Here is a 72,089-nt window from a genome sequence, read left to right as displayed (position 1 = left end):
TGCAGATCCCTGAAACAGAAACATTATACATTTGCCAATTTCTCAATCTGAAACATTGTACCACAAATATTCATTCATTAAACCAAATACAAACCCAAAATGTCACACACTTTATAATTTTACATCAAAACTAAAGCAAAGGATTATGAAACAAAAGCAATAATCAAAATGGAAAACTTTGTAGGATGTCCAATAGGATTTGTCACTGATCCTTAAGCACTTATAGTTTGAACAACATTTGAAACTAATTAGGTTAATCAACAATAACTTTAACTATATAGTACAATGATTAAAAAAGAGTAAAATGATTAATTATAAATTTCAAAGGGATATAAAACATTTACTTACTAGTTTTCTCATATCTCCTCTTTATATATCATGCACATCATCTGTTTTATGTAAACATATTTTGTAGATTTCTGAAACAGAAACATTGTACATTTTGTCAATTTTTCAATATGAAACATTGTACCACAAATATTCATTGATTAAACAAAATGCAAACCGGAAATGGCACACACTTTATAATTTTACATCAAAATTAAAACAAATGATTATGAAACAAAAGCAATAATCAAAATGGAAGGTTTTGTAGGATGTCCAATAGAATTTGTCACTGGTCCTTAAGCACTTATAGTTTGAACAACATTTGAAACTAATTAGGTCAATCAACAACAACTTTAAATATTTAGTACAATGATTATAGGAGTAAAATGATTAATTATAAATTTCAAAATGATATAAAACATTTACTTACTAGTTTTCTCATATCCCTTCTTCATGATCATGACGAATAACATGCACATCATATGTTTTATGTAAACATATTTTGCAGATTCCTGAAACAGAAACATTGTACATTTTCTCAATTTCTCAATCTGAAATATTGTACCACAAATATTCATTTATTAAACAAAATGCAAACCCAAAATGACACACACTTTATAATTTTACATCAAAACTAAAACAAAGGATTATGAAACAAAAGCAACATCAAAATGGAAGGTTTTGTAGGATGTCCAATAGGATTTGTCACTGGTCCTTAAGCACTTATAGTTTGAACAACATTTGAAACTAATTAGGTCAATCAACAACAACTTTAAATATATAGTACAATGATTTAAAATGAGTAAAATGATTAATTATAAATTTCAAACTGATATAAAACATTTACTTACTAGTTTTTCCATATCCTCTCTTCATGATCACGACGAATATCATGCACATTATATGTTTTATGTAAACTTATTTTACAGATTCCTGAAACAGAAACATGGTACATTTTGTCAATTTCTCAATCTGAAACATTGTACCACAAATATTCATTGGTTAAACCATATTCAAACCCAAAATGGCACACACTTTATAATATTAAATCAAAACTAAAACAAAGGATTATGAAACAAAAGCAATAACCAAAATGGAAAATTTTGTAGGATGTCCAATAGGATTTGTCATTGGTCCTTAAGCACTTATAGTTTAAACAACATTTAAAACTAATTAGGTCAATCAACAAACACTTTAAATATAGAGTACAATGATTTAAAATGAGTAAAAAGATTAATTATAAATTTGAAAGGGATATAAAACATTTACTTACTAGTTTTCTCATATCCCTCTTCATGATCACGATGAATATCATGCACATCATCTGTTTTATGTAAACATATTTTGCAGATTCTTGAAACAGAAACATTGTATATTTTGTCAATTTCTCATCTGAAACATTATACTACAAGTATTCATTGATTAAACAAAATGCAAACCCAAAATGGCACACATTTTATAATTTTACATCAAAACTAAAACAAAGGATTATGAAACAAAAGCAATAACCATGGAAAGTTTTGTAGGTTGTCCAATAGGATTTGTCACTAGTCATTAAGCACCTATAATTTAAACAACATTTGAAACTAATTAGGTCAACTAACAACAACTTTAAATATATAGTACAATGATTAAACATGAGTAAAATGATTAATTATAAATTTCAAAGGGATATAAAACATTTACTTACTAGTTTTCTCATATCCCCTATTCATGATCACGACGAATAACATGCACACCATCTGAATCATTTCTTCAGATGCTTGACGTATATGTGTTTCTAAACTAGGTGTATCATAGTTAAAATCTTGATTTTCATTAGTACTATCGGGAAGAAGTTTACTTTGAAGAACAATTGACCATCTAGTATTTCACTCCATTTTCATACTATTTACTTCATCTATTTCCCTTCATCCAACTACGATCCATAATCACATAAAGCTTCTAGAAAAAATATGAATAGTACAAAGCCAAAAATATAAAGCTTCTAAACAACAACAACAATAATAATGGAGAATAACAAGAATAACAATAATGGACCAAAGCAACAACAAGAACCACAACAACCATAATAACATACCGGAGAATAATGGTGAGAGAGTTTTCTGGTTCACTAGGGCTCCTTGGAGAATAAGTCTTCTTTCGTTGGCTGGAGAAGAAGTGTTATTTTTCTATGGCTCGATAAGTGAATGAGGTAAACACTAAGGTAATGAAAAATATAAAGAGAATAACAAGAACAACAGTAATGGAGAATAACAAGAACAACAGTAATGGATCAAAGCAACAACAAGAACAACAGTAATGGAGAATAACAAGAACAATAGTAATGGACCAAAGCAACAACAGTAATGGGCCAAAGAAATAACAACAACAACAACAACAACAACAACAACAACAACAATAATAATAACATACCATAGAATAATGGTGAGAGAATTTTTTGATTTGTTAGGGCTCCTTAGTGTTCTTTCGTTGGATGGAGAAGAAGTGTTCTTTTACTAAGACTCGAGAAGTGAATGAAGTAGACACTGAGTGAATAAAAAAGATAAAGAATATTTATCGCTATTATATTGAAATTCAAGGTAACATATCTGACGTAAAATCTATAAAAAATAAAGGTGCATTTTTGGTTCCAAAAAGAATAAAAGATTAGATGGTATTTATCTCGGTTTTAATGAAAACCGAGGTAACATATCCGACGTAAAATCTATAAAATTTAAAGGCGCCTTTTTATTTCCATATAAAACATAAAACTGCAAAAGCTGGGAATCGAATCTAAAACCCTGAGCATATATTTATGCCATTTTTCAAAAAATCGAGGTAACAGATTGATTTTTTTTAAAATAAAACAAGGCGCTCCCATTACATAAATTCTCGATTTTATTTTGTTCGTGGTGAAAATTTCGTCATAAAAAGTGTTATTTGTTGTAGTGATTATTTTAAGTTCATTTTTCCAAACATATGCTCTACATACCCTTTGTTAAAGTTATAGCCTCTTAAGTAGCTTAATGATTATTGTAAATTAATTATTGCTAGGTAAAAACTGAAAAATCCATGTCTACACAAGTCTTATAAATTATATCTTAGGTGATGAGCTTTTATTTTTATTTTTGTACATAATTTTATAATTTTATTTATTTATATATATATATATATATATATATATATATATATATATATATATATATATATATATATATATATATATATATATATATATATATATATATTTTGTATGTGAATTGATTTCAATTTTATTTTACATTGCTATTGAGTATTTTTCTTGTTTTTGTGTATGTTAGGTAAATGATAGGGCATACTACTGTTTGATTCACAAATAGATAAGATTGCAAAATCAAACCGAAAATATGCTAGATTTGCAAATAAATAGCAAAAGCACAAAAGAAAATCATGGACATATCGGATTTAGAAAACGAGTATGTACATTCAGAACGATGAGTGGATCCTACAGCAGAACCACCTAAGTTCATCTTAGGATGTTATGGAAGAGGGATCCCCTTTACTGACGGGTTCCAACCGGTTAATCTTATTGCATTTGACATTCACAATTCTCTTCTTGCAGGTTTACAAGACACATAGTTCGATAGAGATTTAGTAAAAATGATTAGAGAAATGAAAGTGAAATCAAAGTTTGTTTGAATGTAAAAAAGTGACAGATAAGTTGTCTATTTATAGGCCAAGGCATGGTATAAATTTGGAAATATTTAGTGGAAATTTTAAGTCATCTAATCTATTAGGCTAATCGATTATCTGACCCAAAAGATGAATGTTTTGATTTCTTGTCGTTGTCAATCATTAGAAGACTGTCCCAATCGGCTTTAGACTCAACCTAGTAAAAATAATCAATTAGGTTATTAGGTCGAATCAACTTTTTAGTAGGAAAAAGTCTTCCAATCAATCAAACACTCCTTTAGTAAGTTGGTTAGGCCGTATAAACATTTTCAGGTGGTCTAAATAAAATATGAGGTTTCTCAAATATTTTTAGTGTGTGTGATTTTTCCATAATATTTCAAGAGATACCCTTGTGTCGTTACAAGACATTGGTCACTCAGACATACACGATCAGATGAGTTTTCACACTTCCTCTATTTCACAACTTTGGAGCTTTAAATCTTGGCACCATTATCTTTGAGTTTAGTATCACACAATACCCTTGAATCTTATTAATGAGGCTTGAGATATCTTCATGTTGATTACCATCATCTCAGAGTTGAGAGGTTAAACCACTGATAAACATTGATGCAAATGTCTTTAATTGAATTTCATTTGACCACTGTGTTGACTTGAAAGAGATGATATGATCTTAAAGAACGTCTTGAAGAGGATAACTTGATTCAAGAAGATATATTATCCAACCATCATGAGTGTCTTTACCTCTTAAGTTATCTTCAATGGATAAGAACTTCACTTGATATCGTTTGATATTAAGTGTTATAATCAACAAAACAAAACAACTACTCAGTTGAATTGCATATTTGCTTCAACAAACTTCACCACCTTGGATCTCCTTGACAATATCTGCAAACACATAAATACACATCCGTTCCCTTTTTGATGATGACAATACATCTCTCAAAAAGGTGGTAAAAAAACACAGATAAATTTTAGAATGGTTAAACTCCCCCTCACATGAGTATACAGTGTACTTTACTCCCATTGAGTGTATACTTCTCCCCTTAAGCATAATAAAAAAAGGCGGGATAAAGATGCTAGAAAATAGTGATAAACATGCAAGCATATAGATGACATGATTGCACGAGTTACCTGATAAAGATATGAACGAGAACATAGACTAGAGTGAGGCAAAAATGATCGGGACATAAAACCATACTTATCCCCACGCATGGTAGTACCCTGCTTTGAGATCAAATGGTGGGTAAGCTTTTAAGGGGTTCCTCCCCTTAATTCTTCTTCGAACAAAGCTCAATTATCTCTAAAGCTTTCTAAATTGGGAGGTACTTCTAGGATTTACATCTTTCGTATTTAGATTCCTTTTAGGAAGTAAACATTTCCCTTTAGGAAATATTTGGACATCCACTTTTTAGCCTCCTAGATATTTTGGGTCTTGGATCGATATTAGGCTCTAGGGATACTGGTTTTTGTACCTCTTTTACTTCCCATTCTCACCCTTTTGCTTATAAAACACCCTAAACTTAACTGAAAGTTTAGGCAAAATAATTTAAATGACTATGTATTTTAATAAACCACTTTCTAGAGAGTTAATCAAATCTTTTTTATTCGATCTTTGTTAAGTGTACTACCCCAAACCTCAACATAACTTGAGAAGACTCCCCCAAAGAGGGAACGACAAGAAATAGTCAAATTTTTCATTTCTATGAATCGCTTGATATAGGAATTGACTAAACATCACTTTAAGCAATATGATCACCATCAATCTTTAGACTCCCAAAACATTAGGACCATCAAAACTGTTGAACACTACCACCAATGCTTTAACAAAGAACTTTTGATCACCACCATTAATGCCAACAAACATCTATTAAGCATTACCACCAATGATAACAACATATTGCACCCCTTCTCTAAAAAAACTCCAAACCCAAATAAGACATTAGTAAAAAGTAATTTTAAATTACTAAGAAACTAAGAAACCGCTTATTTAGAAAGTTGATCAGAGTTTCCAAATTTTCAACTTCTAAAAGATTGTACCACCTTAAATCTCAAGTTACTTGAGTAAATTCCCCTTCTTTGAGGGAACGACAAAAATACCGTCGTAAATCCTTCTCTACAAATCATTTGAATTGAGAGTTGGGTTAAATAATGAGACTAATAAATCCATCACATAGTCCACACATCCACCTACTAGGAGGTTAAGTAATCATCACATATCATCATAATTGTTGAAAAGCATCCTCAATGAAATAAGCTTTGATCATGTCTGTTGAAATACACCTTCAACGAACATACTTTTATCATAAGCTTTTGGATCATAAATTGTCATCAGAAACGACTTTTATTTGTATACTCAAATATATATATATATATATATATATATATATATATATATATATATATATATATATATATATATATATATATATATATATATATATATATATATATATATATATATATATATATATATATATATATATATATATATATATATATATATATATATATATATATATATATATATATATATATATATATATATATATATATATATATATATATATATATATATATATATATATATATATAATGCTTTGTACAACTTTATTTAATATGAACAAAGGCTTCATTAAAGCTAAAAATAATACTTCCAAAATAAATCTCGTTTCTACCTTTGGTATCCAAATTTTTTTGGGTCTCGATGTGTTAGTAGTTCTAAGAGGTCTAGGGTTATTACCTATAGACCTTCTTAATTTATGATAACAAAATGGATCTAGATGGATAACCTTATCACATAATGAGCATTTATAAATAGGGCAATTCAATTTATTCCAATTTAAACTTTTACTATTAGATCTACTCGGTTTAAAACCTAATCCAGTTTTATTAAAGGAATGAATTTGATTTGATAGAATCAAATCTAGGTTTTCTTTCCCGTTAACAAATTTTCTTAGGTTTTAATGCAAATCTTTCACTTCCTTTTTTGTTCAGACACAAGTCACACATTAACTAGCTTAGTTTTTAAGATTATTCATTTTATATCTTAGTGTTTCATTGTTATTTTATAGAAACTCAATATATATTTAAGATCTAAGTTTCACTTTTCTATCTTATCATGTTCCAAAATTAACCTAGCTTTTAATTTGAACAGTTTCTTGTATGATAAATTTGTCACCTCGCAACTATCTTCTTCTATGAAAATTTCAAGCAAACTTATTCATCTTTTTTGTTGGATGAATAATCCTCGAAGATCAAGAGTCCTTCTTGGTGTTAAGCCTCTAAAGAAGTGTCTTATCGAGGATTATTCCTTATTTCTCCTTTCGATGTTTCCACTTAGATGAAACTTTTTCATCTTCTTCATATTTTCTCCATGATGAAGTTTCTTCATTATCAGATGATTAATTTTCTGAGGATCTTTCAAAATAGACTATTGAAGTTGATTTTTCTTCTTCTACTTCAAAAGAGCTCTGTGATGAAGTTATTAAACATTTTTCTAGGGTTTTTGAACTTATCCATTCATCTATAAGCAGTTAAATTAACTTGTCAAGTTTCTCGATGATTTCCTCTTTCTTAGATATTTCTTGAAAATTGCAAACATTTCCATCTCTCGATTTAAGAATTATATTAGGTTTTTGATTCCAATTCTTAACTCTTAGATATTTGTTAGCAACGGAGTTTATAACATGGATTTAAAGATTTCTAATGGTTTAAACCCATCTATGAAGACAACATTCACATTCATCTGACATTTCTGTTGGTGTAAGCCCTAGAGGCCAATACTTTTGGTACTTGTATCGAATTATTTAAAGGCATTTTCTTTATTATGGTTGATTAATAAAGTCCCTAGAATAGATAGTCCGTTTAATGTATTAAGTGTGACTTAATCATGAGAACACATTAAACATAAGGGCACTATTCTTAAAGTATCCGTAGTCGAGCTTTAGTGTGAAGTGGGATAACATTAAAGCATTAAGACTATTATGTTTGTAGACTGATGATCACATCTCATGGATCATGGATAAAGAGTTATCAAGTCTTAAACATAGGTATGCATATTAGGAGTAATATTTATACCGGATTGACCCGCTATGAGAATACTATATAGAAAGTTATGCAAAGTGTCATAAGTTATTCTCATGGTGATAATAGTGTATACCACTCTTCGACCTGAAACCACTATGGATCCTAGATGTAGAGTCGAGTGCTTTGTTGCTGATCTAACGTTGTCCGTAACTGGATAACCATAAAGACAGTTGATGGGTACTCCACAAAGCATGCTGAGGGACATGAGTGTCCTAGATGGAATTTTCCAATCCTGCGTAACAGGATAAATGTCTATGGGCCCAATATTGAACTGGACAAGGGTGACACGGTCTATACCTTGTGTTCAATATAGACATAAGGGCAAAGGGGTAATTATACACATAATTATTATCACAGGAGGTTTTGTCAGATCACATGACATTTTCGTGACTTGGGTAGCAGTGATGTGTTGCTAGATACCGCTCACTGTTTATTATGTTAAATGCGTGATTTAATATAATTGCCAACGCCGCGAAAACCTATAGGGTCACACACAAAGGACGGATTAATGAGAGATAGAATAACTAAGGAACACCGTAAGGTACGGTGCACTTAAGTGGGAGACAAAATATGGTAAGGTACCAAATACTTAAGTGATTTTGGGCATATTATAAGATATGGGCCAAAATACACTTAAGTGGGCTTTTTAGCTTGAAGCCCACACAAGTGGTTCTATAAATAGAACCCCTTGGGTAGAAGCATTGTCACTCCAATCCACTCAGACAGAAATTCAAGTAGAGACTTGGAATTTTGTTTCCCTCTTTCTCTCACTCAAAGCCTTCATTCATAACAGCTAGCACTGCGATTGAAGGAATCCGTTCGTGTGGACTGAGTAGAGACGTTGTCATCGTTCAACGTTCGTGATCGCCCCGTGGATCTGTATCAAAGGTTTTGATCATTATCAGAGATCTGCACCAAAGGTTTGAATCGCCACAAGAGGTAACGATTCTATCACTGATCATGCCCATTCGTAAGGATCACTAAATGGAGAAATTTTTAAATTCCGCTGCGCCTTGGATGGCAATTCTCCTACAGTTTCAACTTCTTTGCCTTGTGTATTCCTTCCCTCTTGCTCAATGCTTGGAGAGACTCCATAGATCATCTCAAGAGAGTGCCACATTTCCTTGGTGTAATTACAATTAAAAACATAAGGAAATTGACTTCCACTTAAAGGCATAACCAAAATGTATTTATCTTTAAAATCAAATTCAACTATCATTGTTTCCATAACCATCATTGCTACTATTCAAAACCCTTTTCCGAAATATGAACGCTTGTGTCAAGATAACTGAACGTAGGTTTGGATAATATCATAAATAATGGGTGGATTAGAATAGGCTTTGATCCTCATATCCTTTCTTTTTGAAATCGTGAACCATACCATGTTACAACCCTCAAAATATCTTATTGAAGCAGGATTTATTTCAAAAGCATATTATGGTAAGATCGCATCAAAGCTGACTCTTAAAGTTTTGCTTGTCATTTGTATTGATATTGATATGGAATTCTAACTTGTGAGTCATTCACTATATGTCATAATCTTAGTGAACATACTTGAATTTCAAAACTTACACGAGCATGACGTTACAATTATCATTTTCAAAATGAGCATTTTTACTTTTGAACAGGAACTTGACATCAAGAAAAATTACACAACGAGAAGATTTAACATTTCTTTTGATTCCTGAAGCATATATCTCTTCATGATTTAGTCAATCTGGGGCCATCACATTGATATTCGACAAATCTCTCTGATAGATAAGCCATACAGGGGAAAAGTTACTTCAAGGCTCATATTGAGGCAGGCCATCCCAAGAGGACGAGAAGTTAATCACTCTCGGAGAAGTTTAATCATGGGATACAGTTTCGAGACACTAGGGCAAGCCAGATTGGGGTTTTGGATGACAAGGTTGCTTCATATCTTTTTTACTAGGGAAATTCATGCAGATACCCAACAGACTAGGACAAAGGCGAGTTACGAATGTACAAGCTCTCTCTATGTTTCAAATCAAGCGCAGAGGTATGTCAATAATGTTGAGCCTAAAGTTGGTGATGGAGGATCATGTCTTTATAACCCTCATCCTAGCCCTAAATATCCCACCGCCCGTAACGTGAGCATCTGATTAACCATTGCACAAATCATCACCATGTGGTAATCATGTCTCTTTTCTTATAGCACGAAGCCTTCAGGGTAAACAAGTAAAGCTTTATGGGTTGCTTTCATTTCCTGGAAGGTTCTTGATACCCAAAAGCATCTTGGTCACTTCCCAGTTAGATCATGTATCTTTTTCTCCCCAGTCGGATCATTTGGAATCCCCAGCATTGGTGGTAACATGAATCATTCTTTCAATATAGTTTCTTTGGTGAAGTTAGTGGCAAATCAAAGTCTACCATACGCCATAAACCATACCTTATGAGTGTCACTCATATGGACATGTTAGCATTCATACATCATAAAAGAAAAATTAATCATACAATACATATAACATGCATATCATGTTTCTCCTTTACGATTGATATATTTCCCCGCAAAATATTTCAATCAAACCCTAACAGATGAACCTATGAAAGTCTACTTGTCATTCTGTATCCCATATACGCTTACATGTATCATATTACAACCGTTCTCGATGGTAAAATCTTAAGATATTTTTGAAGGAGAATAGCGATCCAAAACCCAACGGAATTTAAAATTTTCTCCTTTAGTGATCCTTACGAATGGGCATGATCAGTCATAGAATCGTTACCTCTTGTGACGATTGAAACCTTTGATGCAGATCTACGGAGCGATCACGAACGTTGAACGATGACAACGCCTCTACTCAGTCCACACGAACGGATTCCTTCAATCTCAGTGCTAGCTGCTACAAATGAAGGCTTTGAGTGAGAGAGAGAAAGAAACGAAATTGCAACTGCACAAATGCTTTTGCACAAGGGTTCTATTTATAGAACCACTTATGTGGGCTGCAAGCTAAAAATCCCACTTAAGTGTATGTGGCCCATATCTTATAATATTCCAAAATCACTTAAGCGCGTGGTACCTTACCATATTTCGTATTCTACTTAAGTACACCATACCTTACGATGTTCTACAATTCACTTAAGTGCACCATACCTTACGATGTTCCTTAGTTACTCTATCTCTCATCAATCCGTCCTTTTGTGTGTGACCCTATAGGTTTTCGCGGCATTGGCAATTATATTAAATCACGCATTTAACATAATAAACAATGAGCGATATCTAGCAACATTTCACTGCTACCCAAGACACGAAAATGTCATGTGATCTGACAAATCCTTTTGTGATAATACTTATGTATATAATTACCCTTTTGCCCTTATGTCTATATTGAACACAAAGCATAGACCGTGTCATCCTTGTCCAATTCAATATTGGACCCACAGACATTCATCCTATTACGCAGGATGGGCAAATTCCATCTAGGTCACTCATGTCCCTTAGCATGCTTCGTGGAGTACCCATCAATTGTCTTTATGGTCATCCAGTTACGGACAACGTTTGATCAGCAACAAGGCACTCGACTCTACATCTAGGGTCCATAGTGGTTTCAGGTCGAAGGGTGGTATACACCATTATCACTATGAGAATAACTTATGACACTTTGCATAACATTCTATAAAGTATTCTCATAGCGGGTCAATCCAGTATAAATATTACTCTTAATATTCATACCTATTTAAGACTTGATAACTCCTTATCTATGATCCATGAGATGTGATCATCAGTCTATATACATAATAGTCTTTATGCTTTAATGTTATCCCACTTCACAATAAAGCTCGACTAAGGATACTTTAAGAATAATGTCCTTATGTTTAATGTGATCTCATGATTAAGTCACACTTGATACATTAAACGGACTAGCTATTCTATGGACTTTATTAAATAAACATAATAAAGAAAAAGCCTTTTATTATTAATAAATAATTCGATACAAGTACCAAAAGTATTAGCCTCTAGGGCTTACACCAACAATCTCCCACTAGCACTAGAGCCAATCAGGCATACCCCTAATGCACATAGATCTAGTATGACCATCATGCTTCTGATGCGCAAAAGGCTTTGTCAGTGGGTCAGCAATATTGTCAAGTGTAGGTACTCTGCATATTTTCACATCTCCTCTATCTATTATCTCTCGAATGAGGTGATAACGCCTAAGTATGTGTTTGGATCCTTGGTGAGATCTAGGCTCCTTAGCTTTTGCGATAGCACCATTGTTATCACAATAAAGACTAATGGGATCCACAATGCTAGGAATTATGCCAAGTTCACTAATGAACTTTTTGATACAAACAACTTCCTTTGCTGCACTTGAGGCAGCAATATACTCGGCCTCGGTTGTAGAATCAACAACTGTATCTTGCTTTGAACTTTTCCAGCTCACAGCGTCACCGTTTAAGCAAAACATATAACCAGATTGTGATCTAAAGTCATCTTTATCTATCTGGAAGCTAGCATCGGTGTATCCAATTACAGCCAGCTCTTCCTAACCTCTATATATCAAGAATGAGTCCTTAGTCCTTCTCAAATACTTAAGGACATTCTTGACAGCTACCCAATGAGCATCACCAGGATCAGATTGGTACCTACTCGTTGCACTTAAAGCATACGAGACATCTGGTCGAGTACATAACATGGCATACATGATAGATCCTATTGCAGATGCATATGGAATCTTATTCATGCGATCCCTTTCTTCCTTAGTTGAAGGGGATTGTGTTTTTGATAGACACACACCATGTTGCATAGGTATGAATCCTTTCTTGGAATCCTGCATATTAAAGCGTCTCAACACTTTGTCTATGTATGTAATCTGACTTAGGCCAAGCAGTTTTTGTGATCTATCTCTATAGATTCTGATTTCTAATATATAGGCTGCTTCACCTAGGTCCTTCATAGAAAAGCATTTCCCCAACCAAGACTTTACTTGTTGTAGGGTAGGGACATCGTTTCCAATGAGTAATATGTCATCTACATATAATACCAGGAAAACGATCATGCTCCCACTAACCTTCTTGTAGACACAAGGCTCATCTTCGTTCTTGATGAATCCATATTGTTTTATTGTTTCATCAAAACGAAGATTCCAGCTTCTGGAAGCTTGCTTCAATCCATAGATTGATCTTTGTAACTTACATATCTTTTGGGCTTCTTCAGGTATGTCAAATCCTTCAGGTTGTGTCATGTACACATCCTCAAGAAGATTCCCATTAAGGAAAGCAGTTTTGACATCCATCTGCCATATTTCATAATCATGATACGCAGCGATAGGAAGTAAAATCCGAACAGATTTAAGCATTGCAACTGGTGAAAAGGTTTCATCATAGTCAACCCCATGAATTTGTTTATATCCTTTTGCAACCAGTCTTGCCTTATAGGTATGTACCTTACCATCCATGCCAGTCTTCCTTTTGAAGACCCACTTGCATCCTATAGGGTTAACTCCTACAGGAGGTTCTACCAAGGTCCAAACCTGGTTTGTGTACATGGAATCCATTTCAGATTTAATGGCATCTAGCCACTTCTCAGACTCGGGACTAGTTATGACCTCTTGGTAGGTCACAGGCTCATCTTGATTCATGAGTAATACATCACCTTAATCAATTATGAGATATCCATATCTCTCAAGTAAGTGACGTATCCTGCTTGACCTACGCTGGTCTTGTTCTACTTGAGCAGGTTGCTCTTCCACAACTACTTATGTTTCCTGCTCTAATTCCTCCATAGGTGTATCAATGCTTTGTGATTCTTGAATTTCTTCAAGCTCTACTTTCCTCCCACTGATTCCTTTGGAAATAAAATCCTTTTCTAGGAAAATTCTATTTCGAGCGACAAACACTTTGCCCTCAGAAGGATTGTAGAAGTAATACCCTCTTGTTTCTTTAGGATACCCCACAAATAAGAATTTGTCAGATTTGGGGTCAAGCTTAGTTGAAATTTGTCGTTTCACATAAACTTCGCAACCCCAAATCTTCATGTAAGACATATGTGGTTTCTTACCACTCCATATCTCATATGGTGTCTTCTCAACTTTTTTGGATGGAACACGGTTAAGTGTGTAAGCTGCTGTAAACAGTGCATGTCCCCAAAAGGAGTTTGGAAGATTGGCGTGACTCATCATGGATCGGACCAGGTCTAACAGGGTTCGATTTCTTCTCTCAGATACACCATTCCATTGGGGTGTTCTAGGAGGAGTAAGTTGGGATAGGATCCCACACTCTTTCACATGGTCATCAAACTCTAGGCTTAAATACTCACCACCTCGATCTGATCGAAGAGTTTTAATATTCTTACCTAGTTGGTTTTGTACTTCATTCTTGAATTCCTTAAACTTTTCAAAGGACTCTGATTTGTGTTTCATTAAATACACATAATCATATCTACTAAAATCATCAGTAAATTGATGAAGTACTGAAAACCTCCTTTGGCTGGTATGTTTAGTGGTCCACATACATCAGTATGTATGAGGGCCAAAAGATCATTAGCTCTTTCAACTTTTCCTGTGAATGGAGACTTTGTCATCTTTCCAATTAAACAAGATCTGCATGTCTCATATGATTCATAATCAAAAGAGTCCAAGAGTCCATCTTTATGGAGTTTGGAAATGCGTTTCTCATTTATGTGGCCTAATCGACAATGCCAAAGGTAAGTTGGATTTAACTCATTAGGTTTCATTCTTTTAGTATTACTGTTATAAATAGGCATTTCAAGATCAAGGACATATAGTCCATTGTTCATTTGTGCAGTAGCATAGAATATATCATTCAAATAAATTGAGCAACAATTATTCTTTATTATAAATGAAAAACCAAACTTGTCCAAACAAGAAACGGAAATAGTATTCCTGCTAATTGTAGGCACATAATAACAGTTCTCTAACTGAATTATTAAACCACTAGGTAAAGTCAATACATAAGTTCCTACGGCTAAAGCAACAAGCTTTGCTCCATTGCCAACTCGTAGGTCAACTTCACCTTTTGCCAAATCTCTACTCCTTTTTAGCCCCTGCACATTTATACAAATGTGAGAACCGCATCCAGTATCTAATACCCATGATACAGAAGTAGATAAATTAATTTCAATAACAAAAATACCTGAAGTTGAAGTCTCTACTTCATTCTTCTTATCTTCCAGGTACTTTAGGCAGTTTCTCTTCCAGTGTCCGGTCTTACCGCAATGGAAGCAGGTGCCTTCCTTTGCTATGCCTCCACTAGGCTTCAAAGCAGCAACAGTGGGTCTGGGTTTGTCAACTTCCTTGCCTTTCCCTTTATCACCCTGCTTGGTGGGTCTTTTATTCTGTCTCTTTCCATTTCCGATCATCAGAATGGACTTCCCTTTTGACTTCAGATTCTGCTCAGCAGTTCTTAACATGGCTAGCAGTTCAGGAAGAGATTTGTCCATATCATTCATATTGAAATTTAGGACAAATTGACTGAATCTATCTGGCAACGATTGCAAGATCAAATCAGTCACAAGTTCCTTTCCGAGGGGAAAACCCAACTTCTCAAGGTTTTCCACATACCCAATCATCTTGAGCACATGGGGACCTACAGGGGCTCCTTCAACTAACTTGCCTTGAAAAAAAGGCTTTTGAAACTTCAAACCTTTCATGCCTTGCTTGCTCTTGATAGAGCATCTTCAGGTGTTCGATCATATCGAACGCTGCCATGTTCTCATGTTGCTTTTGCAACTCTGAGTTTATGGTAGCTAGCATGAGACAAGCAGTTTCATTGGCATCATCGACATGCTTCTTATAAGCATCTCTTTCTGCCTTAGGTGCAAAACTAGGAGGTTCCTCTTCAGGAACAGGTTTCTCCAAGACATACAGCTTTCTATCATGTTTGAGGACAATCCTCAGATTTCGGTGCCAATCCAGAAAATTTGTCCCAGACAATTTTTCCTTGTCAAGGATTGATCGCAGAATGTTGTTAGAGGTGTTTGTTGTCATGGTAATCTACATAAAATTAATGAAAATATAAGTATCAATAACATATTTAATTAGGCCTTTAATTAAATATGCTCCCACTATTTTACTCAAAACAAATGAACCTCACCATTTGATTCGAAAAATCCCGTTGGAAGATTTTCTAGTAGGTCGAGATCCACATTTCACTTTGTTTTAAGTCCGCGTAGGCGGATTATATAAAACTAGGTTATTTAGGTAGGAACTCCTTCCAATTGTATCTAATACAACTCTCGAATATTTTAGTTGGGTGAATAACTCCTTATTTCAATCCATCACATGAATAATTTCCAACTCTTGCTTTTAAACACATATAATCTTATTATAATTTGTTTAGTTAAGTTTGACCCATTGTTTTAATAATTGGATATTACAATTATCCCATCGCACCACTAATATAGAACATGCACCTTGCATAGGCGAAACCTACATTATCTGATACTAGTCTTGATGAGTGTTAAAACTTGGAAAGCATAAACTTAATATTTAATTTGAGGGAATTTGCAATTATTCTGATCTCACCGGCTTATTTATCATATAAATCGTCTCTCACATGCATCAACATTCATTCACATGCATCAACATATATAATGAAACAATTATGGCCCCCTAGCGCAATTGTTCTCCCAAGCCAATGAGAGAACATAAGCTAACCTAATAACGATCTAAGCTTCTCCAAGCAAGATCTTTAAGGTTGTCCTCCTTTGATATTGAATTCTTCTCTTTCTTCATAACATTACATTACATAAAAGAAACTCGTTTTACATATGAGGGAGTGAGATGAGAAAAGAAGTTACATTAAGAGATTAAAAGAGAGGCACGACACGCAGGTCGTATTTTAAAATCCCAAAACAAAATAAAGGAAAACTAAGGCCATAACCGATCACCACAAGACAATAATAAAAAACACATTATTATTATTAATTTTAATTCTTTTAATTAATTAAAACCAAATTAAATTTCGGCGACCGATCATACTACACAGAGTTAGCCGGGGTCCGCTGTCCGGTCACAAAACAGAAAAACAGAGAATACAGACTTTGTGAATGTGACGACCGTCACAAAGCATGTCACGACCGTCACGTCCAGCTTGTTACGACAGTCACAGGCCCATGACGAATGTCACACGGCCAAAATCAGCGCTTTGAAACAGTCAACAGACGTGATCCAACAAGCCCTCAATTCATAACTCTTTGACAGCACAACCCTTGTGCCGTCACTAACCCTAATGCACCAATTTCAGACTGTCAAACACACCTCGATTGTTGATTCAATATGATTGATCAACAGGTCATTGCTTCACCATACTAATGTCGGATCAAGAAGCGAACGACCATTGATCGCTCAAAGGAAAACAACCATTAAGTGTTTGAATGAACGAAACAGAAACAATATATCATATATACCGTATTTTGCATTAGGATTACTTATATCATATATATAACTTGATCGATCTCAATTGCGTAACCTATGGACGATAGATGTATCGCTGCTTCACCATACTAATGTCGGATTCCGAAGCATAGTCAACATCAATCATCCAAATCGTACACACATGATGCCAAATCTAATTACTCGTTTATTCTTTGATTCATTCTGACTTTTAATCATATTAATATAGAAAATAAACAGCTATCAGATGCATGGTTTCGTAAGTGGCTCTGATACCACTGAAGGAGAATAGCGATCCAAAATGCAGCGGAATTTAAAATTTTCTCCTTTAGTGATCCTTACGAATGGGCATGATCAACGATAGAATCGTTACCTCTTATGACGATTGAAACCTTTGATGCAGATCTACGGAGCGATCATGAACGTTGAACGATGACAACACCTCTACTCAGTCCACACGAACTGATTCCTTCAATCTCAGTGCTAGCTGCTATGAATGAAGGCTTTGAGTGAGAGAGAGAGAGAGAAACGAAATTGCAACTGTACAAATGCTTCTGCATAAGGGTTCTATTTATAGAACCACTTGTGTGGGCTTCAAGCTAAAAATCCCACTTAAGTGTATGTGGCTCATATCTTATAATATGCCAAAATCACTTAAGCGCGTGGTACCTTACCATATTTCGTATTCTACTTAAGTACACCATACCTTACGATGTTCTACAATTCACTTAAGTGCACCATACCTTACGATGTTCCTTAGTTACTCTATCTCTCATCAATCCGTCCTTTTGTGTGTGACCCTGTAGGTTTTCGCGGCATTGGAAATTATATTAAATCACACATTTAACATAATAAACAGTGAGCGATATCTAGCAACACATCACTGCTACCCAAGACACGAAAATGTCATGTGATATGACAAATCCTTCTGTGATAATACTTATGTGTATAATTACCCTTTTGCCCTTATGTCTATATTGAACACAAGGCATAGACTATGTCATCCTTGTCCAGTTCAATATTGGGTTCATAGACATTTATCCTGTTACGCAGGATGGGCAAATTCCATCTAGGTCACTCATGTCCCTTAGCATGCTTCGTGGAGTACCCATCAACTGTCTTTATGGTCATCTAGTTACGGATAATGTTTGATCAGCAACAAGACACTCGACTCTACATCTAGGGTCCATAGTGGTTTCAGGTCGAAGGGTGGTATACACCATTATCACCATGAGAATAACTTATGACGCTTTGCATAACATTCTATATAGTATTCTCATAGCGGGTCAATCCAGTATAAATATTACTCTTAATATTCATACCTATGTTTAAGACTTGATAACTCCTTATCCATGATCCATGAGATGTGATCATCAGTCTATATACATAATAGTCTTTATGCTTTAATGTTATCCCACTTCACAATAAAGCTCGACTATGGATACTTTAAGAATAATGTCCTTATGTTTAATGTGATCTCATGATTAAGTCACACTTGATACATTAAACGGACTAGCTATTCTAGGGACTTTATTAAACAGACATAATAAAGAAAAAGCCTTTTATTATTAATAAATAATTCAATAGAAGTACCAAAAGTATTGGCCTCTAGGGCTTACACCAACAATTTTGGTATTTAATCCTCTTTTACCTTGAATACCCGAAAAGCTTTCACAATTCATGCATTCCGGTTTATGATGATTAAATAGGGGCAATTGTCATACCCTAAATTTTCCCTCCCTTTTTCATTTTTCATCTAACCATGGCCTTGACATTCACCTACACTCATCCATGCCTCATTCATGTGCATCATTCATTCATATTAACACCTTCTCATAATCATCATAGATTCAAAGCTTCTAGTTAATAAAAACTAGGGTTTTGTTTGAGCATTGGAGTTTGGTTTATGATATGAGGGGAAACCCCAATTTCTTGGTCTTTGGGACATGGGTTCAAGGAGACTACATCATGACACTCATTTGTGCATCAAAACCCTAATTCTTGGCATTGTTCCTTTGAGACCTTGTCATTGATATTTTCAGCATTGATTTGATCATCTAAACCCTAATTGTGGGTCCATGTGATGGGAGATTGACTTTGAATCTTCATGCTTAGTTTGAAGACCTTGATTAGGGTGTGTGTATCATGAAACCCTAATCAAGGATGCTTGGTACTTGGGTAACCTTTTTATTTGACTTTTGATGCACAAACAATATAGGAGAATATGAGGCGTGCATCCTAGGAATTGAAGTAGCGATCGACCTCCGAATCAAAATCCTTGAAGTATGTGGAGACTCAACCTTGGTGATCTACCAAGTCAAAGGAGAATGGGATGAAGGTGAGAAAAACAAGAAAGGGGGGGTTTGAATTGTTTGAAAAATAAGCGCTTTTGCAAAATGAAATCACACAATGATTTTATACTGGTTCGCTTATAACACAAAGCTACTCCAGTCCACCCGGCCAAGGTGATTTCGCCTTCAACAAGGACTTAATCCACTAATCTTGAAAGATTACAAACAACCCCTAAGAGAGAAGAAAATCTCTTAGTCCTCTCAAGTCTACAGACTACAAAGAGTCACTTGAGGAAATCAAATAAAAATTAGATACAAGATGTGTAATCTAGAGTGCTTCTAAGAAAGCAAATATTACAAACTTAAGAACAAATTTTTCACTTGATAAGCAAAAGCTTAGTGAAAATCTTTGAAGAACAAGGATGTTTTTCTTGAGCGTGATATAATTTCAGTATAGTTTTGGCTAGTGATTTCTTGCTTACTGAATGTTGATTTCTTCTCTATTTATATAGGAGTTGAAGTAGTGTTGAAATAGAGTTGAAGTAGAGTTGAATCTGGTGGATATAAAGATGTAGTTACGCCATTCCATAAATAGCTTCTGCAGGAGACTTTTTTCTCTTAGAAGTGACTACTTACCACAAGTAGTATCTTCTCTCTTGGAAGAGGAGATTAACGTCTCTTTCTAATTGAGGAAATCCATTTGCAGAACTTTAACTTGGCTTAAACGTTACTTCATTATGATTAACAATTCTGATTAGAGTCTTCGTGTATCTGGAGAATCTTGCTTCTGATGTTATTTCTTGAGAGTTCAGATGGTGCTGATAACTTCCAGAGTTTACAGAAGGCATTTGTTCAGAATCAGAGCTTCTAGACTTTACTTTATGTTCAGATGCTTCTGATACTTTGCAGTTTTGTCCAGAGTCAGAGCTTCTTGAAACGAGATTCCACTTTAGATGCTTCTGATACTTGATAATTTGTATCTGATCTTGTTGTGCATCTGATGACATCATCAGATTTATTTCTTCTTTCTTTAGAACCCTGCACACTTAGAAACTTTTCGTTAGGGTGCCATTTTTGGTTTCATCCTTTGTTATCATCAAAATCAAGGAATCTGTTGTAGAACAATTTTTGTTCTTACAATCTCCCCCTTTTTGATGATGACAAAACAACTTAAAATAGCAGATGAAACATGAATAAAATAAGATCAGATAGACAGAAGCTCCCCCTGAGTTAGTGCTAGGGAGTTCAGAAGTTCTTACCAGAGCGTTTCAAGTAATGAGATTTCTGAAACTTTCTGCAAATTCTTAAATTTAATGTTAGAGTTATTTAATCAGAGCTATTTTTATCAGAGCTATTTCTACAAATGTTGCAGAGTGCTTAAGGTTTTAGACAAATTTTCATCAGAGCTATTTAATGATTTCTCCCCCTTTTTGGCATAATCAAAAAGGCATAAAAAAAATAAAAAGAATAATAAAGAGAAAAACACTTCATTAATAGAAAAGCACAGAGGCAAACAGCAGTCAAAACATCAGACTCAAAGAAGAAAATCAGAGCTAAAAAGAAGACAGAAGCAAAAACATTAGGCAAGCAAACAAAATAAAACCTAAGTGCCTAAGGGTTTGGAGGTTGAGGAAGTCTCTGAAGCAACATGGCAAACATGTTCTGGATGTTTTCATTCAAAGCATCTTGCTTGTCCATCCTGGCCCGGAGCTCATTCTGATCTTGCTTGATCTCTTTCTGATCTTGCTTGATCTCTTTCAGAGTGTTAAGAATCAACGGGATCGCAGAAGAGGACTCCCCCTGAGTCAGAGCCTGCTGAGCTTCAGCTTCAGCAGCAGCTTGGGCTTCTGCATCCGCCTGAGCCTTGGCTTCAGCTTCCTGAATCCTTAGAAGTTCTGCTTCCTTTGCCAGTCGTTCTTCTTCTAACCTCTTTGCTTCTTCTTCAGCTTCTTTAGCCAATCTTTCCTCCTCTAATCTTCTGGCCTCAGCTTCTCTGGCCAATCTCTCTTGGAGCCGTTCCTCAGCATCTCTGATGTAGCCATTTCTGACTTGTTCAGAGATACTCTTCAGCCTATAAGACTCAGAGGTCATCCAACTAATGACTCTGTTCCAGTGTGTCCTAACAGATTTAGGATCATCACTAACTTCAGAGTTTTTAGCCAGAGACTTGACCTTCTGGACTGAAGCTTCTGCAACCTGTATAATGGCCTCCTCAAGGGTAGGTATGGTAAGTTCAGGTTCAGGTTCAGGTGAATGAGGTGGAGAGTTTTGAGGGCTGAGATTTAGAGAGGGAGGTTCAGTTTGTTGAGGTTCAGATTCTGCTTGAAGTTCAGAATCTGGGGATGAAGCATAGAGTGGGTTTACATCTAAGGGTTCGGATTCTGGTTCTGGGACAGCGGGAAGGATTGGTGGGGTGATATAAGGATCAGATGGTCGAATTACAGATGGTTGGGTTTCAGAGGGTGTGGTGGTTGTTTGTTGTGGAAGAGAAGTTTGGAGGGTGGAGGTTACTTCAGATTGTTTTTGAGTTTGTGGGGCGTATTTTCTAGCATAAATTTCAGCTATTGTTGGGGATTTTGGGTCAGAATGTTCTGTGGATGATGATGAAGAAACACTAAAGTATGGGGGTGTATCTGGTTCAGAGGATGAGGAAGAGCTGTGGTGATATAGTTGATTAGGGTCAGAGGTTGTTGTGAAATTACGAGCAACTTTTAGAACAGGTGGAGGTTGAGAGGTTCTGATGGTTGAAGGAGGGATTTCAGAGGTTGTAAATAAGGGAGGTGTTGGGAGAGGAGTAGAAGAGGCCATCATAGGTATTACAGAAGTAACAGGAGGAATAGACTTACCAGAAGAAGAGATTTTCAGAGGAGCTGGAGCTTTGGTTCCAGAAGATTCTCCAAGTCTGGGTTTCTTTGCCTTCCTTGCTTCCTCAGCTATCTTCTTCTCAGAAAGACCTCTTTTGTATCTGACCAAATCTTCTTCTGAATCCAAAAGGTCTTCAATTCTGAAATCAGAAATATCAATACCTTCATCCAGCAGACGCTGAAGGTAGATAGCAATGGCATCTCTGGGTTCATTCTTGAAGAACCTTTCAAGGCCATGAGGCATCTTCCTCTGATCCTTCAGAGCTTCCCAGGTCACATCCATAGTGGGCTTGACTCTAATCTCTTTGATGATTCCCATGCTCTTCAGGTTTTTGGCATTCAGAGGCTTTCCAGTTTCTATAGCCAGATCATCCATCAGCTTGGCCTTTTCCAGCTGGTCAACCAATCCATGCTCAATGAAGACATCAGAAAGCAGTCTTCCCAGAGGGATGTAAGATCTTGGCTTCAAGCTGTTTCTGGAGTCTTTGACAGAATCCCTTAGATATTTGAAAAGAAGAACAGGGAGATTGATCTTGATACCTTTCTGAATGCAATATAAAATGAGTTTCTGATCAGCATTAATGTAATCTGAAGAGTTGGAGGCTGGACGATGATGGATTGTTCCCAGAATTATTTTCAACCATACTCTCAGGTTCTGATGCAATTCCTTGTTCTTAGAGGGATTTCCCTCAGTGTTTGCTTTGAAGATAGTTGGGTTGATGACTTCAGTGATGCGTTTTGACCTAGGAGGAATGTTGTAAATCCTCTTTCCTCCAGTAGTCTCCATGTTCAGCAAGGAAGAAATTGATGCTTCAGTGATGACAATCTTCACTCCCAGAACAAAAGAAACAATGAACTGGTCATCTGCATCAACATGTCTCCAAAATTCTTTGACAAGAAGAGGGTAAATGGGACCATAAAGCCTGTTGAAGTAGTTTTCCCAACCTTGCTTGTGAAGATCTTCAGTAAGATCAACACCGTTTCTTCTCAAATTCTCAAAATCTACCAGCGATTCACACAGTACATCCAAATTTTCAAAGGAGGTTGCAAGATGAATGTGGCGTTCACGTTCCAAAATGTGAGGTTCTTGATAAACAGGGGTCATGGTAACGCCTGTAACAGTGGGTGTTTGAGTGTTTGAGGTTTGGGGATTAGAACTGGCTTCCATCTGTTGGGAGAAGTTAAAAACTTCTTGCTCTTGAGCATTCATGAAGAAGATTGAAGAAGAAGATGAAGAACTTGCAGAGAACTTGCAGAGAAGGGTTTAGGGTTTTAGAGTGAGTGAGAGTGATAAGTGTGTGAAATGTGAGAAAAGTGTTTATATACCTAAGTAAAAACGCATGCAAAACGACACACATACCAGCGTTAGCACAAAAACCAAAATAGCACGTTTGGGGGAAAAATGATTACAGCTAATAAATGAATGTCTAATCCCACAGTTTGCACACTGCTCGAGGAAAACTCAAACGTCTGCCTTTTGAATTTCTTGACAGCTGTCTAGAAGTTCTAAGGTTTGACGCTCAGAGCTCCACGTGTTTAATGTATCTGATCTTCAGGAATACCAAGAGATTGGTTTCTGAAGATTTCTGATTCAGATATCTTCTTAACTTGTAGAAGTATCAGAGTCAGAGGCAGAATCATATTTGTTTTTATCAGAGTCTCATTTTACATGTTCAGAGCCATATTTTACTCAGGGCAATTTTTAATGTTCAGATGTTTTAAGATAAAAAGAAATCTATCTTCAGCTAGAGGCTTAGTAAAGATATCTGCCCATTGATGTTCTGTATCAATGAACTTCAGCGTTACTATTCCTTTCTGAACATAGTCTCTAATAAAATGATGTTTAATTTCTATGTGTTTGGCTCTGGAATGTAGAATAGGATTCTTACTTAAACAAATAGCAGCAGTATTATCACAAAAGATAGGAATGTTACTCTCAAAGATTTGTAGATCTTCTAGCTGATGTTTCATCCAGAGCATCTGAGTTGTGCACAGTGATGCTGAGATATATTCTGTTTCTGCAGTTGATAGAGCGATTGTTGACTGTCTTTTGCTAGCCCAGGAGATCAAGTTGTTTCCCAGAAGCTGGCAATTTCCAGATGTGCTTTTTCGTTCTATTCTATCTCCTGCATAATCTGCATCATAATAACCAGAAAGTCTATACTCTGATGTTTTCTCATACATCAGGCCCAGGTTAGGAGTTCCTTTCAGATACTTAAGAATTCTCTTAACAGCTGTTAAATGAGATTCTCTAGGATCTGATTGGAATCTGGCACAAAGACAGACGCTAAAGAGAATATCAGGACGAGTAGCAGTCAGATAGAGAAGAGAGCCTATCATACCTCGATAGAGCTTCTGACAAACTTTGTTGCTTACCTCTTCCTTTTCCAGAATGCAAGTTGGGTGCATGGGAGTCTTTGCAGAGTTGCATTCAGTCATGTCAAACTTCTTCAGAACGTCTTTAATGTATTTACTTTGATGGACGTACGTGACTTCTGGAGTTTGATTAATTTGAATTCCCAGAAAGAACTTTAGTTCTTGCATTAGACTCATTTCAAATTCTGCCTGCATTAACTTAGAAAATTCTTGGCAAACAGAGATATTAGCAGAACCAAAAATAATGTCATCAACATAAATCTGGCATATCACGAGATCATTTTTATGGTTTTTACAGAAGAGTGTAGAATCAACTTTCCCTCTGATAAAATTTTGTTCCAGAAGAAAATTGCTTAGACGTTCATACCATGCTCTGGGGGCTTGTTTTAGTCCATATAAAGATTTTTTAAGTTTGAAAACATGTTCTGGAAAGTTTGAATTTTCAAAACCTGGAGGTTGATTTACATACACTTCTTCTGAAATATAACCATTAAGGAATGCACTCTTGACATCCATTTGGTATAATTTGATAGAATGATTAATAACAAAAGATACAAGAAGACGAATAGATTCTAACCTCGCGACTGGAGCAAAGGTTTCATTATAATCAATACCTTCTTGTTGACTATAACCTTGAGCTACCAGTCGTGCTTTGTTTCTGACAACTTCTCCTTTCTCGTTCAGTTTGTTTCTGAAAACCCATCTGGTTCCAATGACATGAGTGCCTCTGGGTTTAGGAACGAGATCCCAGACATCATTCTTGGAGAATTGATCTAACTCTTCTTGCATAGCTGCCACCCAATCGTTATCTTGAAGAGCTTCATCACAGGACGTAGGCTCAATCAGAGACACTAGTCCCAGAGGAATATCTTCAGAGGTTCTGAAGGTAGATCTGGTTCTAACAGGTTCATCTTTGTTTCCCAAAATCAAATCTTCAGAAACGTTAATACGACTTTTAACTTTCCTTGGAATGTCTGGAGATTTAATTTCTTCAGAATCTGGAGTGACAGTTGCTTCTGGAGTTTTCTCAGATTCTACCAGAGTGATCTCTAAATCTGCAAACTTTTCAACTAGCTTTGACTTTTCAGGGTCAAGCTTATCATCAAATCTAACATGAATTGATTCCTCCACAATTTTGGTTTCTGTGTTGTATACTCTATAGCCTTTAGAGCGTTCTGAGTATCCTAACATGATTCCTTTCTGTGCTTTGGAATCAAACTTGTTTAGATGTTCTTTAGTATTTAATATAAAACAAATGCATCCAAAAGGATGAAAATAAGAAATGTTGGGTTTTCTTCCCTTACACAGTTCATAGGGAGTCTTTTCCAGAATAGGTCTAATAGAGATTCTATTCTGAATGTAACACGCTGTATTTACAGCTTCTGCCCAAAAGTGCTTTGCTACATTTGTTTCATTGATCATGGTTCTGGCCATCTCCTGGAGTGTCCTATTCTTCCTCTCTACAACTCCATTTTGTTGTGGAGTTCTAGGGCAGGAGAAATCATGGGATATTCCATTAGAGTCAAATAATTCTTCAAAATCTTTATTTTCAAATTCTCCACCATGATCACTTCTGACTCTAACAATTTTAGAGTCAAATTCTTTTTGCACTTTAGAACAGAAACTGGTGAATACAGAGTGAGACTCACTCTTGTGCTTTAGGAATTTTACCCATGTCCAGCGGCTGTAATCATCAACGATTACTAGTCCATACTTCTTTCCATTGACTGATGCTGTTTTCACAGGGCCAAATAAGTCAATGTGAAGAAGCTCCAGAGGCTTAGAGGTAGAAACAACATTTTTCTTTTTAAAAGATGTTTTTGAAAACTTTCCTTTCTGACAAGCTTCACACAGAGCATCTGAAGAAAACTTCAGTTTAGGCAGGCCTCTGACTAACTCAAGTTTAGTTAGCTGAGAAAGTTTTCTCATGCTAATGTGGCCTAAGCGTCTATGCCATACCCATTGCTCTTTGTGAACTGACATTAAACATTTAACATTTTGATCTTTTAAATCAGAAAGATTTATTTTATAAATGTTGTTTTTCCTCTTGCCTGTGAAAAGGACAGAGCCATCGTTCTGACTAATGGCTTTACACGTTTTTTGATTAAAGATTACATCATAACCGTTATCACTTAATTGACTTATGGATAACAAGTTATGCATTAATCCTTCTACATAAAGAACATCAGATATAGAGGGAAGGGTACCATTACCAATAGTTCCGGAGCCTCTGATCCTTCCTTTCTGATCTCCTCCGAAGCCTACAAATCCAGCGTCTTTAAGTTCCAGGCTTTGGAACATAGACTTTCTTCCCGTCATATGTCGCGAGCATCCAGAGTCCAGGTACCATGATTGGTGTCTGAACTTTGCTGCATAGGATATCTGCAACATAGATGATCTTATCTTTCGGTACCCAGAATCTCTTGGGTCCTTTCAGATTAGTTTTCCCAGAGTTTCTTACAACTTTGGGTCTTCTAGCATTTTTAAATTTGTGTTCTTGTGTGTGTGTGTAGTGGTATGAAAAAGGCGATTTAATTTGGTTACTGGTAGAGGTTTTATTTTCCTCAGAATCATACCCAATTCCCCTTTTATTATTCTGACCTACTCCATAAATCATGGATGCCATAATACTCCTATTTATTCCATTCTTCAGAAATTTTTGAAAGGCTTCTTCATATTTATAAATAATTTCATTTGAAGTTTGTGGTGCTTGAGACAACGCTTCTTCTAATTCTAAGCTTTTGGTTTTAGCTCCATCTTTTTCTAACGTTAAAGATCTGATAGTATCTTCTTGTGCTAGAATTGTTGTCCCAAGTTTACTACATTCTTCAGATTTTGCTTTAAGAAGGCCTTTAATGCTTTTAACTTTTTGTTTTAATTTCTGAAGAGAGGTAAGAGTTTCTGATAAACATGATTCTAAGTCAGATCTAGAAAGTTCAGAAAATACCTCTTCAGATTCTTCATCTGAGCTGCTGGATGTGGTAGCCATAAGTGCTACGTTGGCTTGTTCATCAGAGTCAGATTCTGATGATCCTGATTCACTATCGTCCCAGGTGGCCATTAGTCCTTTCTTTGTTCTGAAGGTATTCTTCTTGAAGCTTTCTTTTCTAGGGTTGTCTTTCTTCAACTTGGGGCATTCATTTCTGTAATGACCTGTTTCTTTACATTCAAAACAGGTAATATCTTTATTAGGTTTACCTTTTGAAGTTGACTCTGATCTATCCCCTCTGGGTCTTGATCTTCTGAAGTTGTTGTTGTTCCTTCTTTTCCAGAGTTGCTTAACTCTTCTGGTTAGTAAGGACAGTTCTTCTTCATCATCAGAGTCTTCAGGTTCAGAGTCGTCAGTATCTGCAGTTTCTGCCTGGAGAGCTTTGGTTCTGTCTGACTTCCGTCTTTCAGGTCTGGACTTCAGCGCCACTGACTTGTTCCTTTTCTGAGGCTCATCCTCCTCTAGTTCTATCTCATGGCTTCTGAGAGAACTAACAAGTTCTTCAAGGCTGATATTGTTCAGATCCTTTGATAACTTCAGAGCAGTAACCATTGGTCTCCATTTCTTTGGCAGACTTCTGACTATCTTCTTAACATGATCTGCAGTCGTGTATCCTTTGTCTAGCACTTTAAGACCTGCAATAAGAGTTTGAAATCTGGAAAACATAGCTTCTATAGCTTCATCATCTTCCATCTTGAAGGCTTCATATTTCTGGATCAACGCCAGAGCCTTCGTCTCCTTGACTTGGGAGTTTCCTTCATGGGTCATCCTCAGAGAGTCAAGTATATCTTTAGCCGTCTCTCTGTTGGTGATCTTTTCGTATTCGTTGTATGATATAGCATTTAGAAGTATTGTTCTGGCCTTGTGGTGATTCTTGAAAACACGTTTCTGATCTTCTGACATTTTGCTTCTGGGAACTTCAGCTCCATTTAAGGTTGGAGGTTTGTATCCATCTGTGACAATGTCCCAGAGGTCAGCATCATAACCCAGAAAGAAACTTTCGATTCTATCTTTCCAGTAATCAAACTTTTCTCCATCAAAAACAGGAGGCTTGGCATTGTAAGAATCTTTCTCATTTGAGTGGGCCATTTGTTTTTCTCGCACTGGATCTCTCTACACGGTTAAGTGTTTGATTTGAAAATCAATAACAGAGCCGGAGCTCTGATACCAATTGAAGGTGAGAAAAACAAGAAAGGGGGGGTTTGAATTGTTTGAAAAATAAGCGCTTTTGCAAAATGAAATCACACAATGATTTTATACTGGTTCGCTTATAACACAAAGCTACTCCAGTCCACCCGGCCAAGGTGATTTCGCCTTCAACAAGGACTTAATCCACTAATCTTGAAAGATTACAAACAACCCCTAAGAGAGAAGAAAATCTCTTAGTCCTCTCAAGTCTACAGACTACAAAGAGTCACTTGAGGAAATCAAATAAAAATTAGATACAAGATGTGTAATCTAGAGTGCTTCTAAGAAAGCAAATATTACAAACTTAAGAACAAATTTTTCACTTGATAAGCAAAAGCTTAGTGAAAATCTTTGAAGAACAAGGATGTTTTTCTTGAGCGTGATATAATTTCAGTATAGTTTTGGCTAGTGATTTCTTGCTTACTGAATGTTGATTTCTTCTCTATTTATATAGGAGTTGAAGTAGTGTTGAAATAGAGTTGAAGTAGAGTTGAATCTGGTGGATATAAAGATGTAGTTACGCCATTCCATAAATAGCTTCTGCAGGAGACTTTTTTCTCTTAGAAGTGACTACTTACCACAAGTAGTATCTTCTCTCTTGGAAGAGGAGATTAACGTCTCTTTCTAATTGAGGAAATCCATTTGCAGAACTTTAACTTGGCTTAAACGTTACTTCATTATGATTAACAATTCTGATTAGAGTCTTCGTGTATCTGGAGAATCTTGCTTCTGATGTTATTTCTTGAGAGTTCAGACGGCGCTGATAACTTCCAGAGTTTACAGAAGGCATTTGTTCAGAATCAGAGCTTCTAGACTTTACTTTATGTTCAGATGCTTCTGATACTTTGCAGTTTTGTCCAGAGTCAGAGCTTCTTGAAACGAGATTCCACTTTAGATGCTTCTGATACTTGATAATTTGTATCTGATCTTGTTGTGCATCTGATGACATCATCAGATTTATTTCTTCTTTCTTTAGAACCCTGCACACTTAGAAACTTTTCGTTAGGGTGCCATTTTTGGTTTCATCCTTTGTTATCATCAAAATCAAGGAATCTGTTGTAGAACAATTTTTGTTCTTACAATCTCCCCCTTTTTGATGATGACAAAACAACTTAAAATAGCAGATGAAACATGAATAAAATAAGATCAGATAGACAGAAGCTCCCCCTGAGTTAGTGCTAGGGAGTTCAGAAGTTCTTACCAGAGCGTTTCAAGTAATGAGATTTCTGAAACTTTCTGCAAATTCTTAAATTTAATGTTAGAGTTATTTAATCAGAGCTATTTTTATCAGAGCTATTTCTACAAATGTTGCAGAGTGCTTAAGGTTTTAGACAAATTTTCATCAGAGCTATTTAATGATTTCTCCCCCTTTTTGGCATAATCAAAAAGGCATAAAAAAAATAAAAAGAATAATAAAGAGAAAAACACTTCATTAATAGAAAAGCACAGAGGCAAACAGCAGTCAAAACATCAGACTCAAAGAAGAAAATCAGAGCTAAAAAGAAGACAGAAGCAAAAACATTAGGCAAGCAAACAAAATAAAACCTAAGTGCCTAAGGGTTTGGAGGTTGAGGAAGTCTCTGAAGCAACATGGCAAACATGTTCTGGATGTTTTCATTCAAAGCATCTTGCTTGTCCATCCTGGCCCGGAGCTCATTCTGATCTTGCTTGATCTCTTTCTGATCTTGCTTGATCTCTTTCAGAGTGTTAAGAATCAACGGGATCGCAGAAGAGGACTCCCCCTGAGTCAGAGCCTGCTGAGCTTCAGCTTCAGCAGCAGCTTGGGCTTCTGCATCCGCCTGAGCCTTGGCTTCAGCTTCCTGAATCCTTAGAAGTTCTGCTTCCTTTGCCAGTCGTTCTTCTTCTAACCTCTTTGCTTCTTCTTCAGCTTCTTTAGCCAATCTTTCCTCCTCTAATCTTCTGGCCTCAGCTTCTCTGGCCAATCTCTCTTGGAGCCGTTCCTCAGCATCTCTGATGTAGCCATTTCTGACTTGTTCAGAGATACTCTTCAGCCTATAAGACTCAGAGGTCATCCAACTAATGACTCTGTTCCAGTGTGTCCTAACAGATTTAGGATCATCACTAACTTCAGAGTTTTTAGCCAGAGACTTGACCTTCTGGACTGAAGCTTCTGCAACCTGTATAATGGCCTCCTCAAGGGTAGGTATGGTAAGTTCAGGTTCAGGTTCAGGTGAATGAGGTGGAGAGTTTTGAGGGCTGAGATTTAGAGAGGGAGGTTCAGTTTGTTGAGGTTCAGATTCTGCTTGAAGTTCAGAATCTGGGGATGAAGCATAGAGTGGGTTTACATCTAAGGGTTCGGATTCTGGTTCTGGGACAGCGGGAAGGATTGGTGGGGTGATATAAGGATCAGATGGTCGAATTACAGATGGTTGGGTTTCAGAGGGTGTGGTGGTTGTTTGTTGTGGAAGAGAAGTTTGGAGGGTGGAGGTTACTTCAGATTGTTTTTGAGTTTGTGGGGCGTATTTTCTAGCATAAATTTCAGCTATTGTTGGGGATTTTGGGTCAGAATGTTCTGTGGATGATGATGAAGAAACACTAAAGTATGGGGGTGTATCTGGTTCAGAGGATGAGGAAGAGCTGTGGTGATATAGTTGATTAGGGTCAGAGGTTGTTGTGAAATTACGAGCAACTTTTAGAACAGGTGGAGGTTGAGAGGTTCTGATGGTTGAAGGAGGGATTTCAGAGGTTGTAAATAAGGGAGGTGTTGGGAGAGGAGTAGAAGAGGCCATCATAGGTATTACAGAAGTAACAGGAGGAATAGACTTACCAGAAGAAGAGATTTTCAGAGGAGCTGGAGCTTTGGTTCCAGAAGATTCTCCAAGTCTGGGTTTCTTTGCCTTCCTTGCTTCCTCAGCTATCTTCTTCTCAGAAAGACCTCTTTTGTATCTGACCAAATCTTCTTCTGAATCCAAAAGGTCTTCAATTCTGAAATCAGAAATATCAATACCTTCATCCAGCAGACGCTGAAGGTAGATAGCAATGGCATCTCTGGGTTCATTCTTGAAGAACCTTTCAAGGCCATGAGGCATCTTCCTCTGATCCTTCAGAGCTTCCCAGGTCACATCCATAGTGGGCTTGACTCTAATCTCTTTGATGATTCCCATGCTCTTCAGGTTTTTGGCATTCAGAGGCTTTCCAGTTTCTATAGCCAGATCATCCATCAGCTTGGCCTTTTCCAGCTGGTCAACCAATCCATGCTCAATGAAGACATCAGAAAGCAGTCTTCCCAGAGGGATGTAAGATCTTGGCTTCAAGCTGTTTCTGGAGTCTTTGACAGAATCCCTTAGATATTTGAAAAGAAGAACAGGGAGATTGATCTTGATACCTTTCTGAATGCAATATAAAATGAGTTTCTGATCAGCATTAATGTAATCTGAAGAGTTGGAGGCTGGACGATGATGGATTGTTCCCAGAATTATTTTCAACCATACTCTCAGGTTCTGATGCAATTCCTTGTTCTTAGAGGGATTTCCCTCAGTGTTTGCTTTGAAGATAGTTGGGTTGATGACTTCAGTGATGCGTTTTGACCTAGGAGGAATGTTGTAAATCCTCTTTCCTCCAGTAGTCTCCATGTTCAGCAAGGAAGAAATTGATGCTTCAGTGATGACAATCTTCACTCCCAGAACAAAAGAAACAATGAACTGGTCATCTGCATCAACATGTCTCCAAAATTCTTTGACAAGAAGAGGGTAAATGGGACCATAAAGCCTGTTGAAGTAGTTTTCCCAACCTTGCTTGTGAAGATCTTCAGTAAGATCAACACCGTTTCTTCTCAAATTCTCAAAATCTACCAGCGATTCACACAGTACATCCAAATTTTCAAAGGAGGTTGCAAGATGAATGTGGCGTTCACGTTCCAAAATGTGAGGTTCTTGATAAACAGGGGTCATGGTAACGCCTGTAACAGTGGGTGTTTGAGTGTTTGAGGTTTGGGGATTAGAACTGGCTTCCATCTGTTGGGAGAAGTTAAAAACTTCTTGCTCTTGAGCATTCATGAAGAAGATTGAAGAAGAAGATGAAGAACTTGCAGAGAACTTGCAGAGAAGGGTTTAGGGTTTTAGAGTGAGTGAGAGTGATAAGTGTGTGAAATATGAGAAAAGTGTTTATATACCTAAGTAAAAACGCATGCAAAACGACACACATACCAGCGTTAGCACAAAAACCAAAATAGCACGTTTGGGGGAAAAATGATTACAGCTAATAAATGAATGTCTAATCCCACAGTTTGCACACTGCTCGAGGAAAACTCAAACGTCTGCCTTTTGAATTTCTTGACAGCTGTCTAGAAGTTCTAAGGTTTGACGCTCAGAGCTCCACGTGTTTAATGTATCTGATCTTCAGGAATACCAAGAGATTGGTTTCTGAAGATTTCTGATTCAGATATCTTCTTAACTTGTAGAAGTATCAGAGTCAGAGGCAGAATCATATTTGTTTTTATCAGAGTCTCATTTTACATGTTCAGAGCCATATTTTACTCAGGGCAATTTTTAATGTTCAGATGTTTTAAGATAAAAAGAAATCTATCTTCAGCTAGAGGCTTAGTAAAGATATCTGCCCATTGATGTTCTGTATCAATGAACTTCAGCGTTACTATTCCTTTCTGAACATAGTCTCTAATAAAATGATGTTTAATTTCTATGTGTTTGGCTCTGGAATGTAGAATAGGATTCTTACTTAAACAAATAGCAGCAGTATTATCACAAAAGATAGGAATGTTACTCTCAAAGATTTGTAGATCTTCTAGCTGATGTTTCATCCAGAGCATCTGAGTTGTGCACAGTGATGCTGAGATATATTCTGTTTCTGCAGTTGATAGAGCGATTGTTGACTGTCTTTTGCTAGCCCAGGAGATCAAGTTGTTTCCCAGAAGCTGGCAATTTCCAGATGTGCTTTTTCGTTCTATTCTATCTCCTGCATAATCTGCATCATAATAACCAGAAAGTCTATACTCTGATGTTTTCTCATACATCAGGCCCAGGTTAGGAGTTCCTTTCAGATACTTAAGAATTCTCTTAACAGCTGTTAAATGAGATTCTCTAGGATCTGATTGGAATCTGGCACAAAGACAGACGCTAAAGAGAATATCAGGACGAGTAGCAGTCAGATAGAGAAGAGAGCCTATCATACCTCGATAGAGCTTCTGACAAACTTTGTTGCTTACCTCTTCCTTTTCCAGAATGCAAGTTGGGTGCATGGGAGTCTTTGCAGAGTTGCATTCAGTCATGTCAAACTTCTTCAGAACGTCTTTAATGTATTTACTTTGATGGACGTACGTGACTTCTGGAGTTTGATTAATTTGAATTCCCAGAAAGAACTTTAGTTCTTGCATTAGACTCATTTCAAATTCTGCCTGCATTAACTTAGAAAATTCTTGGCAAACAGAGATATTAGCAGAACCAAAAATAATGTCATCAACATAAATCTGGCATATCACGAGATCATTTTTATGGTTTTTACAGAAGAGTGTAGAATCAACTTTCCCTCTGATAAAATTTTGTTCCAGAAGAAAATTGCTTAGACGTTCATACCATGCTCTGGGGGCTTGTTTTAGTCCATATAAAGATTTTTTAAGTTTGAAAACATGTTCTGGAAAGTTTGAATTTTCAAAACCTGGAGGTTGATTTACATACACTTCTTCTGAAATATAACCATTAAGGAATGCACTCTTGACATCCATTTGGTATAATTTGATAGAATGATTAATAACAAAAGATACAAGAAGACGAATAGATTCTAACCTCGCGACTGGAGCAAAGGTTTCATTATAATCAATACCTTCTTGTTGACTATAACCTTGAGCTACCAGTCGTGCTTTGTTTCTGACAACTTCTCCTTTCTCGTTCAGTTTGTTTCTGAAAACCCATCTGGTTCCAATGACATGAGTGCCTCTGGGTTTAGGAACGAGATCCCAGACATCATTCTTGGAGAATTGATCTAACTCTTCTTGCATAGCTGCCACCCAATCGTTATCTTGAAGAGCTTCATCACAGGACGTAGGCTCAATCAGAGACACTAGTCCCAGAGGAATATCTTCAGAGGTTCTGAAGGTAGATCTGGTTCTAACAGGTTCATCTTTGTTTCCCAAAATCAAATCTTCAGAAACGTTAATACGACTTTTAACTTTCCTTGGAATGTCTGGAGATTTAATTTCTTCAGAATCTGGAGTGACAGTTGCTTCTGGAGTTTTCTCAGATTCTACCAGAGTGATCTCTAAATCTGCAAACTTTTCAACTAGCTTTGACTTTTCAGGGTCAAGCTTATCATCAAATCTAACATGAATTGATTCCTCCACAATTTTGGTTTCTGTGTTGTATACTCTATAGCCTTTAGAGCGTTCTGAGTATCCTAACATGATTCCTTTCTGTGCTTTGGAATCAAACTTGTTTAGATGTTCTTTAGTATTTAATATAAAACAAATGCATCCAAAAGGATGAAAATAAGAAATGTTGGGTTTTCTTCCCTTACACAGTTCATAGGGAGTCTTTTCCAGAATAGGTCTAATAGAGATTCTATTCTGAATGTAACACGCTGTATTTACAGCTTCTGCCCAAAAGTGCTTTGCTACATTTGTTTCATTGATCATGGTTCTGGCCATCTCCTGGAGTGTCCTATTCTTCCTCTCTACAACTCCATTTTGTTGTGGAGTTCTAGGGCAGGAGAAATCATGGGATATTCCATTAGAGTCAAATAATTCTTCAAAATCTTTATTTTCAAATTCTCCACCATGATCACTTCTGACTCTAACAATTTTAGAGTCAAATTCTTTTTGCACTTTAGAACAGAAACTGGTGAATACAGAGTGAGACTCACTCTTGTGCTTTAGGAATTTTACCCATGTCCAGCGGCTGTAATCATCAACGATTACTAGTCCATACTTCTTTCCATTGACTGATGCTGTTTTCACAGGGCCAAATAAGTCAATGTGAAGAAGCTCCAGAGGCTTAGAGGTAGAAACAACATTTTTCTTTTTAAAAGATGTTTTTGAAAACTTTCCTTTCTGACAAGCTTCACACAGAGCATCTGAAGAAAACTTCAGTTTAGGCAGGCCTCTGACTAACTCAAGTTTAGTTAGCTGAGAAAGTTTTCTCATGCTAATGTGGCCTAAGCGTCTATGCCATACCCATTGCTCTTTGTGAACTGACATTAAACATTTAACATTTTGATCTTTTAAATCAGAAAGATTTATTTTATAAATGTTGTTTTTCCTCTTGCCTGTGAAAAGGACAGAGCCATCGTTCTGACTAATGGCTTTACACGTTTTTTGATTAAAGATTACATCATAACCGTTATCACTTAATTGACTTATGGATAACAAGTTATGCATTAATCCTTCTACATAAAGAACATCAGATATAGAGGGAAGGGTACCATTACCAATAGTTCCGGAGCCTCTGATCCTTCCTTTCTGATCTCCTCCGAAGCCTACAAATCCAGCGTCTTTAAGTTCCAGGCTTTGGAACATAGACTTTCTTCCCGTCATATGTCGCGAGCATCCAGAGTCCAGGTACCATGATTGGTGTCTGAACTTTGCTGCATAGGATATCTGCAACATAGATGATCTTATCTTTCGGTACCCAGAATCTCTTGGGTCCTTTCAGATTAGTTTTCCCAGAGTTTCTTACAACTTTGGGTCTTCTAGCATTTTTAAATTTGTGTTCTTGTGTGTGTGTGTAGTGGTATGAAAAAGGCGATTTAATTTGGTTACTGGTAGAGGTTTTATTTTCCTCAGAATCATACCCAATTCCCCTTTTATTATTCTGACCTACTCCATAAATCATGGATGCCATAATACTCCTATTTATTCCATTCTTCAGAAATTTTTGAAAGGCTTCTTCATATTTATAAATAATTTCATTTGAAGTTTGTGGTGCTTGAGACAACGCTTCTTCTAATTCTAAGCTTTTGGTTTTAGCTCCATCTTTTTCTAACGTTAAAGATCTGATAGTATCTTCTTGTGCTAGAATTGTTGTCCCAAGTTTACTACATTCTTCAGATTTTGCTTTAAGAAGGCCTTTAATGCTTTTAACTTTTTGTTTTAATTTCTGAAGAGAGGTAAGAGTTTCTGATAAACATGATTCTAAGTCAGATCTAGAAAGTTCAGAAAATACCTCTTCAGATTCTTCATCTGAGCTGCTGGATGTGGTAGCCATAAGTGCTACGTTGGCTTGTTCATCAGAGTCAGATTCTGATGATCCTGATTCACTATCGTCCCAGGTGGCCATTAGTCCTTTCTTTGTTCTGAAGGTATTCTTCTTGAAGCTTTCTTTTCTAGGGTTGTCTTTCTTCAACTTGGGGCATTCATTTCTGTAATGACCTGTTTCTTTACATTCAAAACAGGTAATATCTTTATTAGGTTTACCTTTTGAAGTTGACTCTGATCTATCCCCTCTGGGTCTTGATCTTCTGAAGTTGTTGTTGTTCCTTCTTTTCCAGAGTTGCTTAACTCTTCTGGTTAGTAAGGACAGTTCTTCTTCATCATCAGAGTCTTCAGGTTCAGAGTCGTCAGTATCTGCAGTTTCTGCCTGGAGAGCTTTGGTTCTGTCTGACTTCCGTCTTTCAGGTCTGGACTTCAGCGCCACTGACTTGTTCCTTTTCTGAGGCTCATCCTCCTCTAGTTCTATCTCATGGCTTCTGAGAGAACTAACAAGTTCTTCAAGGCTGATATTGTTCAGATCCTTTGATAACTTCAGAGCAGTAACCATTGGTCTCCATTTCTTTGGCAGACTTCTGACTATCTTCTTAACATGATCTGCAGTCGTGTATCCTTTGTCTAGCACTTTAAGACCTGCAATAAGAGTTTGAAATCTGGAAAACATAGCTTCTATAGCTTCATCATCTTCCATCTTGAAAGCTTCATATTTCTGGATCAACGCCAGAGCCTTCGTCTCCTTGACTTGGGAGTTTCCTTCATGGGTCATCCTCAGAGAGTCAAGTATATCTTTAGCCGTCTCTCTGTTGGTGATCTTTTCGTATTCGTTGTATGATATAGCATTTAGAAGTATTGTTCTGGCCTTGTGGTGATTCTTGAAAACACGTTTCTGATCTTCTGACATTTTGCTTCTGGGAACTTCAGCTCCATTTAAGGTTGGAGGTTTGTATCCATCTGTGACAATGTCCCAGAGGTCAGCATCATAACCCAGAAAGAAACTTTCGATTCTATCTTTCCAGTAATCAAACTTTTCTCCATCAAAAACAGGAGGCTTGGCATTGTAAGAATCTTTCTCATTTGAGTGGGCCATTTGTTTTTCTCGCACTGGATCTCTCTACACGGTTAAGTGTTTGATTTGAAAATCAATAACAGAGCCGGAGCTCTGATACCAATTGAAGGTGAGAAAAACAAGAAAGGGGGGGTTTGAATTGTTTGAAAAATAAGCGCTTTTGCAAAATGAAATCACACAATGATTTTATACTGGTTCGCTTATAACACAAAGCTACTCCAGTCCACCCGGCCAAGGTGATTTCGCCTTCAACAAGGACTTAATCCACTAATCTTGAAAGATTACAAACAACCCCTAAGAGAGAAGAAAATCTCTTAGTCCTCTCAAGTCTACAGACTACAAAGAGTCACTTGAGGAAATCAAATAAAAATTAGATACAAGATGTGTAATCTAGAGTGCTTCTAAGAAAGCAAATATTACAAACTTAAGAACAAATTTTTCACTTGATAAGCAAAAGCTTAGTGAAAATCTTTGAAGAACAAGGATGTTTTTCTTGAGCGTGATATAATTTCAGTATAGTTTTGGCTAGTGATTTCTTGCTTACTGAATGTTGATTTCTTCTCTATTTATATAGGAGTTGAAGTAGTGTTGAAATAGAGTTGAAGTAGAGTTGAATCTGGTGGATATAAAGATGTAGTTACGCCATTCCATAAATAGCTTCTGCAGGAGACTTTTTTCTCTTAGAAGTGACTACTTACCACAAGTAGTATCTTCTCTCTTGGAAGAGGAGATTAACGTCTCTTTCTAATTGAGGAAATCCATTTGCAGAACTTTAACTTGGCTTAAACGTTACTTCATTATGATTAACAATTCTGATTAGAGTCTTCGTGTATCTGGAGAATCTTGCTTCTGATGTTATTTCTTGAGAGTTCAGATGGCGCTGATAACTTCCAGAGTTTACAGAAGGCATTTGTTCAGAATCAGAGCTTCTAGACTTTACTTTATGTTCAGATGCTTCTGATACTTTGCAGTTTTGTCCAGAGTCAGAGCTTCTTGAAACGAGATTCCACTTTAGATGCTTCTGATACTTGATAATTTGTATCTGATCTTGTTGTGCATCTGATGACATCATCAGATTTATTTCTTCTTTCTTTAGAACCCTGCACACTTAGAAACTTTTCGTTAGGGTGCCATTTTTGGTTTCATCCTTTGTTATCATCAAAATCAAGGAATCTGTTGTAGAACAATTTTTGTTCTTACATGGGAAACCCATGATACCAAGTTGATCCCATATCATGCCTATGTCATGGAGCTGACAAAGTGGTCAAAATTTCAAGATTCTGAGAACTGATGGTGGTGGAGAATATGTGTTGAAAGAATTCGACATGTTATGTGAGAAATAAGGGATTGTGCATGAGGTGGTGCCACCTTACACTCCATAGCATAATTGAACTACATAAAGGAATAATATAACCATCATGAATATGATGAGAGGTATGTTGAAATACAATCATCTATCCAAAGAATTATGGGGAGAAGCTATGTCGAACACAACATATACTTGAACAGATGTCCGAAAAAGAAGTTAGATGAAATCACGCTAGAAGAATGTTGGTCTGGTGCCAAACCTAACTTGAGTCATCTAAAAGTATTTGGATCTATAGCACATAGAAATGTGCCAAATCAGTTGAGAAGAAAACTTGATGACAAGTCGAGTCAAATGATCCTAATAGGATATCATTCGATTGGAGGTTACAAGTTGTTCGACACAGTGAACAAGTAAGTAGTGATCAGTATGGACGTGATCATATATGAGCTTAAGGAATGGGATTGGACTGAAAATGTCAATAAAGATTCAGTGAGAATATTATGTGAAAAACCAACAAGTGAAGTTGAAAGATAAGTTCGACAAGAAGAAGTCAGAGGTTAAGCAAGCACAAGCATACCTCAAAGAATCAGACACGTGTCTGTAAGGTTGCAAGAATGTGTGATCACATCAAATGATGTGGTTGATGATGAAGGTGGGATGGTACATTATGATTTCTATGCAGATGTCGAACTAGTCAATGCAGCTGAAGCATTGAAGGATTCAAAGTGGATGAAAGTAATGAATGAGGAACTGAAGTTCGTCGAAGTCAACAAAACTTGGTCACTTGTCGAATTGCCTCAAGGTAAGAAGGAAATCAATGTGAAGTGGGTATACAAGGTGAAGCTAAATCCCAAAGGAGAAGCAACTCGACACAAGGAAATACTTATGGTGAAAGGATTTATTCAGAAGGATGGAATCAACTTTGATGAAGTTTTTGCACCTGTTGCTAGGATCGAAACAATCAGGTTGGTTGTTGGTCTAGCAAACATGAACAAATGACATATATGTTAGATGGATGTGAAATGTGCATTCCTGAATGACCCCTTAGACAAAGAAGTTTATGTTGCACAACCAACTGGGTTTGTAAAGAATGGCGAAGAAAACAAGGTATACAGGCTGCATAAATCCTTGTATGGACTTAAGCAAGCTCCAAGAGCTTGGAATAAGAAGATAGACAGTTTCCTAAGGGAAAAGGAATTTTTGAAGTACACAACTGAGCATGGAGTGTATGTAAGAAGAAGAAATAATGAATTTCTTATGCTATGTCTCTATGTCGATGACTTGTTGATAACAAGGAGTTACAAGAAGGAGATCGATGACTTCAAACATGAACTAATTAAGGAGTTTGAAATGTCAAACTTGGGAAATCTCTCATATTTCCTTGGCATAAAATTCTATAAGAGTAGTAGAGGATTAATGATGCACCAAAGAAGATATGCGGGCGAAATACTCAAGATATTTAAGATGCAAGATTGCAATCCAACTTCGACTCTAGTTGGGCCCAAATTGCAATTATCAAAAGACACAGATGAAGATGATTTTGATCTAACGCAGTATAAAAGACTCATTGGATCACTTTGATACATTTGTCACACAAGGCCTGATCTAGCATACAGTGTAGGTATGGTGAGTAGATTCATGTAGAAGCCAAAGGTATCACACCTAGAAGCGACGAAGAGGATACTAAGGTATTTGAAAGGAACTCTCGACTATGGCATTTTGTTTCCTGCAACTGATGATGGAAGAAAAAGCAAGCTAGTGGGATACACCGACTCAAGTTGGTGTAGTGATGATGAGGATATAAAATCTACAACTGGCTATGTGTTTATGCTAGGAGGTGCACCAGTTGCTTGGAGTTCGAGAAAAGAACCAGTAGTAGCATTGTCATCATGTGAAGTAGAGTATATAGTTGCTTCTCTTTGTGCATATTAACCAACATGGATGGTGAATTTGGTTGAAGAGATTACATGGAAGAATAATAGAAAAATTACCATGAATATTGATAGCATGTCTGCTATCAATCTGGCGAAGAATCCAATAACGCGTGGAAGAAGCAAGCACATCGAAATGAGGTTCAATTATCTTCAAGAGTGTAGCACCTCAAATTTGCACCTACATTTTGTACATACATTTTCATCATTAGTTCATTAACATAATATAGTCCACTGCATAACATTGCATTGTCCATTTGCCCAAGTGCAAGTTCAGCTGACAAGTTAGGTCAAACTGGTCAGGAGATCAGTCAATCAAGCAAGCAAGGGCAATTTTCATTGAGCCAAGGCCCTAGGGTTGGTCCAACATGTTCACATGACCTAGGGGTCCTTTTGAAGTGTTTTGGTCAAGGTTTGATTGCTCATAAGTCATCAGTCATGGCTCAGTTCACTAGAAACCCTAAAAAGTCAACTATTGGTCAACTGTGCATTTGATCAGGGATTTGAAGGTGGGAATTGGTTTGAGAGGTCTCATTCATGTCCATATAGGCCTCATATAACATGTCAAACACCATCATGGAAGAATTTGAAGCCAGACAAGAAATTTCCAAAAATAGAAACTTGACCTGTAATTGAAACTTGCCAAAAATGGAAAGTCTTGATCCTCAAACTTACATCATGATACAAGCTTCAAATGAATTTTTGCCCAACATGAAAGTTGAAGATCTTGTTTTCCCATTTCCAAAAAGTCCAAGAACACTCAATTCCCATGTATGGTTGGCAAGTTATGATCAAATCATTTTCAGAAATTTTTGAACTTCAAAAGGCCATATCTCTCAAACCATTTGGCCAAATTGGGTGGGGTTTTTTGCAACAAGTCACATTTGATCCCCTCTTTCCAAAAATGTAACCATCATTCACCAAAACATCATAGATCAAAATGGCATTTTTGGAATGGCTTTGAATTATTTCAAGTGTGGTACAAAAATGAATTTTTGAATTAAACATTTTCAATCACTTTGGCCATTTGAATAAGTTCAGAAATGATGTTTTGGTTGTGTTAAAGGCCCAATTTCGCAGCTTTTGCTCATACACCATGCACTTAGGCCAAAATGCTCAAATTAGCAAAACTGCTCATTAAACCAAATTGTGATTAGCATTCACTTAGCAGACCTTAAACAGCACATATAAGGTTCATTTTCTGCTCAATGAAGCCCTAGCAGCCACAATTACAAGACAGAAAAAACCATTTTCCTCTCAAATCTTCATCTTGGCATTTGGAACTTTTCTTGAAAAATTGCAAAAACACTCGAGCTGGCCTTGACTGCTACATCATCTATCATCATCTTTGAGTCCATTTCAAGCTTGATTCTCCAGCTGTAATCTCATCTTCAAGTTCTGTTTCTCCAAGCTCCATTAATGGCAATTTTCGATTTGAGCTAAAGGCAAGGTTGCTGAGCCAAAACATCTCAACCATTCATCATCTGGAGCTTGAACCTTCATCTGTTTCGAGCATTTATGTCCAAAGAACCATTGAATCACAACTGCACTTCCAAGTTGGTAAGATTTCGAATCTCTCCTTTCTCAAAACCATGATATGTTTTATAAAGATTTCTTCGTGCTGATTACTATGAACTTTGAATCCATGAAAATGGTTGAGCTATGTGTGAGAAATCTGGTTTTTAAGTTTTACATCCAAACATGTTTTTGCTTATTGCTCATGTGTTAGCTCGATTTGATGGAAATGATTGTTAGATTATGCATGTGTGATGTTTGCTGAGTCTAATGGTGGGTTTAATTTCTGTTTCTGGGTGAATAATTTTTGCACGATTTTGGAAGTGATGATGATGTTACTGTACACTAAACCCTAGTTCATGGCTGCCCAGATTTTCCCTTTCACGTATTTGCATGCTCTGGTTACTGTTCTATTGGCATGAGCCAATCAGAACATTTCATTGTCCTTCCTCATGCGCTGCGTTTTGATAAGTTGGCCCAATATTTACAAATTTGCCATCACCGTGCCATTGGTCTCATTAAGTCATGTGTGTTTTCAATATTCATTTCATTTTGTTACATCATCTTACAAAAATCATAGAGTCATCATTTTTAATCCAATTTTCATGAGAATTTTTGCATTGTGTTCATCTGGGTCTCTAGTATTTAGTCATGATTTTTCCTGAGTTTTTGGATAAGTGGATTTTAATTGATGCTAGGGTTTGTGACATGTATCCATTTTTTGTACCCTTTGCCAAAACATTTGTGAAATGGTGATGCTTTGTCCAATGGCCTTGAAATTTTTTGTGCATAAACTAGACACATTCATGGTGATTTTGGTGTAGAGTTTAGGAATTTATCATCTCTGGTTGTTGAGTTATGATTTTTTGAAGTAGGGTGTGACAATTTGTGTCACACCAATGATGTCTAACTTGATAATTTTCAATACCATGCTTCTTGACCTCCAATTGCTTTGAATTTTTTCAAGATTGAACTTGTGTATGTCTGGTTTACATGTGAATTTTCTTGGAATTATTTGTGGCATTTCCCAATTGTTTGGGATTTTCTCCCCTGTTTGGTCATATGTTGACTTTTTGTGACACATGTTCCCATTTCATTTGTGAAATTCTCATACTTTATTAGATGGATTTGAAATTTGATATGTGATTAGTAGACATCTTAAGCTTTGCCATGGTTTTGATCCCATTCATTTCTCATATGCTATCACTGTTTTATGAATTATTCAAGTTGGTGCATGTTTGGTTGACTTCTTTGAGTATGCTTGAACTTGCCTTGCCTTTCTGATTTTCATTGACCAACTTCCTTTGATCCAAATGAGATGAAATTTGATATTCATATCATGTTATGGATTATGTTTGAGCATGAATTATTTGATGATTTTTGGAATTGTTTATGATTGGTTTTGAGTTGAGTCTTGCTGTTGACTTCTATGAGCTTCCATATGCCATGCTTTGACTTCTTTTGCTTATAAAATGATGATGATGAATGATATGATTGTGAAACCAATTGGGTTTGTTTCTTGATTGTTTGAACTTGATTTTGGACACTTTCCACTTTCTGTTTTGACTTTCTTATCTCTTTTTGACCCTAGGCTTGTCCTAGTGGTCTTGTTGCTCATGTTTAAGCTTGTTGTTTCAGGTTAAGCAACAAATGCTTCAAAGAGATTAATACCAGTTGCTTGAGTTTGATGTTTTATCATGGACTAACTTGTGTGTTTTGTAGGTTGTTTAGCTCACTTGCTTTGAGCTTGTGCTTTGCACAACTGATTGACTGTATTATCTGTTTGGTTTATGTTGTTTGTTCTAACTTTGTGTCTGATATACTAACTGTGCTTGACTGATTTCAGGTACTTTAGTTGCTTTTAGTTCCTTGTGAACTTTGCTTTGCTTTGCTTGATAAGAAATTTGCATTGAGGTATAATTCCTTACTCCATGTAGTCTGGAAGACCTGGCCTGTTACTTGGCCAGGCAACTGTCTGAAGTCCTCCTTAAGAGGCAATGCTTGTGTGTGTTTACATTTGTCCCAAGCAGGAAAAGTCCTTTAAATAAGGCAATTGGTGGATATAAGAGATATGTAGTCTATCTCCCACTATTCTGTGAGTCTTCTCCTTGCTCCCATGACATGGTTGTAGCATTGAGATCCTAACCCAAGATCTATCGAGTCAATAATCTGTGGAGAGAGTTCCTACTTTCTGAACTCCCACACCTTCTGATATTCAAATGTTCTCCCTGACCAGGGATAAGAGCAATGAGGCACACCCCTCATATCCTTTCATCTGCTTCACCTTGGCTCTCAATGTCAAGGTTAAGAGCACCATTAACCCAGTTACAGAGGTTTGTTTGTTGAGGTTGATATGACCCCTCGACTAAAACCTAACCTTGATTGAGCCCATTGTTTGCATATAGTGTGTGCTACTTGTGCTTGTGTGTTTGTTTGACTTGCTTCCTGTGCAAGTTAGGTTTAGTTTGGCTTGCTTCCTGTGCAAGTCATGTTTAGGATAGGCTTGCTTCCTGTGCAAGTTAGCTAGAAACCTTAACTTAGGGACGACTTTGCATGACAACATCTAGGCTCGAGTCGTAGTCTCCCTAGTGTTGTGTCTCCCTCTGTTATCTGGTTAGGCTAGTCCTTTTTCCCTCCGTAGGGGAACTACGTCGCCCTGATTCTCATACCAGATGAGATACGTAGGCAGGAGATGAGCAGATCTCTCCGGGCGCCTTTTTTCTTTTTTTGTGTGTGTTTGGCAACTATTAGGCTCGAGCTCTAGTCTCCCTATTAGTTTGTCCTTTCAACCTTTGTGTTCCTTCTGACGTTTCAGCGTCTCTTTTTGTTTGCGTGGCAACTATTAGGCTCGAGCTCTAGTCTCCCTTTTAGTTTGTTTGTTCATCCTTTTCCCTCCGTAGGGGAACTACGTCGCCCTGATCCTCATACCAGATGAGGTACGTAGGCAGGAGATGAGCTGATCTCTCCGGGCGCCCTTTTTCTTTTTCAACCCTTTTGTCTTCAACCCCTCTGTGTGTGTTGTTGTGTGCTTGGAAGCTGATGTAAGTCCATCGAGTGGCATTCGGGTTCCAGTGTGGGTGTGTTTTGGTTCGGATGCTGATGTAAGTCCAGTGATTGGCAGTCGGGCTCCATGTTTGCCTTTGCCTGTGTTTGTTTGTGTGCGTGTCAGCCGAGCTACGAATGCTCTGATTCTTCTTCGTCCAAGAAGATACGTATGCATAGGATGCGACATCCTAGCGAGCATGTGTTTTCCCCGGTCCGAACTACTTCGACTCTGATGTCTATGCCTGATAGACTAAGTAGGCCCAGGATGCGGTATCCTGCCGAGTCAGTCTTGTCTGTTTTCTTGTGTCTCTTTCAGCCAGTGTGTGTGTGTTTGAGCAGTGTTTTAGCAACCATTTTCCCTTCCTATTGTGCGTGGATCCCGTCGAGTACGACGGATGCGTAGGGGTGCTAATACCTTCCCTTCGCATAACCGACTCCCGATCTCATTCTCTTTGGTCGCGAGACCATGTCTTTTCCAGGTTTACTCTGAGCGTTTCCTTTCCCTCTTTTGGGATAAATAACGCACGGTGGCGGCTCTGTTGTTCTTGTTTTCCCGCCGGTTTTTCGCGTGATGCGACAACTGGCGACTCTGCTGGGGACATAGAGAAGTTGACCTGTGCTGGTCCATCTTCCCTAAGCGAGTCTCTCCTAGCGCTCTCTAGGTTAGGGTTTTGGTTGCTATCTGCTGTTGTATTTATTGCATTCATTGTATATGTTTGCATTTATTGTTTGCATTTATGTTTGCATTCATTCATATTCATCTGTTGTGCTGGCTGTGTTTCTCTGTTTGGGGTGGGAGTTACTCGAGGTAAAAGGCCCAATACCCAGGCTATGAGTGAAATCTAGGAAACCTAGGAATAGAGTGATTCATGGGAAGCGGGTGGTATGCGCCACTTTAGCGGAACATTGACATCACGAGCAGTTCAGACCCTGGTAGGATATTATCGTTACATACTTCGGGTGTGTATATGATGGTATTCTGCGAAAGGTTATTTATGCTGCGTTTCTCTCGACCTTACCCTGGCCTAGATGACACCCGTGAGTGGGGAGGGAATGATCTTTATTACAGGTTCAGATGGTGACTCAGATGGTGATTTTTTGTTCCGTGGATCAGAGTCCTATTTATAAGTCGGATTTATGGCCGTTTATGTCAGAGACGCCGGAGTGCTGTCCGCAGTATTTATCAGTGGGGATCCGTTTATTTCAGGATTCCCTGGGCCGATTCTGAGATCATTGTGGGTATCTGCTCAGAGATTATATGATGATGATGATGTATCTGTCAGTTCCGTTTATTTCGGAACCCTTGAGTCAGATTTGTGGTTACATATTTCCTCAGATGGTTGTGATCGGTTCAGAGATCAGGGCTGTGACTAAGAGCAACAAATGTTCAGATGACTCGGAGGATGGCACAGTGCATCGCATTCATACATCTGCATCATTCCCACTTTGCATTCATCTGCATCAAACCTACGTCTAGCCATATGAGGAGTATTATTGATTGAGAATCTGGTTGAGAGACATCTGAATGTCAAAATGTGGATGTCAAAATATTATCTGTCTCGATGAAGCCAGGATCAAAGGACAGAAGCTTCCTCATATGGATAGACGTTGCATTCATGCATATTAACCTGTTTGTTGTTTTGCAGGAATCATTGCTCGTGCTCGCAGAGCTGTACCTTTGCACTCAACCCGACCTCACAAATACTTCACCAGACGCAACACTCCTAGACTGATGGATCTTCCAAGTACAGATATCCTCGAGCTGAAGGACAAGATGACTGAGCTGATCAACATCATGCAGGGTTTTGCAGTTGGTCAGAAAGCTTTGACTGACAAAGTCGAGAAGCTCGAGCGGGCTTCAGCAGCAAACAGTGGTGTAAACTTGGATGGTGTCTCCAACCAGGGGCTGGGTGGTTCTAGAGATGGTGGAAAGAGAGCAACGGTGGGTATGGCGAATAACACCGCTGAGGGTTTCGGTGCTGCTGGTGGTCAACCGGGGCAGAATTTGAAGGATAGTCTGTTTCCTCCATTCTTCGGGGTTGAGGATGACAGAGAGGAAGACAGGGAAGCAGACCAGTTCTCGATGCATAATGAACCTTTTGGTCAGTACAGTGCTCCGCCGCAGAACAAAGAGATTCAGCTGCTGGCTGAAAAGATCAGAGCTCTGGAGAGCTATGCCACTCCTGGGGTGGTAAACATGTCAAACATGGGGCTAGTGGAGGGGATTGTGATCCCGCAAAAGTTTAAAGCGCCCGCGTTTGATCGCTATAATGGGAGTTCCTGCCCCGAGACTCATCTGCAGGCTTTTGTCCGCAAGATCTCAGCTTACACCATGGACCAAAAGCTGTGGATGTACTTCTTCCAGGACAGTCTGTCCGGAGGCTCACTGGAGTGGTACACCAAGCTCAAGTCCTCAGATATCAAGAATTGGCAAGATCTGGGGGACGCATTCTTTAAGCAGTATCAGTTCAATGCTGATATGGCCCCGAGTCGTACCCAGCTGCAGGGTATGTCTCAAAAGAATAACGAAGGGTTTAAAGAATACGCTCAGAGGTGGAAGGAGTTGGCTGCCAGAGTGCAACCTCCACTAGTTGACAGAGAGATGTCTGATCTCTTTATGGGGACTTTGCAGGGGGCGTATGCTGAGAGGATGGTTGGTTGTCCGGTGACCAACTTTTCAGATATAGTTGTGGCTGGGGAGAGAATTGAGTGCTGGTTGAAGCTCGGGAAGATTCAGGGTGTAGCTTCGTCGTCTGGGTCAAAGAAGCCCTTTGGGAATGGACAGAGGAAGAAGGAGGGTGATACCAGTGCAGTATACACACAAAGAGGACCTAGTAGGGATCGTTACTTCCAGCATACTGCTGCGGTAACCATTCCTGCTGAGCATCAGCCTGCACAGCAACAACAACAATAATAACCTCAACAGCAAAGACAACCATTTCAGCAGAGGCCTCAGAGGGCTGGTTATCAGGTGTGGGGGAGAGCAGTTGATAGGCAGTTTGACAGGCCGCCTGTGACTTATTCTTTTCTGTTTAAAAAGTTGATGGACTTGGGGCTGGTACAGCTAAGGACTCTGGCACCTTTGAGACCTGATCAAAGGCCAGCCAACTATGATGAAAATGCAAAGTGTGAATTCCATTCGGGTGCTCCTGGACATAATATAGAGAACTGTAAAGCTTTTAAGCACACAGTTCAAGACTTGGTGGATTCGAAAGCTATCAACTTTGCACCATCTCCCAACGTGAATGCTAATCCCATGCCCGCGCATGGTCAAAGGGGGGTGAATGCTATCTCTGAGGAGGGCAGAGTTGGGTTGTCAAGTGTTAATCAGTTGAAGACTCCTCTGGCTGAGGTCAAGAGGCAGTTGTTGAAGAATGGGGTTTATCCAGGCTGTGATGAGCAATGTGCTGAGTGCGTTGGTGCCCCTGATGGGTGTGAACTCTTAAGGAAGACTGTCCAGAGTTTGATGGATGATGGGAGTATTTTGATTGAGAAGGTTGATATGGGAAAAGAAGAGGTCTCCACCATAACAATTTATTTTGACCCGGTAGATTTGTCTACCCTGGCGGAGGCGGCTCCAGTTACCATCACGGTACCTGGACCCATTCCGTATGACAAAGAGGATGTCGTACCATGGCATTATGGTGGAGAGGTATACTGCAATGGTGAGAGGGTAGAGGATCAGACTGCGGATGAAACCACCGTTTCGAAGGTGGATAATGCCGGTCCTAGCGGTTTCACTCGCAGTGGCAGACTGTTTGCTCCGGATGCCTTAAGGAGAGAAGAAGGAGAAAAAGAGAAAAAAGAAAAGGCCGAGGCTTTAGCCAGGGCAAAAGGGAAAGCAGTGGTGAGTGATAGTACTCCAGTGGTGACACCGGCGCCGCTTGGGTCGGAAGAAAAACTTGATGATGATGCAGAGGAATTCTTGAGAATCATCAAGAAGTCTGAGTACAAATTGGTTGACCATCTGCAGCAGACTCCTTCCAAAATATCCATTTTGTCCTTGCTGTTAAGCTCTGAGGGTCACAGGGAGGCTTTGTTGAAGATTTTGAGGAAAGCCTATGTTCCTCAAGAGATTACCATTAACCAGTTGGAGACGGTCGTGTCTAACATGCATGCCAGCCATGGGTTGGGTTTTACAGACATGGACTTGACTGTGGATGGGAGAAATCACAATCGGGCGTTACACATAGCGATGGAATGTAAAGGAGCCGTGCTTTCGCATGTGTTGGTTGATATCGGCTCCTCTTTGAATGTGTTGCCGAAGAAGGCTCTGGCAAAGTTGAATTGTGATGGGCTGATTCTGACTCCGACTGATTTAATAGTGCAGGCATTCGATGGGTCGAAGCGGGCCGTGTTTGGAGAGGTTGAGCTTCCTGTGAAGATAGGCCCAGAGGTGTTCAAGTCGACTTTTTATGTCATGGATATCCAACCGGCATATAGTTGCCTGTTGGGTCGACCATGGATCCATGCTGCTGGCGCAGTGACCTCGACTTTACACCAAAAGTTGAAATACATCTGGGAGGGACAGGTCGTCACTGTCTGCGGAGAGGAGGATATCTTTGTCAGCCACCTGTCCTCATTCAAATATGTGGAGATGGATGGCGAAATCTGGGAGACGCCAAGTCAAGCTTTCGAAACCGTTAAGGTGGAGAATGCTCTGTTTGCCAAAGAGGAGGAGAAACCGTCCATTGCTTCGTACAAACAGGCCGCCGAGGTGGTAAAGAATGGAGAGGCTCCTGGTTGGGGCAGGATGATGGATATCTCCGCGAAGAAAGATCGCTTCGGAGTGGGTTACCAGCCGGGCCGAGGCTCAGGACAAGGTAGAGGACGCCGTACGTCAGTAACATTCACAAGCGCCGGAATGCTGGATCCGGATCACATCTGCATGATGAGTGAGGAAGCTGATAGCGACTGCGACATTGACCGGTGGATAAAGCCGTGCGCACCAGGGATGGGAATCCAAAACTGGAAGGCTGAAAAGATCATCCGGGTCACTCTGCTGGAAGAGTAATATTTTTCTTGTTTTGATTTTATGTGCATGAAAGCCATACGCGTTGCCCGACACGTAATGGTCCATTGTAAGGGCCACCTCATGTTTAAATTTGCAAGTTCGCATCATTAATAAAAGGATGTTTTTCAATTAAAAGCGGTGTTCCCTGTTTTTCATTTATTTTTGCAGTTTAAAAATAAAAATAAAATAAAAATGGCAATGTTTTCATTTTTCTTTTTCAATTTGTCACACACCGGTTCTAAAGCAATGCATGAATCAACATTCATGCAGATGTGATTCTTCTCCGGATCTCATTGATAACAATCCTGTTACACCCTCGTATGACTTCGACAATCCAATCTATCATGCTGAAGAAGAAGGCGAAGAAGATTGTGAACTGCCAGGGGAATTAGCCAGGTTGTTGAAACAAGAGGAGAAGGTGATTCAGCCGCATGAAGAGTAGATTGAGATTGTGAACTTGGGTACCGACGAGGTCAAAAAAGAAGTGAAAATCGGGGTTGCTTTGGAGGAAAGTGTCAAGAGCAGAATGGTAGCACTGTTGAAAGAGTATGTCGACATCTTTGCCTGGTCTTATCAAGATATGCCAGGGTTGGATACCGATATTGTTGTGCACAAGCTACCGTTGAGAGCAGATTGTCCTCCAGTGAAGCAGAAATTGCGCAGAACTCGACCTGACATGGCGATGAAAATCAAAGAAGAAGTGCAGAAGCAGTGGGATGCTGGTTTCCTTGCTGTCACTAATTATCCGCCGTGGGTTGCAAATATCATGCTAGTTCCGAAGAAGGATGGGAAGGTGAGAATGTGTGTGGACTACCGAGATCTGAACAGAGCTAGTCCGAAAGATGATTTTCCGCTACCTCACATCGATGTGTTGGTAGATAATACAGCTCAATTCTCGGTGTTTTCCTTCATGGATGGCTTTTCTGGCTATAATCAAATTAAAATGTCGCCAGATGATATGGAGAAAACAACGTTCATCACACTGTGGGGTACCTTTTGTTACAAGGTGATGCCATTCGGTCTCAAGAACGCCGGTGCTACTTATCAGAGGGCCATGGTGACTTTGTTTCATGATATGATTCATCATGAAATCGAATGCTATGTTGATGACATGATAGCAAAGTCCCAGACAGAAGAGGGGCATTTGGTAGATTTGGCCAAGTTGTTCGACCGGCTGAGACAGTTTAGACTGAGGTTGAATCCGAACAAGTGCACGTTCGGAGTGCGGTCCGGTAAATTGTTGGGGTTTATTGTAAGTGAGAAAGGAATCGAGGTTGATCCTGCAAAAGTAAAAGCAATAAGAGAAATGCCTGAACCGAGAACGGAGAAGGAGGTTCGTGGTTTCTTAGGTAGATTGAACTACATTTCACGGTTCATATCTCATCTAACAGCCACGTGCGAACCGATATTCAAGTTGTTGAAAAAAGATCAAACGGTCAGGTGGAATGATGATTGCCAAGCGGCATTTGAAAAAATAAAAGAATATTTGCAGGAGCCTCCGATTCTGATGCCTCCTGTGGAGGGAAGACCGTTAATTCTGTACTTGACGGTCCTTGAGGGGTCTATGGGGTGTGTATTGGGGCAGCATGACGAGTCTGGTCGAAAAGAGCATGCCATATACTACCTTAGCAAAAAGTTTACCGACTGTGAAACAAGATATTCACTGCTCGAGAAAACTTGTTGTGCTTTGGTCTGGGCTGCTCGCCGACTAAGGCAGTACATGCTGGTTCATACCACTTTATTGATTTCCAAGATGGATCCAATCAAGTACATTTTCAAAAAGCCAGCATTGACCGGACGGGTTGCGAGATGGCAAATGATTTTGACTGAATATGATATACAGTATACCTCTCAGAAGGCTATCAAGGGGAGTGTATTGTCTGATTACCTCGCTCAGCAACCCATTGATGATTATCAACCGATGAAGTTTGAATTCCCTGATGAGGACATCATGTTTCTCAAATCGAAAGATTGCGAGGAACCAATCCCGGAGGAGGGGCCTGACCCTGAATCCGAATGGATTTTGATGTTTGATGGGGCCGTTAACGTGAATGGAAGCGGTGTTGGTGCTGTTTTGGTTACGCCGAAAGGATCCCACATTCCTTTTGCTGCCCGGCTAACATTTGAGTGCACCAACAACGTGGCTGAATATGAAGCTTGTATATTGGGAATTGAGGAGGCGATTGATTTGAGGATCAAGAACCTTGTCATATATGGAGATTCAGCTCTGGTGATAAATCAGGTTAACGGGAAGTGGTATACGCATCAATCTCATTTAGTGCCGTACCGAGATTATACGAGGAGATTGTTGACGTTTTTCACCAAGGTGAAGATGCATCATGTGCCTAGAGAGGAGAATCCTTTGGCAGATGCTTTGGCTACTCTAGCCGCCTTGATTAAGGTGCAGTGGTGGAATCAGTTCCCCAGTGTTGAGGTTGGACGTTTGGATAGGCCGGCTTATGTGTTTGCTGTTGATACAGCGCCTGATGATGAGAAGCCGTGGTATTACGATATCAAGCGCTATCTGGAGACTCAAGAGTATCCCGAGGGAGCATCTAAAAAGGACCGAAAGACTCTGCGGAGGTTGGCCATGGTGTTCTACCTGAATAAGGATGGGGTTTTGTATAAGAGGAACTTTGATTGGGTCTTGCTAAGATGTGTTGATGATAAAGAAGCAAGCCAATTGATGAAAGAGGTTCATGAAGGATCGTTCGGTACCCATGCCAGTGGGAATGCAATGGTAAGGAAGCTGCTGAGGGCAGGTTATTATTGGATGACAATGGAGGCCCAATGTTTTAATTTCGTGCGGAAGTGTCATAAATGCCAGATTTATGCTGATAAGGTGCACGTGCCTCCAAATCCTTTGAGCTTAATGTCGTCTCCATGGCCGTTTTCTATGTGGGGCATTGATATGATCGGAAAGATTGAGCCTACAGCTTCGAATGGGCATCGGTTCATATTAGTGGCTATTGATTACTTCACCAAGTGGGTTGAAGCAGCCTCTTATACGAACGTGACGAAGCAGGTTGTGGCCAGGTTTCTCAAGAGAGACATCATTTGCAGATATGGGGTTCCCGAGAGAATCATTACTGATAATGGTTCTAATTTGAACAATAAGATGATGGCAGAACTGTGCCGGGAATTCAAGATCGAGCATCATAATTCTTCTCCTTATCGTCCGAAGATGAATGGGGCGGTTGAGGCAGCCAACAAGAACATCAAGAAGATTGTACAGAAAATGGTGGTAACCTATAAAGACTGGCATGAGATGTTGCCGTTTGCATTACACGGGTATCGAACGTCGGTGCGTACATCTACTGGGGCAACTCCTTTCTCATTGGTGTATGGGATGGAGGCTGTATTACCTATTGAGGTTCAGATTCCCTCTTTGAGAGTCCTGATGGACGTGAAATTGCAAGAGGCTGAATGGGTAAGAACCCGATACGAGGAGTTGAGCCTAATTGAGGAAAAGAGGCTGGCGGCCATCTGTCATGGGCAGTTATACCAGCAAAGGATGAAGCGCGCTTTTGACAAAAAGGTGCGACCTCGGGTATATCACGTAGGTGATATGGTGCTGAAAAGGATCCTTCCTCCTTAAAACGATCGAAGGGGCAAATGGACACCGAATTTTGAAGGTCCATTCGTGGTCAAGAAGGTCTTCTCTGGCGGAGCCTTGTTGCTAACGACCATGGATGGCGAGGATTTTCCATCCCCTGTGAATGCGGACGCAGTTAAAAAATACTTCGTGTAAAGAGACCCGCTGGACGAAAAGAATAAAACAGTTCAGGCAAAAATGGGCATCCCGGCGAACCAAAAACAGAAAGAAAGGTTCAGGCAAAAATTAGGGATAAAATGAAAAATTGTACACCCGGCAAGTCGAAAACCTGGAAAGGCGGCTTGGGCAAAAAAGGGTATCCCGGTGGACTGAAAACCCGAAAGGGAGGTCCAGGCAAAAGAGGGATTGAAACGAACAACTGCGTCCAGCATGATCGTTTGCGTTTTGGTTAAGGCATCATGGATAATACCCGGTGGGGATCAATCAGAAACGTCTTGTTCAGAAGGCAGAAAGCATGGAGAGTCTGAGGATATATGGGGTGTAACTGAGTTGGAACTCGATGAGATCACGGGTTTCGCATTGCCATTAGGATAGATTTTTCCTTTTGTGCGCAATTACCTCTTTTCAGGAATTGCTTCCTTTGTATTGCTCATTTGAGCCACACTTTTTTCAATCAATAAAATGCATATTCAGTCAAATAATTTTGTTTTTGTTTTTCATTACCGCTTTGATTGCAAAAACATCCAATTATTTTTGATAAAGAATCTTGCATTTTGAGACATACAGGTCCCTTCCAATGCATGTTTATAAGATTGAGAGCTTGAAATCTTATTCGGAAGGTTGAGGGACCCAAGTGTTGAAATCTTGACACGCCTGGGGCACAGTTTTATCTGACGACCTCCTTTTGCAGGTGCTGTTAGATATTTTCGCTCACTTGCAGGTTGTGATGTGGAAGCTTTTGACAAGACAAATCCCCGTGGAGTCCGGTCAGGGACGAATGAATATGAAGGGATGACGAAGAGACGTTGAGACGTGCGACGATCCTTGAATGATAATCAAGAAGACTCTTCAAAGTCGGAAGACGGGAAAGTCTGTGGAAATTCCCCGCAGAGTCCAATCAGGGACAGGCGAGTTGGAGGAACGGTGAAGAGACGGCGAAGGACGTCCGAGGGCCTTTGAAATTAATCAAGAAGACTCTTCAAAGTCGGAAAATTGAAATTTCTGTATAAGTCCCAGGAGTTCGATCTTTGTCGAGTGCGGAGCGATTGGGAATACGAGATGATGGAGCAGAAAAGGTCCAGACGAGTCTGGGAATTCTCAAAAGTGGAAAGATGATACGAGATTAGGAGGCGGATACTATGGTTCGACAAGTCGACGGGTGTTCTGTACCAACTTTTCTCGTTTCCCCAGCGTAGTCTCCAAACAGAGTCGTGAGAACTAACTCCCCAGCGGATCCAAGGTCTGTGGGTCCCCTAGTCGAGTCAGGATGGTTATCCCAGGCAGGTTTAAAACGATGTTTCCTCAGCAGCAGGCCCGAAGGTTGCTATCCCCGAGTGGAGCGGGTTGCAATGAAATATATCTCCAGCGGTGCTCATCCTACCAGTGGATTGGACGAGTTTCCGTAGCAGACTGATATCTGCATCCCCAGCTGAGTTGATTCTACCTGTGGATTGCATGGGTTGTCCCCAGCGGAGTAGCATTCGTTTCCCCTGGCAGGGTCAGGATGGTTATCCCCAGCAGGTTTTAGATCGATGCTTCCCCAGTTGCCAGGCCTGGAGGTTGATGTTTCCTAGCGGAGTATCTGTGAGCATTTCCCCAGTGAAGTCGTCAGGTATCTGTGAGGGTTCTCCAAGCAGAGTCGGGATTGATATCCCCCGCAAGTCAAAGATCGAGGTATCCCCACTGAGTGTTGGTGGTTCCTATCCCCCAGCAATTCCCCAAGCGGATTGGGTGCAAAGGAGGCTTTCCCCAGCAAGGGTTACCTTTTCCCAACAGCAGCGTCATTCCCCAGTAGGGTGGAATCGGAGTATTGACGAGTTCCTCAGCAGAGTGTCTCGAGCTCCCCAGGAGAGTCCCTTGAGGGGGACATTCTTTATGCATTCATCATGAAGAATAAGCATAGCATATTGCATAATAAATCGCGTAGCATTATGGAGCATTACGCAGAAAAGTCAATCATGCATCATATTGCACGCATAAGCTAGGCTGAAGCCGTGGTTACCGTTTGAGAGGTGGTTTTATCAGAAGTGAAGGTGTTGCTCCGCGGAGTTTAGTATCTTGATTTTGAATCAGAGGTGTTCCTCAGTAGTGCGATACTGGAGGAGTTTTCTGTCGTGCGAGACAGCGATTGGAAGATGTTACTCTGAGGAGTCTAGCATCATGACGTCAGATCAGCAATGTTCCCCAGTAGTGCGATATTGGAGGAAATTTTTCTGTCAAGCGGAGAAGGAAATGGAATCAAAGGATGTTACGCGATCAGCGCGATTACGGGGTTTAACTGGAGAAAAGGAAATGTTGAGACATGTTTTTTGGAGATCGAGGTTCAACTGGAGAAAAGGAGATGTTACGGCATTTTCTGGGGTTCAAATGGAGATTGGAGTTGAAGATTATATCCGGGATGAGGTCCTCAGGATTATCTTCTGTTCATGTGTCACCTTAGACTTTGGCTGAGGCCAATGGAGGTCGTTATAGGTGTCTTCCAGGGAAGAGACGCACATGTTACCTTCCTTTTGTGAAGGTATACCCTCTGATATGTCGCCCTCATAGTGGTGTTGGTGTTATTTCCGACGTTGCCAGCGGAATTATCACGAGAAATTGGAGAGCGGGGTTCAAACGGAGAAAAGGAAATGTTGAGGCATTTTCTGGGAACGGGGTTCAAATGGAGAAAGGGAAATGTTGAGGCATTTTCTGGAGAGCGGGGTTCAAATGGAGAAAGGGAGATGTTGCGGCATTTTCTAGAGAATGGGGTTCACAATGGCGATCGCGAGTTATCGTCAGGCGACTGGGGTTCAAATTGGAGAATGGGGTTCATTATTTTGGCAAAACAAGATGTTGGGGTTCAACTGCAGCGATCGGGGATCATTTGCGCAAAAGAAAAATCTCGGGGTTCAAGAAAAGCATGAAAAGGAGAGATAATAATCCCCAGCGGACGTGTGGTGTTCAGGCCATGGTTATCCCTGCGTTACCATTTATTTTGGTATCCAGGTCGACGTTACTATTTCGGTGATCAGGCCGACTTTTTCCGTTCCAGACGGATTCTTGTTTCAAGACTGTTCCTTTGCCGATTATGACAGGCGTTGTTAATTATTTTCCCAGCAGAGTGCAAATTTCTACGGTTCTTTGGTATTCAATCCCTGTGTACCCTGAAAGTCTGACAGCCGTTGCTCTCATCCATTCGGGTTCCCAGCTGATTGAATAGGGGCAGCTGTAGCACCTCAAATTTGCACCTACATTTTGTACATACATTTTCATCATTAGTTCATTAACATAATATAGTCCACTGCATAACATTGCATTGTCCATTTGCCCAAGTGCAAGTTCAGCTGACAAGTTAGGTCAAACTGGTCAGGAGATCAGTCAATCAAGCAAGCAAGGGCAATTTTCATTGAGCCAAGGCCCTAGGGTTGGTCCAACATGTTCACATGACCTAGGGGTCCTTTTGAAGTGTTTTGGTCAAGGTTTGATTGCTCAGAAGTCATCAGTCATGGCTCAGTTCACTAGAAACCCTAAAAAGTCAACTGTTGGTCAACTGTGCATTTGATCAGGGATTTGAAGGTGGGAATTGGTTTGAGAGGTCTCATTCATGTCCATATAGGCCTCATATAACATGTCAAACACCATCATGGAAGAATTTGAAGCCAGACAAGAAATTTCCAAAAATAGAAACTTGACCTGTAATTGAAACTTGCCAAAAATGGAAAGTCTTGATCCTCAAACTTACATCATGATACAAGCTTCAAATGAATTTTTGCCCAACATGAAAGTTGAAGATCTTGTTTTCCCATTTCCAAAAAGTCCAAGAACACTCAATTCCCATGTATGGTTGGCAAGTTATGATCAAATCATTTTCAGAAATTTTTGAACTTCAAAAGGCCATATCTCTCAAACCATTTGGCCAAATTGGGTGGGGTTTTTTGCAACAAGTCACATTTGATACCCTCTTTCCAAAAATGTAACCATCATTCACCAAAACATCATAGATCAAAATGGCATTTTTGGAATGGCTTTGAATTATTTCAAGTGTGGTACAAAAATGAATTTTTGAATTAAACATTTTCAATCACTTTGGCCATTTGAATAAGTTCAGAAATGATGTTTTGGTTGTGTTAAAGGCCCAATTTCGCAGCTTTTGCTCATACACCATGCACTTAGGCCAAAATGCTCAAATTAGCAAAACTGCTCATTAAACCAAATTGTGATTAGCATTCACTTAGCAGACCTTAAACAACACATATAAGGTTCATTTTCTGCTCAATGAAGCCCTAGCAGCCACAATTACAAGACAGAAAAAACCATTTTCCTCTCAAATCTTCATCTTGGCATTTGGAACTTTTCTTGAAAAATTGCAAAAACACTCGAGCTGGCCTTGACTGCTACATCATCTATCATCATCTTTGAATCCATTTCAAGCTTGATTCTCCAGCTGTAATCTCATCTTCAAGTTCTGTTTCTCCAAGCTCCATTAATGGCAATTTTCGATTTGAGCTAAAGGCAAGGTTGCTGAGCCAAAACATCTCAACCATTCATCATCTGGAGCTTGAACCTTCATCTGTTTCGAGCATTTATGTCCAAAGAACCATTGAATCACAACTGCACTTCCAAGTTGGTAAGATTTCGAATCTCTCCTTTCTCAAAACCATGATATGTTTTATAAAGATTTCTTCGTGCTGATTACTATGAACTTTGAATCCATGAAAATGGTTGAGCTATGTGTGAGAAATCTGGTTTTTAAGTTTTACATCCAAACATGTTTTTGCTTATTGCTCATGTGTTAGCTCGATTTGATGGAAATGATTGTTAGATTATGCATGTGTGATGTTTGCTGAGTCTAATGGTGGGTTTAATTTCTGTTTCTGGGTGAATAATTTTTGCACGATTTTGGAAGTGATGATGATGTTACTGTACACTAAACCCTAGTTCATGGCTGCCCAGATTTTCCCTTTCACGTGTTTGCATGCTCTGGTTACTGTTCTATTGGCATGAGCCAATCAGAACATTTCATTGTCCTTCCTCATGCGCTGCGTTTTGATAAGTTGGCCCAATATTTACAAATTTGCCATCACCGTGCCATTGGTCTCATTAAGTCATGTGTGTTTTCAATATTCATTTCATTTTGTTACATCATCTTACAAAAATCATAGAGCCATCATTTTTAATCCAATTTTCATGAGAATTTTTGCATTGTGTTCATCTGGGTCTCTAGTATTTAATCATGATTTTTCCTGATTTTTTGGATAAGTGGATTTTAATTGATGCTAGGGTTTGTGACATGTATCCATTTTTTGTACCCTTTGCCAAAACATTTGTGAAATGGTGATGCTTTGTCCAATGGCCTTGAAATTTTTTGTGCATAAACTAGACACATTCATGGTGATTTTGGTGTAGAGTTTAGGAATTTATCATCTCTGGTTGTTGAGTTATGATTTTTTGAAGTAGGGTGTGACAATTTGTGTCACACCAATGATGTCTAACTTGATGATTTTCAATACCATGCTTCTTGACCTCCAATTGCTTTGAATTTTTTCAAGATTGAACTTGTGTATGTCTGGTTTACATGTGAATTTTCTTGGAATTATTTGTAGCATTTCCCAATTGTTTGGGATTTTCTCCCCTGTTTGGTCATATGTTGACTTTTTGTGACACATGTTCCCATTTCATTTGTGAAATTCTCATACTTTATTAGATGGATTTGAAATTTGATATGTGATTAATAGACATCTTAAGCTTTTCCATGGTTTTGATCCCATTCATTTCTCATATGCTATCACTGTTTTATGAATTATTCAAGTTGGTGCATGTTTGGTTGACTTCTTTGAGTATGCTTGAACTTGCCTTGCCTTTCTGATTTTCATTGACCAACTTCCTTTGATCCAAATGAGATGAAATTTGATATGCATATCATGTTATGGATTATGTTTGAGCATGAATTATTTGATGATTTTTGGAATTGTTTATGATTGGTTTTGAGTTGAGTCTTGCTGTTGACTTCTATGAGCTTCCATATGCCATGCTTTGACTTCTTTTGCTTATAAAATGATGATGATGAATGATATGATTGTGAAACCAATTGGGTTTGTTTCTTGATTGTTTGAACTTGATTTTGGACACTTGCCACTTTCTGTTTTGACTTTCTTATCTCTTTTTGACCCTAGGCTTGTCCTAGTGGTCTTGTTGCTCATGTTTAAGCTTGTTGTTTCAGGTTAAGCAACAAATGCTTCAAAGAGATTAATACCAGTTGCTTGAGTTTGATGTTTTATCATGGACTAACTTGTGTGTTTTGTAGGTTGTTTAGCTCACTTGCTTTGAGCTTGTGCTTTGCACAACTGATTGACTGTATTATCTGTTTGGTTTATGTTGTTTGTTCTAACTTTGTGTCTGATATACTAACTGTGCTTGACTAATTTCAGGTACTTTAGTTGCTTTTAGTTCCTTGTGAACTTTGCTTTGCTTTGCTTGATAAGCAATTTGCATTGAGGTATAATTCCTTACTCCATGTAGTCTGGAAGACCTGGCCTGTTACTTGGCCAGGCAACTGTCTGAAGTCCTCCTTAAGAGGCAATGCTTGTGTGTGTTTACATTTGTCCCAAGCAGGAAAAATCCTTTAAATAAGGCAATTGGTGGATATAAGAGATATGTAGTCTATCTCCCACTATTCTGTGAGTCTTCTCCTTGCTCCCATGACATGGTTGTAGCATTGAGATCCTAACCCAAGATCTATCGAGTCAATAATCTGTGGAGAGAGTTCCTACTTTCTGAACTCCCACACCTTCTGATATTCAAATGTTCTCCCTGACCAGGGATAAGAGCAATGAGGCACACCCCTCATATCCTTTCATCTGCTTCACCTTGGCTCTCAATGTCAAGGTTAAGAGCACCATTAACCCAGTTACAGAGGTTTGTTTGTTGAGGTTGATATGACCCCTCGACTAAAACCTAACCTTGATTGAGCCCATTGTTTGCATATAGTGTGTGCTACTTGTGCTTGTGTGTTTGTTTGACTTGCTTCCTGTGCAAGTTAGGTTTAGTTTGGCTTGCTTCCTGTGCAAGTCATGTTTAGGATAGGCTTGCTTCCTGTGCAAGTTAGCTAGAAACCTTAACTTAGGGACGACTTTGCATGACAACATCTAGGCTCGAGTCGTAGTCTCCCTAGTGTTGTGTCTCCCTCTGTTATCTGGTTAGGCTAGTCCTTTTTCCCTCCGTAGGGGAACTACGTCGCCCTGATTCTCATACCAGATGAGATACGTAGGCAGGAGATGAGCAGATCTCTCCGGGCGCCTTTTTTCTTTTTTTGTGTGTGTTTGGCAACTATTAGGCTCGAGCTCTAGTCTCCCTATTAGTTTGTCCTTTCAACCTTTGTGTTCCTTCTGACGTTTCAGCGTCTCTTTTTGTTTGCGTGGCAACTATTAGGCTCGAGCTCTAGTCTCCCTTTTAGTTTGTTTGTTCATCCTTTTCCCTCCGTAGGGGAACTACGTCGCCCTGATCCTCATACCAGATGAGGTACGTAGGCAGGAGATGAGCTGATCTCTCCGGGCGCCCTTTTTCTTTTTCAACCCTTTTGTCTTCAACCCCTCTGTGTGTGTTGTTGTGTGCTTGGAAGCTGATGTAAGTCCATCGAGTGGCATTCGGGTTCCAGTGTGGGTGTGTTTTGGTTCGGATGCTGATGTAAGTCCAGTGATTGGCAGTCGGGCTCCATGTTTGCCTTTGCCTGTGTTTGTTTGTGTGCGTGTCAGCCGAGCTACGAATGCTCTGATTCTTCTTCGTCCAAGAAGATACGTATGCATAGGATGCGACATCCTAGCGAGCATGTGTTTTCCCCGGTCCGAACTACTTCGACTCTGATGTCTATGCCTGATAGACTAAGTAGGCCCAGGATGCGGTATCCTGCCGAGTCAGTCTTGTCTGTTTTCTTGTGTCTCTTTCAGCCAGTGTGTGTGTGTTTGAGCAGTGTTTTAGCAACCATTTTCCCTTCCTATTGTGCGTGGATCCCGTCGAGTACGACGGATGCGTAGGGGTGCTAATACCTTCCCTTCGCATAACCGACTCCCGATCTCATTCTCTTTGGTCGCGAGACCATGTCTTTTCCAGGTTTACTCTGAGCGTTTCCTTTCCCTCTTTTGGGATAAATAACGCACGGTGGCGGCTCTGTTGTTCTTGTTTTCCCGCCGGTTTTTCGCGTGATGCGACAAAGAGCAGGTAGCAGAAGCGAAGCTGAACTTGAAACACTACAAAACTGAGAATCAGATTGCAGACATCATGACAAAAGTAGTGTATGTCGAAGTGTTCAAGTTAAGATCTATGATGAATGTAGATAACTTAGAAACAACGAACTAGGTTGTGTGTTGAATTGTAATTCATTGTGTCGAAGCAGGTTGCTCGACAGAGGCAAAGAAGTTGTCGAAATGCAATGTGTTGTCGAAACGTCGAAGTAGTGTACCTTGACAAAAATTTCGACTTAGGACTAATTTTATAGTGTTAGCAGAATTAAGTATTTCGGGCTTTGTTTAAGGAGCAAGCAAACCCAAATCTATAAATAGAAAGTAATTCATATCATTGTAATATGTAGAAAGAGAGCTTGTAGTTGCAAAGAATAAAATTCTTAGTGCAAAAATTTCTTCTTCTTCCTTTACTTGAAAACCCTAATTTTCTTTTCTTCCCCAATTCAATTGTGCTTCTTTTCATTATCAATTGTGCAGCGAAATCTTACAACCAAAGTGTGGTTGATTCATTTGAGTGAAGAGTGAAGAACAAGAGGAGTTGTCAATCAGAAAGGTTGATTCTTGTTTATCAAGATTTGGTTTAGAATTCATCCAGTTTTGATGAAATTTTTGAACAGAAATTGACGAATTTCTAACACGGACAAAATTGAGATATGACACAATTCAATTAAGATTGATTCAAATTATCTTTAAAATTGAAGTAAATTCCAAAAGTGTGATTGATGACTCATTGGCAAAGATGTAGTAAGATTTGGGAGCAAAGTGCCTACGATCTAGATTATGACTTAAACGATCCCTTTATAAAGGAGCATGGTGGATGAATGAATCCCAAAGACATAGCATGGTGTGGTGAACTTGCCATGAATAACATAAAGATGTTCTATATTGGTGAATCTCACACAAGTCCTCTTTATACATATGATATGGTCATAAGAGAGTGGACCGAAATTGATAACGTTATTTGGACATAAGCCACAATATTCATAAGAGTCCACTAAAACTTTGAAATAACATTAGTTAGAATTTCAACCTTTCATAACGATGTCTATACATTCTAAATTTTGCTTCTTATTTTTGTTAAATTTTTTATATATAGAAATCAATAGTGTTTATTTAACACGATATACTCACTTGTTAAAAATGAATTGCACCAATTGTCAAGTGGTAAGCAACTTGAATAAGTGTGCAAAGAAATTTTCCCTCTCCATTATGCATATCCAAAAGGACTTTTCTATGTGTGACTAATTAGTGTTATTGGACCACTTTAGTTTCATCAAGAAAAAAAGTGTGAACTTTGTGTGAATAAGGTTAAGTGATGATGTTGGCAAGATATATGTTGTGCAAGAAAGTGGGAGTCTTGAGAACAAAAAGAGATGAGATGAGATGGACTTTATTAGCTAAGTAAGAGAATATATAATAATAATAATAATAATAATAATAATAATAATAATAATAATAATAATAATAATAATAATAATAATAATAATAATAATAATAATAATAATAATAATAAGAAGAAGAAGAAGAAGAACTTGCTAAAATAAATAAAATCGGTCAATTATAATCCTAATAAAAACCGAAAATGAAAAATGAATATTCTTGAATATATTTAGATATTATTTTATGAAAACTACTACCGGATGAAAAAACGGAAAAAATATATTTAAACAACCTAAAATTAAAATTTTGATACGTTTAAATGTCATTTTATAAAAACCGTTTAAATTAGTTTAAATTTTAAATTCATTTTTAAAAATCGAACTAAATTAAACTACGTAAAACTAGATCGAATTGAGTTGAATTCTTTAATTAGACGTCAAAATCGAATTGAATAACAAATAATTTTATTAAGGAATCAAATAATATTTACCTCAAAATCCATTTTACCTCAATCATGACAATTCTACTACCTATCTTCAAACCAAACAAACACTAAAGTAACTTAAGTGATTTCATCCAAATTTTACATTTCAAAACCTAAGAGAGAAAAAGGTTGTAGACAAGTGGTTTAGTTTAGTGAAAGGGATAGATAGTTGACTGAGAAAAGACAACATGGGAAACAAGGGTTAGCTAGGATGTTTTATGATCTCACTCACACCAATCATAATAGCCTAAGTCCAAGCAACCACTACCTAACAATATGGGCATCAATACTTTTCATCCACACACACTATCATATCCCTTTCTTTCTCCACCCTTATGCATGCTCTACAAACCCTATTTTTGCTTTTTCTATAACTTTTTTGGCAGCTTTTTTACCCATTTTCTGTGCTTATCTCAATCTTCTCATTATTTTATCACAAGACATCTCACCAAACTTTGTGAACTTTTCCTACCAGCTACATTTTTGCTATCTTGCGCATGTAGTTTAGTACTCTACTTTCTGTATATGTCATTGTCATGGTTTGGTACGCTTAGGCCCAGTTATGGCCCAAGTGAGTTAATAGATCTTCCTCTACCAAGACCAAACGAGTTATAATGTCCTACACTCATAAAGACACTGAAAATAAATAACATAAAGAAAATTCAGCAGAATTTAATTGCCAACTATAACTCTATAATAAAATCAATAAAAACAAATAGATAGGTAAGAGGAAGCTGTGACATTTTTCTAATTTTGATCATTATTATTCTTACATGTCAACTACAAAGTTTGAAAATATCTTATACCAAAATAATATAATTCAAAGTAGTACAATTTTTTAAAATAGATTTGTTCCGATTTAAGTCAAACCGACTAGTAATACTAATTACAAAATTAAATTTAAGACAACGACTTTAAAATAGTGAGGATCGTGGAGGCTAACAATGTCCTCAATATCTCCCTTAACTTTGAATTTTTGACAATTGTTAGATAAGGCGTTTAATAAAATTCAAAATATGTACAATTATTTTCTCAAAAATCTTGTTTTTCACATTTGTCAACTGACTTGAATATTTGAGTCAATCCACATGTCATCCTCTGACGATTCTAATATATAACATCCACTGATCTCCGCATCTCGAATTGCAATTCAATGTAGTAATGAAATAGATGCATTCACACTATGTCAATAATTTTTTATTATTAAATTGAAATCCCAGAATGTATATTTAAAATTCAATATTTATTATTATTTGAAAAATCAATTTTATATTTAATCTAAACCGTTCAATTTTCACACGATGATTATAACACCAAGATAGCGACCGCAGCCAATCCAATCTCACACACCTCTTTCTAAATTTGAATACAACTCAGTTCACCCGATTAGATTAGTCGAATTTTAGATTTCTAGGGTTAGTTTTTCTTTTAAAAGAAAACCTTCAAACTAGAGCATTTATTTTCTTACATTGATGAATAATAATTGGGCATGAAAGGGTTGGGATGTTCCTTTCAGTATCTGACATATGGCCTCATTTGTCAACTAGCAACTTGTCCATTGCATCCCAAATTTGAAGAAGAGAAAATAAGATCATCAATTTATTGAAGATACTATCATCATCCAATTTGCCCAACTCACCACATATATAGTTGAAAAAATTGGTACCAACAAGTGCCAGAAGCTGAACAATAGATCCAATTGTAACTAAGCTTATAGGGTATTTATTAGGTCTGACTCTGGTCTTCAGATATGGTTGATACCTTTGTCCCATCCCATACACATAATTGAAAAATAAAATAAAATAAATTTCTATAATAGAACAAAATCATCTCTTAAGTGGTAACAATTAATCAAAACTAAATTTAATTATTGTTATTGTATTGTATTGTATTCTTTGTTATAATAATCCAACAAAGTACTAGTAATTCAGAATTCAAATTTGTTAGTCTTCAAAGACCAAAGTCACACGAATATTGTCAAAAAAGCAAGTGAATAGAGCCACTATTGTCGTTTAGTAATTATTGCATTATAATAAACAGTAGTAAAAGAATGAAAGAATTGATGTTAATTCATATTCAATCTAAAAGTTTAGATTCTTGAATTTTTTTTCCTTCTAAATCCTACAAAGACTAGACAAAACATATAGAACTTTTTAACCACTACATAGATTTTGTAGGACTTATTAAGAAAAAACATATAAAAAAAACTTAAATATATTTGCGATACCTGAAATAGTCTTTTTGATTGCATCACAGAATCCATATGGACTTTTCTACATGTGTTCCATAATATGTGGTAGAGATTAAAGAGAAGAAAGAATGAATTAAGTAATGATTTATTTTGTTAAAAACAAGATTAGGACTTGGGTTATACTAATAGTATTAAGAAAAAGAAAAAGGAGTATCTTGACTAAGGTTGGAATAGAAAGATGAGGAGGGGTCCACGGTGATTGATGGTGGTTGAGGGAGGACCCACCGCCGTAGCAGAGCACATGTGGCTACGTTGGACGGCTACCAACTACAGGCATATAGCATACACGGTTTGGTAGAGTTCAGTGGGAGTGTTCCTTCCTTATCATACCACAAGTTATGTTTGTCTCTACTTTTCACTCACTTCTAAATATTCATTGCGAACCAATCTTTCTTTTCATAAAATGATGTATTATTTTCGATCTTATATAAATAAGAGATTTTTTTTTAGATTTATTAAATAATTAATATATCCGAATAATAATATGAATTAAATATATTTATTATGAATTTAATTAATGTACATTGATAGTGTAAAGATTTTGTACACTATAGGTTAATCACAATAACTGATTTATTTAAAAAGTTTGACTTTTATTTTAAACATTTAAAAAATAACACAAACAAATGATTGTGATGCATTGATAGTGTAAAACCCGTGCATAACAATTAATCTCATTTATTATTCAATAAATCTAGTAGTCAATTTTCTCTAATAAATAAAATTAAAGATAATATATTTTTTTAAAATAATTAATTCATTGAAAATTTTAATTTATTGAACTTTGATCTATATATAAACTAAATAAAATGTCAATTTTGTTTTTAATAATGACACTAGGGAGTATGTTGAATATTAGTGTATTTGCAAACATTTTGACTATTAAATTAGTGACAATCATAATTATGAGGTTTAGAGCTTAGAATAATGTGTATCTGATGTTGGACCATTCTCCAGACTTTGTAGTAGGATTATAGAGTTAGATGTCATATGATATTCTTTTAGGGACAATTGTCTTAAAGAATAAGTGTCAATGAATCATGTAAGTTCTCATCATCTCATAGGACTAGTCAATTATAATATAATGTTCCTTTAAGGCATGACAACTTTATGGATATGACGTTTTAGATCATTCTTTCGGGAAAAACTCCCTTAGATGACGGTTGTCAGGGGATCTATTAGCCCATATAATTTGGAAGCCTTGATTGGTGTGCCGTTGGGGTGTTTCCATCATGTGATCTACCTCAACTTATCAAATTTGGTGACTCACTACATGATGTTTGAGCCTTGGTCCGAACCAGAATAATAGTCGTCTATGTTAGACTGTCCTTCTTAAGATGACAATTTGTAAGGAGTCATAAAACACGTGTCATGGTAGTCATGTTTATTCTTTTCGATTCATTAGAGACCCCTAATGCTCAGTCTGTCATGTTTTTGCTCATTCCTTTGGTCGTAGTCATTAGTGATTTGTATTTACCCTTACTTTAATTTTATTTCTGTCATGTGGGTTGCAGATTTTGAAGTATGTAGCACATGGTGAGGCATGTGGTGATTATTTTTAAAGAACTGTGTATGTATTGATGTTTTTAACAGGAAGTGGAATCCCTCTTAATGGAACAACTTTCACTCATTGATCCATTTACAAAAAATTTAGACCTCTAACTAATGATCCTTGGATTGATAGGTGTTTTGATTCTTTTACTAGTTGAGGATGTTAACTTTCAATACCCGATGTAATGTTTTAGGGTGTGATTAACTGGAAGGTTTCTCGTATTTTTGTACTCATATGTTCAGTGTACCTGACTCCTCTTGGAGTCTGAATGTTGTGATAACTTTTGACGTTGTGTGCACTTCTGTTTATTAAGGGGATGCGTCGTAATCTCAACTCAACCCTTTGACACTTCCCTTATTCGCCACACGTTTTCTAGATTTGAATCTAGTAGTCCTAATGTGAGACACACATTTAATGGCTCGTGCGGATGTTGAGGGGTTATGACTAGTTTGTGAGAAATGTACATCTTTGCACCATCACTTGGGGTTTTTGTATTGGTCCATTGGCGGCCCTCTAGACCGTCATTTCTAAGTCATTGAATATGACTCATTGGTATTCTTTTCTCATATTAGGTTGACTTATAAAAAGGAATTTTTCTTCATCTTTGTTTTCCTTTTCTTTTTGTTAATTTCATACCTCAATTTTTCATATTTATGCATTTGCTCTTCTGAAGTTTTTTTTATTAAAGCCTCATTTTTACACTAAATTGTTGTTCAATGAACTTCAAATACTATTAATCTTTTTTCATTGATAAGTTCTTTCATTTATCTTACTACTTTATCTTTTTCATTTATGAAGAATTTTCCATTGTTGACCATTGATGTGTGTCATGTCTTGCATTATCACTCCAAATCATACCTCATTCACCTCCTCTTACAACGACAATGAGTGTTCTATAACATTTTCTTAATTTTCTCTACTATAGTAAATGGTGGCATAATCATATGTGTCGGTGGTCACTTCCTCAACCCTTAGTGTCAAGAATGGAAATGGTAGTTGTTTATAGAAGTAGGAAAGTGTTGAACCTTGTTTTGCAGGTGATATGCCTTTAACAAGGGCAATACCTTTTGTTGAACTTTTGATGTGACAAGTAATTGATAATGACTCCAATATTTCTAACAAATCAAGCATAAGTGATTAAGAAAATAAAGATGTAAACCTAAGTATTAAGGTTTGATAGACTTGACTATCTGATGATGACAATCTAAATGTAATATTAGCTCAAACCTCGTCTTAAGTGAACTCAAGCAAATTCTATAAAAGAAAGCATCTGACAAAGTATTGAAGTACAATAAATCCCTAACCCTAGTATGAGTGAATCTTTTGTAAAAGAAAAAGGGCATTGTCGTAAAAGTGCATGGCTAAAATCCACACACACTAAAACGTATTTTCAAAGTGATTTTTCTCAAGAAAATATTTTCTAAAATGTCTTAAAGTTGTGCCAGATGAATTGGGAGTAGTCAAAATTGTTATGGGCAAAAAGTTTCAACTTTTATAATCGATAGGAGCACTTGTCTAATCAATTAGATCAGTTTAAAATTGAGCTCTAAGTGATACGAAATCATCTTAATGGTGTAAAACGGCTAGATATTGTTTCTTTCCTTTTTGGAATTGGTAATCGATTATCATTTAAGGTTCTAATCGATTAGCATTAGGTTCTAATCGATTAGTTTGTTTTAAAAGGCATTAAAGCCAATTTCCTTTTTGAGCCAACATCTATGCTACAAATGAGGTCCTTTCTCTCATTTCATTTAATCCAGAATCATGTTTTGACATTTCTCACATACTCTCTCTCCCCCTTTCTCTCTTTCTCTGTCACTCTCTCTTTCTCTAAAAAAAATATTTTAAATTTCTCTCATTAATATTTTAGCGAAATTGCTTATTTGAGAAAGTCCTTTTGTGAGTAAGGATATTTTGAAATTCAGGAAAAAGAATTGTAAATTTGCCAAGGGAATATTTTGTATACAACTTGGTTAAATACTATCCATATAGGGATTGTTTGGGTTAGAAGATAAACCCATAAAAGATTTGGTTTAAAGATTGTGTGTTCAAACCCATGTTTAGATTCAAGCTCAGCCTGTGATAAAAGTTTGATAGGTTTGAGATTATCCCGTGGTAAAATCTTATAGGTTATTGGTTAGCCAGTGGTAAAACCAAGGTTAGGTTAAAGCTTAGCATGTGATAAAAGCTTGGATAAGGTTCAAGATTATCCCGGTATTAAAATCTCCCAGGTTATTTGTATCCTGTATAAGACATGTGGAACCTTGTTTTGAAGGTGATATACCTTTAACAAAGACACAATCTTTTTAGTTGGAGTTTTAATGATGACAAACTATTCATCTTGACAATCTATTTAACAAGTCAAGCATAAGTGCTTAAACATATAAATATGCTAACCTAGGTATTAGGGTTTGATGGACTTGACTATCTGATGACGGCAACCAAGTGGAATACTAGCTCAAGTCACATCTCAATAAAACTCAAGCAAGTATCTTATAAAAGAAATCATATGACAAAGTCTTGAAATACAAGATATCCCTACCTTAGTCTGAATAAACATTGTGAAGCAAAAATGTATTCTTGTAAAAGTACATAGCTAAAACATAAACACTAAAACTTATTTTCCAACTAATGTTTCTCAAGAAAATATTTTCTAAAATATCTTGAAGTTGTGCCAAATGAATTAGGAACATTTAGATATGCAATGGGAAAAGTTTTGCCTTTTCTGATCGATTTAAGCTCTTGTCTAATCGATTAGATCAGTTCAAAATTGAGCTCTAAGCGATTACGAAAGCGCCTTAATGATGTACAATAGCTAAATATCTATTCCTTCCTTTTTGGAATTGGTAATCGATTACCATATAAGTTTCTAATTGATTAGCATTAGGCTCTAATCGATTAGATTGTTTTAAAATGCGTTAAAACCAATTTCCTTTTTGAGTCAACCTCAAGACTATAAATAGAGGTCCCTTCCCTCATTTCATTTCATCCAGAATCTTGTTTTGACACTTTCTATCTCTCTTTCTCTCTCTCTCTCTCTCTCTCTCTCTCACACACACACACACACACACACACACACACACACACACACACATACACAATGTCTCTAAAAAAATTATTTTAAAATTTCTCTCACTATTGTTTAGTTGAAGTGCTTATTTGAGAAAGTTCTTTTGTGAGTGAGGATATCGTGTAATTTTGAAATGGTAGAGTTATAAATTTACCA

The sequence above is a fragment of the Lathyrus oleraceus genome, chromosome 7, assembly GCF_024323335.1.
Source record: "Lathyrus oleraceus cultivar Zhongwan6 chromosome 7, CAAS_Psat_ZW6_1.0, whole genome shotgun sequence".
Classification (NCBI taxonomy): Eukaryota; Viridiplantae; Streptophyta; class Magnoliopsida; order Fabales; family Fabaceae; genus Lathyrus; species Lathyrus oleraceus.
Note: the sequence above shows the minus strand (reverse complement) of the source record.